This window comes from Pimephales promelas, chromosome 13, assembly GCF_988280905.1.
Source record: "Pimephales promelas chromosome 13, fPimPro1.hap1.1, whole genome shotgun sequence".
Classification (NCBI taxonomy): Eukaryota; Metazoa; Chordata; class Actinopteri; order Cypriniformes; family Leuciscidae; genus Pimephales; species Pimephales promelas.
In genome coordinates, this window is record NC_142781.1 from 12,645,310 (window position 1) to 12,717,398 (window position 72,089).

Here is a 72,089-nt window from a genome sequence, read left to right on the forward strand (position 1 = left end):
TGTGTGTCTTGCATGGGCATGAATCATGATGGTATGAGTGAGCAAAACGTGACTATAGAGAGGTCAGTAAACTAATGAACTGTTACATGGTTTTAACAAACAAATTCATGAAATTGGAAAGAGGATGTGAAACATTAGCACATCTTTAAAGTAAGCTTTACAAGTTGAGGAAATATTCCCTGGTTCATGAAAGCCGAGAAATGGATTCTGCCTGATCATGTCAGCCCAGGACTTGTCTCAACACATGTTTTGTATACATTTTTTTTTTTTGGCCCACACAGAATCACCCACATGTAGAGAACACAGAATTTAAACCTGCATGCCACTTACAAAACTAATGTGTTAGTTTGTTTGTTCGTTCGTTTGTTTGTTCAATGGTTCATTCATACTCAAAATGTTTGTACTACTCTCATCTCTGTTTAAAACACAACACAAATGATATATAAATAATAATATAAATACTTAATCCCTTTGTGCTGGGAATACATTAATCATTTTTGTTGCATTAATATAAACTGGGCAGTGCATGAGCTGATATCGATCATGAGTGTAAATGTTGAAATTGTGGCTGTGTCCGAAATTGCATCTTTTTACTAGCTAGGTACTTTTTTGGAATAAGTATACTTTGTGACCACTAAAAAGTATGTTCTATATATTGTATGAATGTTGTGTGAATGTAATCTGGATGTACTCCATTCGCCATTTTGCCATTATCATGTTGCATCGCTTTCACTTCCGTTTCACAAATCTTCTCCCGTAGATCATGTGCACATGCACACTTCAGAATCTCTCCAGAAGTCGTAGGTAACCTTTTTATAGGTACTTTTTGCCTACCCTTAAGTACTGTGAATTCAAACATAGTAATCTTTGGTTGCACCATTTCTTCTTATGGAAGAATGTAGCTAGTAAGTCTAAGTCATAAGCTCTCCGTAATGCATGGTCTCATAATGTTATTTACTCTCAATGATATAACAGAAGCCTTCAAATGTGTAAGCAGAAGTTCTGTTGAAATGCCATGAATTAGTCTTGATTCTAACTTCTTTTGCCTGTGTAACTAATGGTAAAATATGTTTCCATTGAACTAATTCATCATAGATATGTTAATATGCAAAAAAATATTCTGTATTTGAAATGTAGAAGGATCAGCAAACAAATACTGATACAGAAAAAAAACCCATAAGAAATTACATTTATTTGTTGTGATTGATTTTATTTGGCATGCTGTTAAGGTCGAGTTAGTGTTGAAGTGCCTGTAACAAAGTCATTTATTCACATAATGTTCGCTCTCTAAAAGTGTGAATGTCCATGTCTTATGAAAATGACTGAAGTCTGTCAGGTAAACATTCAGGTAAACACGAGTTTATTGATGCAGGTCAGTTTAATCTGCATTCTGCTGGTTTATTCCAATGGTCACTCCTTGTCTGAGACTTACGTAAATATTTAATTGAGTTTTGTTTTAATGTGCAACCCAAAAATATGCTGTGTGTAAGTTGTAACTTAGTGCACCTTTACCTCATAAAATTTGTTGTAATTTATACAAAGCTGATGCACCTGCTCCCAAATTCCCCTAAGACCAGTGCAATAAAATCCCTCTAATTTTGCTAATGTTGTAGACAAGTTCTTAGTTGTTATATACTTCATTATGAAATCCCCCATCAGCCAATAGAAGGCCAAACAGAAATGTCTGCAGTTCCCACAGAGACCAAGGGTTTGGCATGTACAAGTGAAGCAGCTGTGTTTACTTACAAAAGTTTACTCTGGATTCATGCTCTCTTTTTAACAGCCTTGAGCATCAACAGTTTTTACTTTCTCTGCAGTGGCTGTCTGGACGTCCTTTAAGAGGAACTCACAAATGCTTAATGTAAAGTTGGCATCACATCATCTTGGCAACCATACATAGGAATGTTTAGAAAATGAACATGAACAATCTGCATGAAGATGTAAATTAAGCAATATGATATAGTTTATAACTTTAGTTTGTTTTAAAATGTTCATTATGAACAATGGCACTTTTTGTCAGAGGGTAATATGAAAGTCACATTAAAACGGACCTGAAGACTAAGTTAGCTAGATGCATTGGGGAAAACAAAATTGTCTCTGATTACTGAAGCCTTATAGAATCACACGGTGAAACTACACGAGCCAGTGGTCGTGCGGGGAGCTGCACAAACCTTTGGGGCTATAGGCCGCCAAAATGGACTGGACTACCAATCTATATAGGCTAAGGGGGCATTTCACAGTAGGTTCTCTGATTAATTCTCCTTCAACAATGAAGATCTTCTCTTCGTTTGGACTGCGATACAGAAGAAAGCCTTCTCACCGTCAAAGAGCCTTGTAAGCGATCAATCTGACTAACACACCCTGTAAGCAAGCTGACAACCTGCCAGCAAGCTGATTCACAGCACTGTGCAAACACAACGCATTCTCATCCCAAGGCGTCACCTTTGACCATGCTTCAATATTTGACGTTTTAGGCAAGCGGAAAGCGTCAGTTAGAGGACGCGGTTAGGTTTAGGTGTGGGGTGGGGGTAGAGTACATGCGATCCTAGGGCGTCATCTAACTGACGCTAAAGGGCGCCTAAAGCGTCAGATATTGAAGCATGTCCAAATGCTTCCCAAGGCGTCAGTTAAGTGACGCCTTGGGGGTGAGAATGGGCTGGCAAACAAGCTGATTCTGCCATCTCCCCTGCGGATATCCGGCGATAGAAAAGAGCACATATCAAACGTCGAGCACAAACGTCGTGGCATGAATGTGGCTTTTCATGAGCACAGTGAGTAAGTTGCTTGCCAGGGGAAATCCCATGCAGAAGCGACGCTCACCGAGACGAGGTGTTCTTATAAGCAGGAGTCTCTCCTCTCTGCACTCATGGGTCGCTTACTTTTCAGTGAGTGGCTCCACCCCTAACACTCTCCCGTACTCTTCCTCAGACGAGCGAAGCCAGAGGAGTGAGCTCACACCAGATCCCGCGTGCCTCACTCTCCCCACAAAGAGAGGATTCTCCCATGCTATATTCCCCACACAGACCAGTGCCCTTCTTCTGGAACGAGCAGCCTGGTCTCATTCAGGGGATCCGAAGAGGATCTCTCTGATGACAACATGGAGGATTGGTTTGGCTCACTGGATTACCCTGTCCCCAGTTGTCTAGAGATCTAAGGCCCTCTTGAGCTTGGATGGATAGCGAGTTAACCCGCATCCTCTCAAAGGCAGTTGAGGAGCTTGGATTGGAGTATTCTACTCCTGAGGAGCCTTTCCTCAAGGTCCATGATGAGCTCACCAAGACGTGGTGCGCCTCCGTACTTCAACTTCCACAGCCCTTACAACTATTGATACGATGATGAGACTTGGCCCAGGCTATCGGCAGACACCTGACTTGGCCCACGCTATCGGCAGAGTCATTGCCCGTTTAGTGGTGTTGGAACGCCACTTATGGCTAAACTTGATGGAGATTTAGGACGCAGACAACGCTGCCTTCCTCGACACCCGAGTCTCCCCCCACCGGCCTGTTTGGCCCCACGGTGGATTGTTTCCATCGTGCACACTGCACAGAAGTCGTTGAAGGCAATGAGCCACTTCCTGCTGTTGTGAACTTTTTCTTCTAAAGAGTAGGAAACTCAGAAGAGAAGACTAGGAGACTTGGTTGTATCTTCAGCAAGATTCTTTATTGAGAACACAAGCTGTTGGTAGCTGCAGTCCTCATCAAGTCAAGTCTGCTTTGTCCAAAAATCTTAGCCATAACTAAGTGAACTTTACATTGCAGGTGATATACCTTTGAGGGAGGGCTTACATTGAGGTGGAGACACTCTGAAACAGAATATGTTGATTCAGCTGGTTGGACACTCTGAAACAAAGCATGTTGATTCAGCTGTTTACCTGATTCCATCAGCATAACATTGTAACTCAGATCCTGATTAAATAAACAAAAGCCCAGCTGACCTTTGAGATTTGACTAGAGGTTAAGGTCCGACACATTGATTACCTCAAAATGGAAAACAGTATGCAGAATTTTCTCAGTTACAATACTTATGTATTGGAAATTAAAGATTAAATAAATGTGTAATCCTACACTGACCAAGTGCTCCAGTTCTGCAGCTGCTTCAAGTAGCCAGAAAAGCATGGCAACTCAGCAGCCCGCAAAGCCTGTGCCTTTGACTGCTCAGCCTAAGCTAGAACCTGAGCCTTGACAGCATTCCCTCCAAGCACTCCCCCTTCCCTAAGTGCCACAGTCCCTGGCCTAAGATAACAGTGGATCCTGCGACACAGAAGCAGTCCAGATTGTTCATGAAGGAAGAGGAGGGGGCTCTCGCTGCGGCCAGACCACAACCCAAAAACAGCCGTGAGTTTGTCTTCCTACCCCCTGTTCAGTACTGGGTTTTGGAAGCGATGTGTTTGTTGCAAGCTTTTATGCACATTTATGTTCATGCACCCACACATCTGACTGCTATAGCTAAAAAGATAAAAAAAAAAAACATAATCAAGAGCATCCCCAATGTCAAGTTGAGTTTTGAACAAAAGCATATGAGGTTACACACTGGGGTTCGCTCAGCAATTCACTCGCAGGCCCCCTTGCCTTAGTAGTGTGGTCTGCATGTCGGTAAGGAGCATTGTGGCTCACGTCCGCCACACCGAAGCAATGAATTTCCTGGAGAAAGGGACTGTAAAAGTAGTTCCACCAGCCCACAGCGGGGCTTTTACAGCAGCTACTTCCTCATTCCCAAGAAAGATGGCTGCCTCAGGTCCGTCCTCGATCTCAGGCATCTGAACTGTGCCCTTATGAAACGGCTGTTCAAGATGTTAACATTTAAACAAATCATCTCGCAAGTGTGCCCGGAGGGTTGTTTTTTTTCATTTGATCATAAACATTCCTACTTTTATATCCAGATAACCCTGTTCGCGTTCAAGGTGTTGCTTACCACTCTACGGTACTTCCATTCGAAGTGTCTCTGGCTCCACGCACTTTCAAGAAGATTTTACTCTATTATTACTCTCTCTGCTCTTCTCCCCTCCAACCCGTTCTCATCCTTTAGCGTCATATGTGACACTATATGACAAAACAGCGCTATACTACGCACATGGCACCCTAATTATCATTAATATAACACACAAACACAAGGCGTCATAAATCCTTTAGCGTATTATGAGACTACCCTACCCTTTCCCACACCTAAACCTACCCATCACAGCGCGTGTTATATTAACGATAACGGGTGTCATGTGCGTAGTATAGCGCCGTTTTGTCATATAGCGTTCTATATGACGCTAAAGGATGAGAATTCATTACTTCCCTCAGAGGACGAGTAGGAGTTGCATCTACTCTGCCCGGTTTGGGCAGTTCTAAAACGAATAATGCAGCAGTGTAAACAGGGTCTAAATGTCCATGAAAATGACACAACAACTGAACATGACACATTCTTGCACTGCAGCAACACACAGTCCATGTAGTCACAAAAATTCCCTCGAGGACCATACCCAGATAACTTAACCTTAGTCCATGTGGTAAGTCTCATGTAGTAGAAAGTGCAGCGGCAGTTATCCGAAAATTCCTTTGAATTGTTCTCCCTTTGTTATAAGAAGAAGTCTGATGGTTGGTAGATCCGTTTTATTTCTAGGTCTGGTGTTCTGTGAAGTCTATCAATCAGGAAGACAGTGAGGCAAAGCAGATCTAATAGCAGGAATTACTTTATTTTACAAAACTAAAGAAATACTCTTAGGGTCAAAGTTACTAGAAAAAAACTCAAACAAAAAGAATGGCAGACCATATCAGATTCATGCCATTTTATTGAGCTTTTGTGACTTTGGCTCCCTGACTAAGTTAACCGACACATAACCAGTGTTTTCATTTCACCGTCATGCGCATGCATTTTACGTGTTCAGTCTATAGGCACGTAGTGTTTCTTTACAAAGTGACATCGCCAACTACTGGCCTGGCATGAGAATACAGCATTTTTTATCGTATTTGTGGATCCGTATGAGTGGGAATCATTTTGACAATGTTTTCATCTGTACGTTAATAACACAAAGGAAAAATATTTCAGTCTTTAGTACATTGTTGTCATTTAAACGTACTATGTAAATAAGACCAACCAGTTAGAGAACTCTGACAGTTACTACTGGGAAACAATAAAACCCATGACACATTTTGCTCCTCCGTCATGGCATATTCAATCATTTTGATGACTCTTTTGCTGTCATGACAGAAAACAATCACACATTTAGCCACAAGATTTCTCAGAGCTCGAACCTTTGATCTTTAACACAACCTCAGCATTACTGGATGCACATTGTGGTCATAAATTTAATTTAAAACATCAGTTCTTTGTTTGAAACAAATGTGTTCATTTTAGGAAAGTGAGTTTGAAGAAACAGATGTTGTAATTTATTTGAGAAGGAGATAAACTTTGTTTAGTGAAAAGTGAGAAATAAAAAATATCTCTCAAGGAGGATACAAATTATCCTTTGTGTTTGCTGCATAGCTCACCACTGTAAACATGTTCTTTAACTCTCATTGAAACTTATATAAACAGTACACAACATCCGTAGAAAAGCTTGCCAGCGAACAATCCACTCTCTCATTTTAAATAGATAAATAAAACACAAGTAAACCAATTATTTAGCATTTAATCATACTCATGAGATAAGATGACCCAAATAATAAATAGAGCAAATGCATGCTTCACATGGTTGATTGGAAAGGAAGTGTGAAATCTGGAATATGTCAATGGACTCCAGGCCAGTTCCTGCTCATGCTGCCTAAGGCACATTCCTTTAAATGGTTGCAATTAGCTCAGGCATTGCAGATTGCCAGACTGTCTAAACAAAACAAAGTCACATGTTCTTTGAGCCTTAAATCACTGGCACTGCAGGCTACAATATAAGGCCTGTTCACACCAATGACGATAACTATAAAGATAATGACAAAGATATAGTTCTAAAAATCGTTCTCAATATTAAAAAATAGCAGAGTCCACACCACAGCTATAACGAAAATGGCATAAAGAAACAATGTTGTTGGAATCACTTTCAAGTGTGAGTTTCCTGAAAGCATCGTTAGTCAACTATGGTCGCAGGTTCCGTCTTGCGACCAACTTGCGACCATTTGGCTAACGATGCTTTCGGGAAACGCACCCCAGAACGATTTTATCCAGCTGATGAACCATAAAAACCTGGACAGCCAATCAGAATCCATCCTGCTGTAAAGAACTGGAACATTTAAGGTGGCGGATCAACAAGCACACAATTAGAGTAAACAGAACAATATCTGCTGGTGTAGATGCTAGTTATGTTTAGTTATCTTCAGAGTTTGTTCTTGGTGTGAATAGACCTTTACACTGACAACATCACAATCATTTAAAACTGTTCAGGTTATGTACTAAAAATTTAACATTAGGGACATTTTTTTAACAAATTAGGTTATTGCACTAAGCTGAGCCATTTACTTCCAACTAAGTGTTCATCAAATGTACTTTTATTAAAGCACATTCTTTGTCTTATTGTGTGACATACTACAGAGTTGCTGAATGCTTGATTCTGATTGGTTGACGAACGTTAAGGTGTGCAATTATTTTCAGGGAAACGCACGGCTAAAGTAGTTCCCGACTTTAAAGCCTACAACAACAAAAGAACCAAATCTCACAATGACTCTGACCAAGCAAATAAATATATTAAACAATAGGATAGTTGTTTGCTACAAAATTACGTATTTTTTTATGTATTATGCATTTGTTGGTTATTTTGGAAAAGCAGCTCTATTTCACACAAGTCGCGCTCTCTTTCCCACTCACACAAAGTATGAACACACACTTGTGTTGTCAACACTGCTCTGACGATTTTATCAGTAACTTAAAAGCTACATGACGTAGCGAGGTGCAGTGGAGATAAAAGTAGTTTCGCTATTAGTAGACGCACAGACTTAGGTAATTCACAAACTTTAATCTCTCTCTCTCTCTCTCTCTCTCTCTCTTCCAGTGTGTGTGAGAGAGAGCTGAGCACGTTGAGAGTGAGTGCGAAAAAGTGGTTTCTCATAATACATATGGTATCTTATTTTTTCTTTCCCCTTCATAGTTTAAAAAAAGTTGTTTGTTCATGGTTTAAAGGCTTTAAGACATCGTTTTAAGGCGTTTGTCACTTCGGAAGGGGTGCAGGTGTGTACCAGAACTCGGGGTGAAAGTGGAGGAACTGCTCGTAGTCGTTGGAGGGTTTGTAGGGTTTGATAATATCATCTCGGTTTAAAGTATGAACAAAGCTGTGGTTAATTTTGAGGAAGTTACCACCGCTATCATGGGACTCTCCTCAGACCATGAGCTGCTGATTTCCTGCTGATTTTTATAAAAAACATTTGGAACATTATTGGGAAATAATTTTTTTAGAAGTACTTCATAATTGTCTAAGTAAAGGAATCCTTCCTACAAGTTGTCAGCGAGCAGTTTTAATGCTGCTCCCCCAAAAGGGAGATTTGACCCTATTGAAGAACTGGAGTCAGCTGGAGACTGGTGGCATTTGTGCTCGGACTATAACATTTTCTCTAAAGTTCTAGCAAATAGATTAAATTGTGTACTACTGCATGGAATTGTCCACAAGGTTCAGTATTATTAGATGTGTTTCTGATAATCTACATTTAATGCGTGACATTATGTAGATTTTGCTGTTATAAATGGCACCAATGTCGTTTTTTTTTTTGTCCTTAGATCAGGAAAAGGCCTTGGATAGGGTTGATCACATTTTTATTTTTAAGATGTTAAAAGGTCAATTTTAACATCTTGCACAGTTTGCAGAGTATCTCGAGAACAAAAGGGTGTGCAGAGAATGTGGCTGGAAGAAGAACCGATTCTTTTCAATCCTGCGTTGGACTTGGATATTTTAAAGTCAATATCTCTAAGAAATATACAATCTATACAAAGTTATTAAAAGTTGGACATTTTTTATCTGAGGAAGGATGGACATCTGCTGACGTTTTGGCCGAAAAACTGGGTTTGGCTCACTCAGAATATACTGACTCAGTTAAGTAAAGCCCTACCTTTGGATTACAGATTGCCAGAAACGAATGGTGATGAAGAAGTTTTTTTTTTTTTACTTCACAGAGTTGTCTATTTCTGCTGCGACTGGATTATGGAGTGAATAGGAGGGTGGGCTGCTGTCTTTTGAGACACACCAACTTGTTTTTTTTTTTTTCAGTAATGTTGGAAAAAAAAAAGCTCTTTATGTACTGTGTGTAAAAATGTTATACCTTTAAATGATGGACAGTGTAGTCTAAATGGCAGGAAGTGTTTGGAGCAGACGCTTCTCCTAAAGGTGGAGGTCCCTGTACAAGCCTTCTATTGAGAAAAGGTAACGCATTCTCATCCTAGGACGTCATATAGTGACGCTTTTGAAATTTCGTCTAAATCCAACGCACATGGCACCCTTTAGCATCAATATAACATGCACAGAGCTTTGTTCGGTTATGGGTAGGTTTAGGTCAGGGGTAGGTTTAGGCTAAGACCACTAGGAGGCGCCTTCTGGCCCATATCTGCGTTTCATATTGACGCTAAAGGGTGCCATGTGCGTCAGATGTATACGCAATATCAAAAGCGTCAGTATATGACACCTTGGGATGAGAATGGGCTGGAAAAGGACCGATCTTCAGTGGAGGATTGTACATGGTATGATAGCTACAAACAGACACAGAGCACACCTTGATCCAAAGGTAGGGGAGGGTTACCCTTTTTGTGGGGTACAGCAAACAATTTTCCATTTGTTTCTTAATTGTGGGAGATTGCAGATATTATTTTCTCAATTAGAGAAGTGGTGCCAAATGTTGGACATCGTGTTTACCCCATTGGTTTTTTTAATATATTAGAAGTAAAAAGGATGTACTTGTTTTACTAAATTTCTTATTTGGACATGCAAAAATGGTTGTCAAGTAAAGGAAAATTGAATGACACGGGATCAACCGATGTTTTTTGTCACAGATTGGAGATTGGATTACCCGCTAATAAACTACTGCTCATGGATTCTCTGCTTCCCATGTGGTTTACGTGACAGTTGTAGCAATTTTGAAAGGCTCGCTAAAAACATGTGTTAAAATAGAATAACTAATTGATAATCTTGAGAATTTTAAATGTAAATGGACAATTTCTGATACACAATGACGTTCCACTCATAGTTACTGCAGGCGGAAAACAAAAAAGTATCATCACCAAAACTTAAAATGGCTAATTGGCTATTTGTTTAATAATATTGAAATATTATTGTCACTGTCACTTGATGGTGGATCTGGTGAAGAAGGTGATAGCGAAAACAAATATTGATTTAGAAGATGTTTGAAATGATAGTTTTGAGAATATGTTTGAGATGGCGAATATGAGCCAGATGCTGAATGTTCTGGGAAATGAGCTCTGATGAGGACAGTGATGATGATATTAAACATCTGCTCAAACTGAGCACTTACAAGCTCCGAAAGATAACAAATGCTTTATTGTATTCTTCTGTAATTGTTACTCTAATATCAGGAGAGTTTTATATTATTGCGAAAGGTAGAGATCCATAGATCCAGGTCGCTATAAGACCTGAATATGTAATAATAATTGGTGAAACATTCATGCATTTAAGGGTTATGCCGGGAAGAACAGGCCATGTGATTAATCGCCCTTTTATCATCATCATCTCTGATGCCAGCTTTTCAGCTTCATGTACAGTGTGTGTGCGTCATTTTAATGGCTTGCCATGACAAACATAACACAGCACCTTACTCTCTCAGTAGGTTGTAACTCACAGATAGACTAATGTTGTCTGGCTCATCAATATTGAGACAACATGTAATGTTTCATTCACCAACTTCGCTACCCTTGATTGACTCTAACAACAACAACCAAAAATCTACCCATTCCCTCTAAGGAGACTCTTATCTATAAGAAGGCCAGATGTCTTGTCTCTGTGTCCGTTGTATAAAGTTCCCAGGCTCCTTTGCATGAGCAAGATAATTAATGAGAATTAGGTCAGTCATCTCTTAGCTTTTAGATCTTATAAACCAACTAAACAATCCACCAGGAAGAGTAATTCATGCACTTAAAATGATTACAAAATAAAAGTGGAGAGGAAGTGAAGCTGAGTCAGGATTTGCTGTTGTGACATTCGTGGTGAAGTGAATTCAAGTGTTTTCCACTGTATTTATTTCCTGGATCTGACGAGGATGTAGACATGGCGTCAGACTTCACATTAAAAGAATGGCTAATGCTGCTGTCTGTGCAATATTCACTGATGTCAAATAAAATTACTGCAGTAAGTCAAGCTGCTGAGAAACCAAAGGTTTGAGGCATGGAGATTTGCTGATATTGTCTGTTCAAACAGATCGAGGATTAAATTATAGATTGTAAATCCCCCCCTTTTGACTGTGGTTTTATTATTATAAATAAAGTAATGCCCCTTTAATTGTCTTTTTCATTTGTTTTAGTACACTGAATTTACAGTAAATCCATTATTCACCACAGAATGTGCTCAACCTCAAACCTCTCTGGAAACGCAGAGCTCTGTCGGACAGAATCACAGATGGAGCCGTGATGCAAATAATCTACTATCTGGTGCTTATTAAAGGAAAAGTTGCCCAACATTGAAAATTCTGTCTTCTTACTCATGCTTAAAAAACAAAACACAAAAACAGTCATGTTGTTTTGCCACACAATTAAAATGAAATTTTATAGTGACCACAATCTGTCCATCTTAAAAAAATAAATAAATAAATAAATAAATAAATAAAAGAGGCTGTCGTTTCAGTCATTATTCAACTATAATATTCATGTGTGCTGCATGATGTTCTTGAAGGTTTCCTAACCATTAGTGATGATTGCTTTGTGGAAAAGACAATAACAGAAAATAAAACCAAAAGTTTGCATGGTTGAGTTATTAAGACATAACTGACTTTTTTGACAAAGTCCTGCTGTTACCATGTTTGTCCTCTTGGGGAAAAGGTCAAACGTTCACTAAGAAGAAGTAATAAAATGCAGAATCATGGTTTTAAGCCCAAATATTTGTCTTTTTAGTAACACTGTTTACCAAATAATTTCTTTCATTTACTATTTCAGCAATTCTTTTCACATGACCTGCATCCACAAATCTTCATGTTTTCTTGTGAAGGGAGCAGTTAAAAAAAAATTATTGTGTTTCTATGCAAAGTATTAAAAGCTCAATATATCTAGATTGTGGGTTCTTTCAAAGTATTTTCTACTTTTACACACAGTTTTTTTTTTCTCTTTCATGTATTTTGAAATAAATTGCTGTACTGCCACTGTGTGGAAAAGCTGCCTCGTTGCACATGTTTTACAGGGTGGAGAGAGTCATGGTCCATTAGAGTTGTTAAGAGAAGTACAAATATGCATATCCCGGTGCCTCTGAGCAAATATGGGACCAGCTTGACACATCATCAGAAAACACCAGCAATCCTGAAAGTTATTAGGTCAATGACAAAGAATGAACAAAATGATGAGAAGGAAATCTTGTTCTAAATTTTATTTTTGAAGGGAGAAAAAACATTTAGACATTTTCAAAAATGTCATGTAGTGGTCTGAATTATTGGCACTATTGGCACCCTTGGTAAATATGAACATTGAAAATAAATATGTGTTGTTTATCCTTTGATTTTTTTTATTTTAAAAAAAGAAAGAAAAAATCACAAAAATCAATTATTGCTTCACAAGCTATTTAATCAGTTCATTGAATCAGTTGGAGCTTGTTTCGCATTGCTGGCAGTCAGCGGCTGAATCAACTCATCCAAGGCCATGGTTCTCAGTCGAAAAAGGGTGGCTTGTAGCTGAAATTATGCATGAGGTCCACTAGTAGATAGATGCTTAATCAGAAGATTTTCTCCCAATCCAAAATCAATACTTGGAAAATTGAACTTTGATATGACTACATAGATATTGCTTGATGTTACAACATTTTTTTGTGTGTGTGTGTGTATGTACAGAAGGAATGGGTGGATATTCTGGAGCAACTTGGCATTTATGATTAGCCATTGGCCATCTTTGGTTTGAAGGGGAACAATTTACAAACAACGGCTTCATGCAATTTAGGATGATGCGCACTATAGGTTCACTGAGTGTAGATGTTGGTGTGCAACTATGCCATCAAAACCCATGTAATTGCAAGAAAATACTTTCTGAATAGCTGTCCACTGTAGTGACTTTTATGGATGAAAGGGTTAAAGGCCAATTACCGCACAGTCAAACGCCGACAAACAAGTTGGCTGTTGGATTTAGAATTTTAGGAAAAATAATTATTCACACTGGCCCCAACATACCCTGACAAACGCGAACATGGTCAGTTGGGTGAAAACAAACCCCAACCAGCACCAACAGACTCCGATAATAGACGCCACTGATCTGACTAAAAACAACAACAAACGTGTTTGTTGGCGTTGCCGTCACACCGTACGTCCAGTAGGGGCGGTAATGCGCGTTACTTGCTTTTGCCAACCGCTGATATTAAACAGCACGAAGAAGAAGCGACAGAGCGTAGCGGCAGTGAAACATGGCGGATACCAGGGAGAAAGGTTTACAAGACTACAGAAAAAAATTATTGGAGCACAAAGAGATTGACGGACGCCTGAAAGAGTGTGAGTAAGATGTCTTTCCGTCCACGTCAGACTGTTATTTACCAGTTTGACACCGTCTCCGGCTGTTGTTTGTTTTATTTCGACAGTCTGTGCTGTAAGTCGCTTTGTCATGCAGTGCTGAAATGAATTAGCGGCTAATGGTAACAGCTAAGATGACCGACAGATATCATTCACAATATTAAATTAATATACACAGCATATTTTGAAGCGCTCTTTCTGTATTTAATAACATGTACAATGAAAAATAGTAATTTCTCGGTCAGTTATTCTCCTTGAGGAAACACTCACCAATGGTCGTTTAGCATCTCAGTCTGATACATGAAGCAGATGCAACTTTGATCTCATGTTTGAATGTTTCTATCGCTTCATTGGCCCGTTTCAGTGAGAGAACAGCTGAAGGAACTCACTAAACAGTATGAGAAGTCTGAGAATGATCTGAAGGCTTTACAGAGTGTGGGACAGGTAAGGTCGAAGCTAAATCTGCTGCAGTGTTTTATTAAACCAACATGAACTGCTTTTCTGATGGTCTGATGTATTCATTGTCTTTGTAGATTGTTGGTGAGGTTCTGAAACAACTGACCGAGGAGAAATGTAAGTCCAGAACACTTTTATTCTGGTGTAACAGTTAGTTGATACTCAGTCTAATGTGGTTATGTTCCTCAATTTCTTCTTCTTTTACAGTTATTGTCAAAGCAACCAATGGCCCACGCTACGTTGTTGGATGTCGCAGACAGGTGAATGTATTGATTGTACTTTATAATTAATCCTGACATGAATGAAAACTTTATTTTTATTTCTAAATGGAACAGTATTGAACCATGGTGTGTGAAATTATAAAGCCAATGAACTACTATTCTATGGGAGTTCATAAGACAGCAAGTTTTCACCATTATAATGTTTTAACTGTATAGTATACATTTTAACATCTACCTTCACTATGCCTTATGTCTCTTCTTATCTGTGTCTTAAAGTCCCAGACTTCATTGCATTCCCATTTTCTATATGAAGTTTACACTCGAGGAGGAAAAACTCCTCAGTCCCAAAAATATGCAATTTGCTGCAGTTAATATAGACCATTTCACAAGATGTAAACAACACTGGTCCAGAAGCACTTCCTGTTTCAGTTTTTTAACACTACATAAAAGCTGGGACAAAATACAACCAACAGAACATTTAAAACTGAGTCAAAAAGTTAAACCAACATCTTTAAGATGTTTTCTTTACATGTGAAATAAAGAAAACCGTTACAAACTGAAACAGGAAGTGTTTCTGGACCAGTGTTGTTTACATCTTGTGAAATGGTCTATAGCCAAAAAGAAAGTTGAAATTCTGATAACTTGTAAATCAATGAGTTCTTGCTATAACAGTATAGCAGACTAACATAGTCATCAAACTATATCTCCCAATAAAATGATATTTAAATGCTTATTTTAATGGTCAAAGCTCATGTCGTTTATCTTATCTGGTCATATGTTGTTTTAGCTGGATAAAAGCAAGCTTAAACCAGGCACTAGAGTGGCTCTGGACATGACAACTCTCACTATCATGAGGTAAGAGGTTGTGCTCTTAGCTACCAGTCTGAGTTTATTTGTGTATAGAAAATATTATATTTAATATTCAGCCAGTACATTTGACCAGAACCCTGTTTTTAAATACTTTTTTTTGTTTGTTTAAGGTATTTGCCTCGGGAGGTGGATCCTCTTGTGTATAACATGTCCCATGAAGATCCTGGCAGCGTTTCTTACTCCGAGATCGGTGGATTGTCCGAGCAGATCCGTGAGCTGAGAGAGGTCAGCAAGACGCTCATATATCATTGTCATCTAATGAAATGTTCACCATTATTTGATCAACAATACAGTAAAAACAGTGATATTGTGAAATATTAGTACATTTTAAAATAACTGTTTCTATTTGAATATTTTTTTTTTATTTAATTTCTTCCTGTGATGGCAAAGTTGAATTTTCAACATCATTATTCTAGTCTTCAGTGTCACTTTCTCCTTCAGTAATCATTCAAATAATAATATTATATGCCGATTTGCTGCTCGAGAAACTTTATTGTAACGGTTGTGATGTTTCAATGGACATCACAAAAAAAAAAGATATTTTTATATCAAACTATGTTATACATATTCTTTGAATAGAGTTCAAAAGAACTAATGTTTCTTTTTCCTAAAATTTTCACTCACTTTTGATCGTTGATGAACAAAGATATTAATTTCTTTAAAAACAAAACCAAACATTTTAACTAAGCATTTATATTCTTTAAATATTCTTATAATCGTTTTGCTGATATCAAGTGCAAATCGGCTCATTAGGTGTTTAAATAGGAAGGACATCAAATAATTTTGTTAGACCATTTTCATATGCATCTGAACACTCGTATGTCTGAATGTATAAATGCAGCTTTTAATTATACTGAACTTGTTGAACGGTTTTAATAATGGATTCTCTGTTGTAGGTAATTGAGCTTCCTCTGACCAACCCTGAGCTGTTCCAGAGGGTGGGCATCATCCCTCCCAAGGGCTGCCTCCTGTACGGACCCCCAGGTCAGTCACTCTGCTGTGGTTTGGTGGACACTTACTTGTTATGGAGATGTGCAAATATGAAACAAGTGTGGTTTTTTTTTTTTTTTTTTTTTTTTACAAATATTTTATTTATTTTTTGAAAGGCACTGGAAAGACCCTTCTTGCCAGAGCTGTGGCCAGTCAGCTGGACTGCAACTTCCTGAAGGTATGTTGGTTTAGATGCAGTAAAGCTGGAGTTTAACTGTTATGGTTAAGGTCATAGTGTTGAATAAAATGTGTTGTTTATCAGGTCGTGTCCAGCTCCATTGTTGACAAGTACATTGGTGAGAGCGCCAGACTCATCAGAGAGATGTTCAACTATGCCAGAGACCATCAGCCCTGCATTATCTTCATGGATGAGATCGACGCTATTGGTAATGCTCTTCTCCATGTCGTATTCAAGCCATGGCAATTGTGCAGTTGTTCTGAATTTATAATAACACACGCTTTGTTTTTGAAGGTGGACGTCGGTTTTCTGAAGGAACGTCTGCAGATAGAGAGATCCAAAGGACACTTATGGAGGTTTCAAAATTTGTCAATTGGAATTTTTTTCTTTATTTAAAAATGTTTATTTTGTCTATTAATGCCTAATTTAATTGTAGACCTTCCTGCATATCAAAATGTACACGATGAAAACCACGCTGATCGCATGATTAAATATTTTCATCTCTATCAGCTGTTGAATCAGATGGATGGATTTGATACTCTGCATAGAGTTAAGATGATCATGGCCACTAACCGGCCGGACACTTTAGACCCTGCGCTACTGCGTCCTGGCCGACTGGACAGAAAGATTCGTACGTTTGTGTTTCAGTATCCCTCTTTATAGATTCAGTGACTGTACTTGGAAATGTAAACTTTTCTTTCCTCACCATACAGACATTGAGTTGCCTAATGAACAGGCTCGCCTGGACATCCTGAAGATCCACTCTGGGCCCATCACCAAGCATGGAGAAATAGGTGCACCTTCATGACTTTCCGGTCTTTTATTTTTGGAGTATTTCCTTTTTTTTAATATTTCCTTTTCCGCTCATCACATTTCCCTTTTGTCTCCAGATTATGAAGCCATCGTGAAGCTTTCAGACGGTTTCAATGGAGCAGATCTGAGGAATGTGTGCACTGAAGCTGGTAGGAAATGTCACATTGAAAAGTGCCAATCAAGGAGTTTGTTTTAAAGAAACATTAAACTATATTTGCCATGACCTATCATGTATGTACAAACCAAGACAAAATCCAGTCATATTAGGGAACAGGAACGTGTTGCCCTCCAAACAATAGGTCTTTTTACTGTGTTTAACCCAGGATTATCATCATTCTAAACCCCACTTTTAACAGTTATGAAACCCTGCTCTGAAAAATGCCAAATAGTGACCAAAAATGTGACGACTTGAGTGAAGAGGAGACCGTTTCATTATTTCATTATATATACATTTAGGATAAACTCAACAGGACCGTCTGCAATATATAATTCAGGGATGCCAAATGCTAGGGCCTATCTGAAAACAATTTGCGTGTGGCGTTTGTCCAATCAGTGACACCACACATTTAACGCATGGTTTAGGAATGTACAGTGTGAAACGACATCTTGTGAAAGCCCAGAATTAATTAACCTGGGTAAATTGAGCAATGTGAAGCAAGATAACCCAGGATTTTGTTTGCCTGGGTATAGAATGACCCAGGGTTAACTATTTCAAGTGTGAAAATCCCTAATGTGTAAATCGAAGGCTATTAAAAAGGGTTGTGAATCATCTAGACTGTAATTTGTGTGAAATGAGTTAAAATATAAACATTACATTCTAGAACTTGCCTCGCTTTAAATGGTACCACCTCTGTTGAGGTTCCAAGCGTCAGAATCGTCACTATCAGCGTCATTGTATTTGTGGAAAAGCGAAGCGATCACGAACCGAGCCGTGCCGTACCAGCAGTAAAAAAGCGAAAAAGAAAGAAACGTTTAACATTTGCTTTCTTGACTTTCTAACATTTACAGAGAAACTGTCAAATGTAAGTTATGCACTGGGGAAAATGCCTCAAACGTTAGAGCACCTGTTAAGGCGAGCTGTGTTAAATGCTTATGAGTTAGTTTGAAGCGCTTCAGAAGCATTCTTATGTTTAAGACAACTTGGATCATGCACTTCTGCAGCAGTCCTCCAATATTTTTCAGATGCTTTTATCCATAGAAATGTGGACAAAAAAAACCCAATGAAACCATTTTAAATTTATGTTGGATGTCAGCTGTTAATGGAGAGGTGTTTTTTGGGTCTAATGGTGTGATGCTAACCTTGAACTTTTGATTGAGTCCTTCTCCTCCTTGTCCCACAGGTATGTTTGCCATTCGTGCCGACCATGATTATGTGACTCAGGAGGATTTCATGAAAGCTGTGAGGAAGGTGGCAGACTCCAAGAAGCTGGAGTCCAAACTGGACTACAAACCTGTATAAAACCACAGTTTTTGTGCAAAGTATAAACGTGAGGGGTTAGTCAGATATCAACACTGTCCATGGACACAACACTTTTTTTGTTAAAGTTACTGCAATCGATTTTTTTTGTCAACATTTGAAAACATTTCCATTGCTACCATCAAGTGACTTCAGTTGTTCAGTTAATGCATTGTTTAGCCCCAATTTAATACAAATCTTTACCTGTTGGCCGAGGATGTAGACCTGAAAAATGATACGGCTCTTTATAATTCTGTGTGACCAGTTATATAAAATGCGTGCCTGGCCTGCTTCCTTCCACATTATTAAAGTCAATGATAAAAGAAAGAAGTAATAAAATATACTCCCATGGTTTTTCCACAGTATTGCTGTTCTTCAATCTCCACAAGAAAAAACTCCACAACGAGTCATTCTGAATCATGTATTTGTTAGTTCAAACAATATATTGAAAAAATAAATAAATATCCTATTCAACTTAAAATCTCTATTTTAAACACATTTTACAAGCACAAACTTCAAAAGCCTAAAATTGAAATAATTCTAGAAGTGTCCATATGTGGGGTTAAAGGTCAGCTGCCTGCATCTATTAACCTTGAAGATGCTACAATGGTTCCTTTTCGGGTTTAGCCTTTCCAACAAAGGCTGGCCTTTTAATACTGAATTTGAATAGGTTTAGTCGTCCTCTTCAATATCATGAGTCGGTCGGTTCGACAGCGCAAAGGATTCAAGGACGAAAGCTCTGCAGATCGGACAATGCTGGAAGCGGCACACGCAGCCGTCGCATACGCATGCATGTCGGCACGGCAGAAGCACTCTGTTCGTCTGTGCATTTTGACACACCACACAGTCCTTGCCTTGAGTATCAGGCCACTCCCCCTCTGAATCAGACTCCTCCCCCTTTTCACATGGCGGCTCAGCGTCTTGAGTGCTAGTCGAAGGCTCTGTGGATCCAGGCAAGTTGCTGTTGTCTGCAGACATGAAGAGAGGCTGTGAAAAAGGAACAAGTTAAGCACACGAGACAAAATTAACGACAACTTAATTAATTTTGCTTCAGGGATGCTGGGTGATGATGAAGGTTAAATGTGATCAAAATGAGCACACAAAATAGGACTATGGCAAGAACAAATGCAGCTTGGTGAGCAGAAGAGACTTTTAAAAACATTACAAATCTTAGCGATGTGTACATTTTCACACCTTCAGATCGTAAAAGTTCCCATGCGCCGTGAGAAGATACTGGAACAAGATTCTGGCAGAGAGTCTGTATTTGCCATCAGGAACATGGAGGACTGTCACACTGGCCACCTAGAAAACAACAGGCTATTGACGGACTGCACCTGTTCCCATCAAACAAATCTGATAATGAGAGACTCTCGGCTGCTCACGATATTGTAGTCGTCCCTGGTTTCCATATTGGCCAGTGTCAGCACAGCTACCAAAGGGTATCGGTCCCGGGGGAGCAACCCAAAATCAGTTACTCCGAGATCTGGTGGCATCTGGGTGAGGTATTCGACTTTTTCTTCTTTCTCTATCCTTGTATTATGTTAAGGACAAAACTATGCATTTATAAAGTGGGAGTGGTGTAAGATCTGTTTGTCACGTCACTCTTCTTCAGGAAGGCACACTATATAGCTGCATTATTAGGCCCTGTCCCAAATGGCACCCTAAACACTAGTGGTCTTGACTGTGGAAGTGTGCCTTGCTACAAATTTGAAAACACTTCATTCACATTTCAAATCATACTGATGCTCCACAAATAATAATTATCTGTGAGTTTGACTCAATTAGCTGTAAATTTCCTTCATTTTCTATTTCCAGACGTCAGGAAAATCTCGGTGTTTTAATGTAAAATCGTGTATGTACTAATTTATATATTTGCAGTTATGTGCATTGATCATGATGACATAAGTCTACCCTTAATGTGAGGCAAGTTCTGTATCTAAAAGTCATTTTTTTATCCATTTGATGCAATTTGTTAATTTTTAGTTGATGGCTTACACATCCTGAAATATAGATTCTGATATTTTCTGTATAGCTTAGAGGAGTAGTTCACTTTAGTAGTAGTTCAAACTTTTGCTGATAATTTACTCACTCCCATGTCATCCAAGATATCCATGTCATTCTTTTTTCAGCCGAAAAGAGCGTTCGTGACTCTCCTGTTCGAACTCGTTTATCAAAATGAACGAATCTTTTTTTCAAGTCATTTGGTTCATTCAACAAACAAAATGAACAAGTTGAAAAGTTGACTCAGGAAAAGATTCGTTCTTATTGATGAATGAGTTTAAATAGGAGAGTCACGATTCACGAACGCACATCACAGAACAGAGACAAGTTGAGCTTATTAAACTTTGTTATTTTTTTTAAATGAACCATCGTTTCACTTGATAAGACCCTTATTCATCGTCTGGAATCGTTTAAAACCCTTTGAACAGTTTGCACTGAAACTGTCTTTTGGACCTTGAACCGTTTGGTTCCTAGTGAAGTGCATTATATGGAGAAAAATCCTGGAATGTTTTCATCAAAAACCTTAATTTCTTTTCGACTCAATAAAGAATGCCATGGACATCTTGGATGACTTGGATTTTTTTTAAAGTGAACTACTCCTTTAAGTAATAAGTGGCACAGCATACCTCAATTTTCACATATGGATCTAGTAGAAGGACGATGTGGGATGTTATTACAGAGCCACTACTACTATAAGAGTTAAATTAAAAGGATACTTGAAGCTTTGGTGGTGAAGATAGCTTAACTGCAGAGCCTCTTGAAACCGCTCTGGTGTGTCGAGTTGGAGCCCACGCTGGTGACTCTGAAGGGCCGCCTGGAGCGCTGGGACCCCACAGCCCCAGAAACAACTGAGGACACAGTCTTCAAGACAATACGGCCGCAAGCTCACACCCTCTGACACAACCACACACACACACTTATGGACTACCTTTGACTCATTTTAAATGGACTGAACATTGTTGAGTTGATTCTCACCAGTTACTGTCCCAGCTGGAGAGACCATCTCCAAAGCAAAGGGATTGGTCACCTGCACCATCTTCCTCTCAGGCACAGGAATTAAAGATTCAGTCTCATCTGAACTGCGCAAAATGACGGGAACATCAAATCCAAACCTTGACAGGAGATACTAAAGTTAGTGAGACAAAGATTAAGAGAGCAACTTCTGCTTTGAAAAGGGAACTAACGTTAACTCACTGGAGATGGACAATTCAGACTCAGATGGGAAATAAACACATAGTTCACAACACTGGCCTCAAATGCTCATTTATTCTGATCAACTTCCACTTACCAGCCCAACACAGCAGCTACTGTGATGATGAAACATACTGATATGACAGCAATGTAAAAGAGAGGAGAATACTCATACAACATCACTAAAAACTCCGCGGCCATTCTTAAAGTGTTACATTAATACAATGCGATTAAATGCCTGCACGTATGATAAAATAATTAAAATAGTATTAATAATGCGGTTGTCCTGTTCAGTGTTGCGTCTGGCTGTCACCCTGCAACACTCATCAACGTAAACTTCCGGTTGTGACAGCTTAGCTACTACGGTGGCCCAGAGGACCAAATGCGCACATGACACCAATACCGTCACGCATAGGGAGGAGCGTTACAGCAAGATAGTGAAGAGAAGTCAGAGTCATTCTGCGAATCGGCTCTTTCAAACAAATCGTAGCTGGAACCGGTTCAAAACAAATTCCGTCTTTACGTCATCGAGTAATTGCGGAGTCATCTGGACATTTTTTTTTAAACAATAAAGATTTACATTACATTAACTTTATATGTGCACCTTCTATTGAACATCATACAATATACAAAAATAAATATACAACAGTGATTTAAAAAAACAGAATAAAAATGTCAAATACATACTTAGTGAAGTTCACAAACTCACTTAAAGCTTCACAAAGCTTTCCTATTCAACATGCTCTCTGTGACCATGTACAGCCATTCAACAACCAATAAAGTTGTGCTTTATATTAGTGAACACACGAATGTTAAGATTATTTCGAAATAATTTAGTAAAACACTCGCCTTTAAAATTTTCGGTGAAGCCAACAAATGTTTTTTTTTTTCGTTTTTCCATAAAGAAGAGGTCTTGAAATTAAACCTGATTGATTATATCTGTGAACTAAAAATAACTACACTTTTGATTAAAAATAAGGTTGTAATTTGTATCATACTCAGTTCAGAACACAAAATACAGTCTGTGTTAAATAGCATCCTAAAACTACTTCTATTTTATCAGCCATATAAATAACAAGGCAGATTCCAGTCAGCTGTGATAAAAAATGATATTATGTTTCGAAAACAGTCACGAACCGTTTGGACAGATGAATCGTTTGACGACTCGTTTAGACTGATGCGTGAATAGCAAGATCCGACTCAACAGAAAGATCCGTTCACTCATCATCGGACGTCGCTACAGAGCAGAGGGGCTCCACGGGGAGAAATACAGTCGGCATATTAATGAAACAGGTTGGCGTGTCCGCCCAATAAGTTGAGGACTGTAAAAGTGAATTGGTAATCAATGGCGCTTCAGGTTCGGCGTCTGTGATTGACGCATCTGTACAGATGCTGACCGCTTTGGTCGCGCCGGAGGAAGGAGAGGTTTTGACATCGTTAGATTTGTTGTTATTATAATCAGCTGACCGGTGCTGAAATCGCTCTGTTTGCTGTTTTCCAGAAAGCGTTGACAGCGATGAGCGCTTGTCAGGACAAAACGTCTTTGAGTTGTTCGGAAAGCAGGGAAAATGTCAGCGGGAATGAATGGGGAAGGATGGATGATTCGTATACGTCTTGCTTTGACGAGCCCATGGGCGACGCGATTCACGGCGGGATGAATGCGGTGCAGTCGGGCATAGACATGCATCTGCCACTTCCCCTAGGCCAACGCGAACTGATGCTAGGCCTGGTGGATGAGGGTTTCCCCGTCTATCATGGCCGTCTCGGTTCTGATCCGGACTCGGATTATCTCGACATCCCCAGCGACCCGAACTACAGCGAGAGCGACGGGAACGTCACCACGAAAAAGCGCAACCGCTCCAACAGCTCGCGCCATCGTGGGGAAGTTGTAACGGAACTCGGACCCGAAGAGGTGCGCTGGTTCTACAAAGAGGACAAGAGGACATGGAAACCGTTTGTTGGACACGATTCTCTGAAAATTGAGTTGGCTTATCGCAAATTCTGCGAGCTTAACCCGAACAAGGTCAGACGGAGGGATACCAGTGAGGAAGCAGAGGATTTATTCGAGTCTCCGTCAGAATGTGGAGAACCGGCGGTCCGGAGACAGTCCGCGGCGGCTGCGGCAGCGTCGGCACCGGGACCCGAGAACTCGGATGCGGGATGCTGCTCAACAGACGAGACGGAGCTGGAGTCGGAAAGCATAAATGTGGAGGCAGTGTGTGTCCGTGGAGGACTCTACGAGGTGGACATTAAAGGGAAAGACTGTTATCCTGTATACTGGAACCGTGAGTGTTTTTATAAGATTATTACTCTGAACAAAACAAACAAGAATGCCTAATTTTTCAAACATAGTTGTTATGTGGAGTTTGGAAAACAAGAGAGGTTTTGCCGAATGTTAACCTATAGACGTACAACGATATTACATGTAGCTGCTCAAAAGCGCCATAAAAGTATCTTAAAAGTAAAAAATACTGTATTCCAAATCTTCTCTGATGCCATACCATAGTTTAAGTGTTGGGCAAGTTACTCTTAAAAAGTAATTGATACCACTCTACTATAATTACTTGAAGTTTAGATGTGATTCGATTACTGTAACTACTCTCTATAAAAAGTCTTCTTTCTACTTTAGTTAAACAATACAATTATAGACATGAAACTGCACTTTTGATTCTTAACTACATTATTCTTAAACTGACGAAGGTGTGTAAAGGCAGAAGGTTACATTAAAACACATTTAGCCAAACATTAAATGTTGACGTTAAAACCACTTTTGTTGTATTTAGACTAGTTTAATTCAGGTGCATCAGAAGTAAGCTAACTGTCATTAAATTATGAATAATTCCTTCATTTACTTTTTTTTTTCACGGGAAAATCAATTTACAGTGATTAGATTACTTAATAATTTGTTTCACCCAACACTATTTTGTTGTTATTACCAAAAATCCCTGCATGTAGGCTAGCTCTCAAATCTTAAAGCATCCATATCCAAACTTGACCCTGGAACATGAACTGTGCCAGATTTTACGTCAATGTTTGAATATGACTGTAACAGAGACAGGGTGTGCAGCACCACTGCTCTGAATGTAACGTATCGAATGTACCGAACGTACCGTCCGTTTAAAAAATAAAATAAGCTGTTCAAAGTTATTAATTAACAGACTTTCGGATATGTCAATAAATTGACCCAAAGTCCAGTAAGAAACACCAACCAACTCACTCTACGAGCCTCTTTACAACACTGAGAGGCCCTCTTAAAAATGATAAGCCCCTCCCACTTAGACTAAAGATAAACTGTTAGAATACAAAAACATTGGAAACAAAACAAACTCAATTAATTATTACGGGTTAACAATGACATGAGAACTATTAACTCTGCCTTCTATTGGCGGGAAATAGATATTTAAAATGGTGGCAGATACTGTGACCGGGTTTCGTCTGTTTGGTATTTTAAAAATGTTCCGGTACCTACCCAGACAGGAAACTGACATTGAATCAACGTGGAAACGACGTCTCTCATGACATTGAAACAACGTTGATTTTGCTCATCGAATTAACGTTGAACCAACGTCAGACGCGGCATTCTTCAAAGCTAAATGAAAATCGAAAATTGGTTTGCTTTCATAACGTTGAAACAACACGTTGATTTCAAGTTGATTTTCCGTTAGTTTTGAAAGAATGACACGTCTGACGTTGGTTCAACGTTATTCGATGAGCAAAACAATGTCAGATCAACGTTGTTTCGATGTCATATTTCCACGTTGATTCAATGTCAGTTTGCTATCTGGGTAAGTATGACTATTTATTTTCTTCAAGAGGTCTATTGAAAACAAGAAACATTTAACATGGTGACCAGTCTTGTTTGTGTTCTTAGTACAATACATAAATCAATATAGTGAAATTAATGACCAAATACATGTTAACTAAAGAAAAAGGACATGGTGAGGACAGGAACAACAAACAATACACAATCATTGACACCCACATATCAGTGCTAAGTGCTAACTGGTGTTAAATCACGCAAAACAAATAATGTGTTATGTTTGTATGAAAATGTATGTATGCATAGTGTGTTCTCAGTCCAGTGTCAAAATAAAAGTAGCTTCACAAAACAAGAGTCTCTAGTGGCTTTCAGCAAATAACACAGTACGGCGTCGGGTAATACCGGGTATATTATCTGTTACATTCCACTGCGTTACTCTTCCATTGTTTTTCAATATAAATCCTCGACGGACATCTTTATCCGATGCGCTCGCTCTTGCGTCTTTTGCAGCGTCTAGCGCAGGACATGGCATTCTAAAAACACAAACAGGTGAAACGCAAAAATGAGTTCTGTGTCCTAAAATTCAAAAAACAAGGGTAAATGTGACCGCACCGTCAAGTCAAGTCAAGTCATTTATTATTGACATTACAAGTTACCAAGTAAAATGATAAACTTACTTGAATGCTACTCCACAGACACAATAAACCTCATAAAACAAAACAATAGGAATTGGCTTTATGCCCAGCTGCACTACTTCCTGAACTTCAGCCAGCTCCTTGTTTCCTGTCTGCCATTATTGGCCAAATTGATTAATTCAGGTGTGTCTGATTATTGTTGCCATGACTACTGAGGTCAGGTACACCTGAATTAATCAATTTGACCAATAATGGCAAACAGGAAACAAGGAGCTGGCTGAAGTTCAGGAAGTAGTGCAGCTGGGCATAAAGCCCATTACCAAATGATTGCTAAACATGACGCTTAGGTGAGCAAAGACTCGTGATTTTACCCCACGACAACAGAAACACAACTGTAAACCAAAAAATGTACAGTGTGCTTAAGTCAGATGAATTGTTGCTTTAGGACAACAATTCGGACTGCTTGTCTTTACAGAACAGGACCACATCCCGGTCATGAGAGGCCAATGGTTCACGGACGGTACCTGGTTGCCTCTGGAGGAAGTGGACAGTGACCTCATTGAACTGGAGCACCTGGCCTGTTTCCGAGGCCAGCAGATGAAAGACACATTCGACACGGAAGCGGTGGCCATCACGGTGGACAGCAAAGATGGTAACTGACAATGGAACCAATAGGACTCAGGGTTAGGGAGGCTTTGTACTAGGGGTCAAGCACACAAAAAAGATCGACTTAACATTGAAGCTTTCAGCTGACCCAGAGGACCAGTCATGAATAGGCTACATCCTAACCCAGACATCCTGTTTGTGTCATCATAACACATTTGAACTAAGTTAAACAGACTTGTGTACTGGAATCGAATCGAGTTTCAGTTATGTTTGCGAATACTTAAAACGACCCTTAATTAAAACAAACTGATCTAGTTAGACCACTTAAGATTACTTAACAATCAGGTAATTTGAAACAGACCTGTTTGACTTCTGCCCTTAATTCACTCAGCCATTCACAGTTTGAAACTGAGCCGGAGCCATGTGGACTGGCACAGCGTGGATGAAGTGTACCTTTACAGCGACGCCACCACCTCTAAGATTGCACGAACCGTCACTCAGAAACTGGGGTTCTCAAAAGGTTTGTAACAGCCTTGATTAGTAAGTACTTTCTCTGTGGTGTTGTTTACTTGTAGACCACATGAAATGGATTGATGAGTTCAATGTTCTATGTTATGTTTTGTATTTTCTTGAGCAGAAAAACTGAAGGCCCAATTTACTAAATAGGCTAAATGGCTCGAAAATAACATACTGGCATACTATTTACTCGTACTATTTGTGCCATATAAAAGTGTAGATTCAGCACATGATTCACCACTTGCTAGACGATTACTGTGGGGCGAATGTGCATTTGTTTGGACAAAAATCCGTGAGTCATCAATATTTTGAGTCTTTTTTTCTCAAATGAAATGAAGATCTGCATTATTGGAGTACACTAGCATACACATGATTTCAAAACAAATAGACATGAACTAAAAGCCAAAATAAAAACATTTAACATTTTATGTGATCTTTAAAGATTGGGTTTACCCAAAAATTAAAATTATGTCATTGATTACTTACCCTTATGTACCTCCAAACCTGTAAGACTTTAGTTCTCCTTCGAAAAACAAATGAAGTTGTTTTCATGAAATATGAGAGCTTTCTGTCCCTCCATTGACAGCTACGCAACTAGCAGTTTGACCCTTCAAAAAGTTCATATAGAGATTATAAAAATAATCCACATGAATTGAGAGGTTTAGTCCAAATTTTCTTAGGAGACACAATTGGTTTATATGATGAACAGATTCATTCTTGTCACGCAGTACATTTGAGCTTCAGCAAGAACCAATGAGGTTCATTCTCGTGTTACGCAGCACGTTTGAGCTTCAGAAAGAACCAATGAGGTTCATTCTCGTGTTAAGCAGCACGTTTGAGCTTCAGAAAGAACCAATGAGTTTCATTCTCGTGTTACGCAGCACGTTTGAGCTTCAGAAAGAACCAATGAGGTTCATTCTCGTGTTAAGCAGCACGTTTGAGCTTCAGAAAGAACCAATGAGTTTCATTCTTGTGTTAAGCAGCACATTTGAGCTTCAGAAAGAACCAATGAGGTTCATTCTCGTGTTACGCAGCACGTTTGAGCTTCAACAAGAACCAATGAGGTTCATTCTCGTGTTACGCAGCACGTTTGAGCTTCAGCAAGAACCAATGAGGTTCATTCTCGTGTTACGCAGCACGTTTGAGCTTCAGCAAGAACCAATGAGGTTCATTCTCTTGTTACGCAGCATGTTTGAGCTTCAGAAAGAACCAATGAGGTTCATTCTCGTGTTACGCAGCACGTTTGAGCTTCAGAAAGAACCAATGAGGTTCATTCTCGTGTTACGCAGCACGTTTGAGCTTCAGAAAGAACCAATGAGGTTAATTCTCTTGTTACGCAGCACTTTTGAGCTTCAGAAAGAACCAATGAGGTTCATTCTCGTGTTACGCAGCACGTTTGAGCTTCAGAAAGAACCAATGAGGTTCATTCTCGTGTTAAGCAGCACGTTTGAGCTTCAGAAAGAACCAATGAGTTTCATTCTCGTGTTAGGCAGCACTTTTGAGTTTCAGAAAGAACCAATGAGGTTCATTCTCGTGTTACGCAGCACGTTTGAGCTTCAGAAAGAACCAATGAGGTTCATTCTCGTGTTACGCAGCACGTTTGAGCTTCAGAAAGAACCAATGAGTTTCATTCTCATGTTACGCAGCACGTTTGAGCTTCAGAAAGAACCAATGAGGTTCATTCTCATGTTACGCAGCACGTTTGAGCTTCAACAAGAACCAATGAGGTTCATTATCGTGTTACGCAGCACGTTTGAGCTCCTGATAGAGGTTGGTTCTTGCTAATCAAGCAGGTTTGGTTAAGCCTCTCTTTATGTTCACTGATCAATGTTTATATGTGAATAAAATCCTTAAATAAAATCTGTTCATCATATAAAGCGATCTTGTCTTTTCAGAAAATCTGGACTAAACCTCTCGATTCATATGGATTAGTTAGATTTGATTAAAAATATCCTTATTTGTATTCTGAACATGAACGAAAGTCTAATGGTTTTGGAGCGACATGAGGTAAATGATGACAGCATTTTCAATTTCGGGTGAACTAACCTTTGTGAAAAAGAAGTACACTTCAAAACTTTTTAATTCAGTATTATTACTAAGTGCATATTTTAAAATCTCTTTCAAGTACACTTAAGTGGCCTTTTATTTGAATTAATTAATATTATATTATCTGCAACAAGTATTTAAAAATGGTTTTAGATTGTACATTCAATACAGTTAAGTGCACTTCTTTTCACAAGGGAAGTCACTGTTAGAATTAAAGATAAAACGAAGTGCATGGTTATCAATTTAGTATGTCTGGTTAGCCTCCAGTAGTGGGACGCGTCTCCACCGAGGTTACGTGGAGGAGGCGGCTCTAGAGGACACGCCCCCTGAAACGACGCACATAGTCTTTGTGGTACATGGGATTGGCCAAAAGATGGATCAGGGGCGGATCATTAGAAATACAAGCATGTAAGTCCACAAATCACACAGCTGAGTCTGCAAACAACATCTAGCCCTGAAACTGATGCATTTCATTGACGGTTTAGGATGCGTGATGCTGCCCGCAAGATGGAGGAGAAGCACTTTTCTGACCGAACAAATGAACACGTTGAGTTCCTTCCTGTTGAATGGCGATCTAAACTCTCCCTTGATGGAGGTATTGCCTATGGACAATGATAAAATTATATAAAGTCCATACTATTATCAGTGATAGACATGATTATGGTTTATTTATGATAAAATCTACTTTTTCAGACACCGTGGACTCTATTACTCCAGACAAAGTGCGAGGTCTGAGAGACATGCTGAACAGCAGTGCAATGGACATTATGTACTACACAAGCCCTTTGTACAGGGATGAGGTGATTTACATCTATAGTTATCTACTCTTTCATTCATTTTGCTCTTTTTTTCAGCTCTCCATATACAATATTTTTATAGCATCATATTTGTGCTTTAAAGCTATTAAAAAGAATGGGACGTTATTAAAATGTCCCACTCACACACTCTGTCCCACTCTTTTCTATTGCACGAATAAAGTGTCACACTTGTTCGTTTCACGCTCTCTGCACTTGCATCCTCAGATCACCCGGGGTCTAACCAAAGAGCTGAACCGACTCTACATGCTCTTCTGCGAGCGCAACCCAGAATTCGCAGAGAAAGGAAAGGTGTCCATCGTCTCCCACTCACTCGGCTGTGTCATCACCTTTGACATCATGACAGGGTGGGACCCTGTGCGCTTTGTTCACAAAGACGTGGCAGATGCCGTGGAGGCTGATGTAAGCAGACAAGAGCGTCAGCTACTGGAGGATCTTCGTATGACATGCTTAAGGTTTACATGCTAATTATAGTTACACTCTACACTCCCATGAAATTAAGTAAAAGATGTAAGCAATCATGCAGAACACTCTGGCATAGTGGTGCCTTTTGGATTTCTACATGGAAAAACAACACTAAAAATTTCAGAAATTCAATATATGCTCATTAAATATGCAACTCTGCTAATGTCTAGTATTTATGTAACTTGTGCACTTTTATAAGACACAGTATCAACATGCAAACATCTACCCAGAACACACTAGCAAGTAACCCAACAACCACTCAAAACACAGTATCAACATGCTAACATCCACCCAGAACACACTAGCAAGTAACCCAACAACCACTAGCAAGTAACCCAACACACTAGAACACACTAGCAAGTAACCCAAGAACCATTTAGAACACAGTATCAACATGCTAACATCTACCCATAGACATATACACTAGACTTCACCTTGGCTACGGCAGTTCATTGGAACGAATGCGTCAATAGAGCCGCCATCTTGAAACAGGGGAGCCCCTCCACTTTAATGCATCAGCGTCAATGTAGTAGACACAGGTCTAACGGAAATAAAATCACCATAACTCATCATGAATGCGATTTTTCTTGTTTTTTTGGTTTGTTCCAACGGTCAGACATGCATTTATCATTGATTCCAAAAAGAAATTTTTTTTTTTTTTTAAACATTCTTCCTAGTTCAGATTTCATCCGTGAACATCATAAGCTGCACAAAAGTCCGCCACCATCAATGAATTCGACGTAAAGGCAGAGATAGCAGCCTTACCTAGCTACTTCCTATGACAAGACCCCTGTTCCAAGATGGCGGCGGTTTTGACGCATGCTTAGAGCCCCAAGGTGAGGTCTAGTGTATATGTCTATGACATCTACCTAGAACACACTAGCAAGTAACCCAAGAACCATTAGAACACAGTATCAACATGCTAACATCCACCCAGAACACACTAGCAAGTAACCCAAGAACCATTTAGAACACAGTATCAACATGCTAACATCTACCTAGAACACACTAGCAAGTAACCCAAAAACCATTAGAACACAGTATCAACATGCTAACATCCATCCCAGAACACACTAGCAAGTAAACCAATAACCATTTAGAACACAGTATCAACATGCTAACATCTACCTAGAACACACTAGCAAGTAACCCAAGAACCATTAAGAACACAGTATCAACATGCTAACATCCACCCAGAAAACACTAGCAAGTAACCCAAGAAGAACACAGTATCAACATGCTAACATCCACCCAGAACACACTGGCAAGTAACCCAAGAACCATTTAGAACACAGTCATGCTAACATCCACCCAGAACACACTAGCAAGTAACCCAAGAAGAACACAGTATCAACATGCTAACATCCACCCAGGACACACTAGCAAGTAACCCAACAACCACTAGCAAGTAACCCAACACACTAGAACACACTAGCAAGTAACCCAAGAACCATTAAAACACAGTATCAACATGCTAACATCCACCCAGAACATACTAGCAAATAACCCAAGAACCATTTAAAACACAGTATCAACATGCTAACATCTACCTAGAACACACTAGCAAGTAACCCAAGAACCATTAGAACACAGTATCAACATGCTAACATCCACCCAGAACACACTAGCAAGTAACCCAAGAACCATTTAGAACACAGTATCAACATGCTAACATCTACCTAGAACACACTAGCAAGTAACCCAAGAAGAACACAGTATCAACATGCTAAGATCTACTCAGAACACACTAGCAAGTAACCCAACATCCACTCAGAACACACTATCAACATGCTACCATCCACCCAGAACATACTAGCAAGTTACCCAAGAACCATTTAGAACACAGACTCAACATGCTAACATCTACCTAGAACACACTAGCAAGTAACCCAACATCCACTCAGAACACACTATCAACATGCTAACATCCATCTAGAACACACTAGCAATGCCCACTCAGAACACTGTATCAACATGCTAACATCCATTGCAAGTAACCCAACATCCACTCACTTTATGAACATGCTATCATTGGATTCAGATGTGCCTTGATGCCTTCCTACCTTAGAATGCATCCTCCAAAGGCAGCATTTTTAAGCTTTGGGACGCAGCCCTTGATTATCGTGTTCGGGTGTGTTTGTTGGTTAGGACTCTGCAGGAAAGTTTTTTTTAGGCCAGTTTCCTAGCCCTGCCTTTGTATCCGTTTAACAATGTATAATAACCATTCACTCTTGCATTGTGGCCACCAGTTTTGCACAGGCTAACACCACTCTTGTTTTCTTCAGAAAAAGTAAAAGTCTAGTTGTTATTGTTATTTTAACTTTAATTTCAGCTGTACAATACACTAACATTTCGAAAGATCAATCATTTTCTGTTAGTTCTTAATGTATTATCCATTTGTTCAGTTGCATTGATTTTACTGCTCTCATGTTGTTTCCGATGCTTTCAAAGGGTTATGTATTATTTAAAGGTTTTTAATTTTGTGTACACTCTACTCCATAATGATAATCCCTCTCTTAATCTGGTGTGTGTACTGTTCCTCTCCAAAAAATCTAATTTAATATTCATCTGCAGAATGAGGGATTTGGAAGATAAGCTTCAGCATGTCCAAACGTCAACCTCAAGACCCTCTCCAGCCCTGAAATTCAAGGTATGTTAGAATAAATGAACCTTCTCTTCTCATTCCCACCATCTGTTTGTGTAAGTTTCGTGTAATAAACCATGTGATTTGGGGTTGTAGGTGGAGAACTTCTTCTGCATGGGATCTCCTCTGGCTGTTTTCTTGGCTTTGCGAGGTGTCCGTCCTGGATCCGACGGAACGCAGGACAACATCCTACCTAAACATATCTGTCAGCGGCTTTTCAACATCTTCCATCCCACTGATCCTGTAGTGAGTGATGCTTTTTTGGAGTATAAGATAGCCTAGGATCAGATTTCTCAGTACAGGTCCATATACAGTATATTAAAATGTCTTATTCTAAAGTGTTACCAAACATTTTACTTCTAAGGTTTCATTTCTTGACATTAGTTAATATGGACTAACAATGAACAATACTTCTACTGCATTTATTAATCTTGGTTAATATTAAAGGGTTAGTTCACCCAAAAAGAGATTAAGTCAAGAAGTGATTTAGTCAAAATTTCCTGAAGAGACTCAATCGCTTTATAAGATGAGCAGATTTCATTTAGGCTTTTATTCATATAAACATTGATCAGCAAACATAAACACGAGAATTAACCTCATTGGTCATTGCGCGTCATGCGAACATTCTTGAGCTTCCATTTATCATAACTTACCGCATGTCCGCGAGTCGAGGAATGTTTATATGTGAATAAAAGCCTAAATCTGTTCAACATATAAAGCTATTGTGTAATGTTCAGAATTAAAAGTTCAAATTTAAAAAAAAAACATGTCTCAAGATTCAAGACTTTGTGCAGCTCTTTGTATTAAACTATTCTGTACATACATAATGCTGTTTTATTTATAATTATTTATGCAATGTATGAAATGATAGTGTTAGTGTATTTTACAAAAACTCACATTATAAAATGTTAGTGTTTTATAAACAAGACATAGGAGCTTATACAAAGTAAGAGACCAATGAACTTCACACACACACACACAAGTACAAATAAAGGAGAGAAAAAAAAGACGGGGGAAAAAACGGCAAAATATATAGATGTTAGTTTAAACGTTATGCATTTCTTGTTTCATTGCTTTGAATAAACAGTTTAGTGCGTTGCATTAATATCCAAATATCAGTCAGAGAATATGAATAGCTTCTAAATATGAAAATATGAATAACATCTAAATAAAGAAAAATGGTTTCCTGCAGGCATACAGGTTGGAGCCTCTCATCCTGAAGCATTACAGCAATATATCACCTGTCCAGATTCACTGGTGGGTAAAATGATGCTTTACCTCAATTTCAATTTTAGAAAATATTTTAATCAGAAGAATTTTTTTTTTCGTTTTTATTTTTTTACTAATAATCATTAAGGATTAAGTAATCAATAAGATTTTTTTTATCAATAAAATATAGATTTTTGGACATACTTAAGTGTAAACAGATTAAAAAAAAAAAAAAAAATGTTTTTAGGTATAACACCACCAGCCCCACACCATATGACCAGATCCGTCCCAATCTACTGAATCCGTCAAAGGAAAGTGCCTATGTGTCCGATACGGAGAGCCTCCCGAGCCCATGCACCTCCCCTCCACAGCCCCGCAGACACTACGGCGAGTCTATTACCAACCTGGGCAAGGCCAGCATCATGGGTGAGATGGAGAGGAAGATCGTTAAAGATGACTTGAAGTGTAAAACAGTTGCAGGGAGTGCAGGATGTATGTGTGATGTATGAGTAGAATTACGGTTCCCAAATATTGAGATAATGGCGGTCTGCCTTCAATTACTGAGCATCTGCAGTTTAAAGCTTTTGATTTGAATGTGGAAAGCGATAAACAGAAACAACTCAGCAAAGCATCAGATCAATAGAAAGCAATTAGCAAGTGTCACACAACTGAAGATTTAGAAACACCCTTACCAATAATACATCTTCAAGGTGTGTGTATATATATGTATGTTTGTATGTGTGTGTGTATGTATTTGTATGTGTGGAGATGTGTGTGTATATATATATATATATATATGTGTGTGTGTGTGTGTGTGTGTGTGTGTGTGTGTGTGTGTGTGTGTGTATCTAAATGATTATTAGGAACACCATACTAATACTGTGTTTGACCCCCTTTCGTCTTCAGTACTGCCTTAATTCTACGTGGAATTGATTCAACAAGGTGCTGAAAGCATTCTTTAGAAATGTTGGCCCATATTGATAGAATAGCATCTTGCAGCCGATGGATGGGAGATTTGTGGGATGCACATCCAGGGCACAAAGCTCCCGTTCCACCACATCCCAAAGATGCTCTATTGGGTTGAGATCTGGTGACTGTGGGGGCCATTTTAGTACAGTGAACTCATTGTCATGTTCAAGAAACCAATTTGAAATGATTCAAGCTTTGTGACATGGTGCATTATCCTGCTGGAAGTAGCCATCAGAGGATGGGTACATGGTAGGCATAAAGGGATGGACATGGTCAGAAACAATTCTCAGGTAGGCAGTGGCATTTAAACGATGCCCAATTGGCAATAAGGGGCCTAAAGTGTGTCAAGAAAACATCCCCCACACCATTACACCACCACCACCAGCCTGCACAGTGGTAACAAGGCATGATGGATCCATGTTCTCATTCTGTCAAATTCTGACTCTACCATCTGAACGTCTCAACAGAAATCGAGACTCATCAGATCAGGCAACAGTTTTCCAGTCTTCAACTGTCCAATTTTGGTGAGCTCTTGCAAATTGGAGCCTCTTTTTCCTATTTGTAGTGGAGATAATGGGTACCCGGTGGGGTCTTCTGCTGTTGTAGCCCATCCACCTCAAGGTTGTGCGTGTTGTGGCTTCAAAAATGTTTTGCTGCATACCTCGGTTGTAACGAGTGGTTATTTCAGTCAAAGTTGCTCTTCTATCAGCTTGAATCAGTCGGCCCATTCTCCTCTGACCTCTAGCATCAACAAGGCATTTTCACCCACAGGACTGCCGCATACTGGACGTTTTTCCCTTTTCACACCATTCTTTGTAAACCCTAGAAATGGTATTGCGTGAAAATACCACTAACTGAGCAGATTGTGACATATTAAACATTTTGAATTAATTGCACAAGTTAACGCATTGACGTTGACCACAGATCCAGCAACCTCTCAGCTGCTCACAGTGATGCATCAATGGCGGAGGAGTTGAACTATTTCTTTGCCTGTTTTGAGCTGGAGTCTACCAAGGCAGCCACATTACATCTACCATCTTAGGATGCTTAGGATCAATCTATAGCATGAGAGCGCAATTCTAAAACAGCGCCAATGAGAGTGGAAAGTTCTGCACGTGATCTACAGACGACGTGCAAATGAAAGAACACCGACACCCGGATAATTTCCAATAATGACCAACGCAATCTACCAGGTAGCGTCTGGTTTAAGACGTGTAGCTGCAAAAATAACCCTCTCTGTGCCTTTTCAGCACCAATTTTTCAGTGCATGTCTTTAGTAAATCCTGACAGTTTTTTAACGCCAACGAGGGTTTGCGTTGGCACAAGCTTTTAGTAAATCTGTCCCTTTATGATTACCTCCCAGTGGCATTGACACCTATTATTGCATATCATTACCGGGCTTACACCTATATTCAACACATCAGTTTGCATACAGAGCTACAAAATCAATCTGCAGAGGATGCCATAGCCACAGCTCTTCACACTGCTCTGCAGGGGAGCTAATTTAGGCTTCTCTTTCTGGACTTTATCTCCACATTTAATAACATCCTCCCCCAGACTGGTAACAAAGTTGGCAGACTTAGGCTGAATCCCAATTTTCTGTCTTACCCCTTCCCCTTCGTCTTACCCCTAGCCCTTGTCCCTCGAAACCGAGTGGTAAGCGCTAGTGCAAACATACCCCTATGAAATGAGACGCCACTCGGTTACGTCATCTTACATCGTCCTTAACTTGCGTCTTTGTCACCCGGGGCAACAAGTGTTGATCACAAACTTCTCGAAACTTTCAAGATGCCGTCAAAATGTCCGGGATTGGGCTTTTGCTTTCCGTCTTCACTATTCATTATGTTTACATGCACAAGGTGTTGTTTCAGTCGGACTGAATTCATTCATTTAAATCGGTGAATCTGAATGTTGATCTAATATTCCTGTGTTTTCATCTCAGTCGGGATCCGTTTAAAGCTGAATGCATCATCTGAGAAGCTCATCACGTATGTGTCTGTGTCAAATAATGTACACATAATGAATGGCGACTGTAGAAAGCAAAAGCTGAATCCCGGACATTTTGGGCGATCTTGAAATGTGGGACTGATTGTGCAAATCAGCAATGTAACGTTAGCATAGCCTAGCGTAGCAAAGTAGCGATTTTTAAAAAACTTTAAAAACGTTTCAATAAACAACATAGTTGCAAATAATTGTGTAGAGCACAAAACGAGACGGTCGTTTTTTTTTATCAATCATTAAAAAAAACTTGTGCATTTCTTACCCCTTGGTTTCAAGTAAGCTCGCGAAAATTCTTGGTTTTAAGGGGTATATACCCCTTCACCTTACCCCTACCCCTAGATCAAAATGAGAATTGGGATAGCCCTTCCTCTCACATGAACGCGCAAAACTAAGGGGAAGGGGTGAGGGGAAGGGGTAAGACAGAGAATTGGAATTCAGCCTTAGGACTACCTCATCCCATCTGCTTCTGGATAAAGGACTAAAGGATCGGATTGCTCCCAGAGGGTCAGGATATAGACCCTTAGATCTCCTCAGTCTTAACCCTGGCTCCCATCAGGGATGTGTGCTGAGCCCCCAACTCTACTCCCTCTACACTCCAGACTGCATCCCTGCACACTCCAGCAATGCCATCATAAAGTTGGCTGAGGATATCACTGTTGTAGGATGCATCTTAAAGGAGAATGAGTCTGAATATCGGGAGACGAGGTGGAGCGGCTGTCTGTGTGGTGTATAGAAAATAACTTGGTCCTTAACACCACCAAGACCAAAGAGCTGATCATAGACTACAGGATCTGGGCGTCCACATTGAGTGGAGTGCCAATACCACAGCACTAATAAAGAAAGCACAGCAGAGATTTTGCCTCCTGGGGATACTCTGGAAGAACCATCTGACTGAAAATCTGCTTGTGTCTTTTTACCGATGCTCCATAGAGAGCATACTAAAATACTGTATTTGTGTGGGGTTTAGTGGCTGCACTGTAGCAGAGAGGAAAGCGATTCAGAGGGTCGATTATCATGGGCTGCCTTCTCCCCTCCTTGGAACAGATCTCTACAGTTCCCGCTGCCTCAGGAAAGCCTCCAACCCTGGTGGTGGAAAAAAACAGACTTAAAAGTCTTGAAAAGTCTTGAGCCGAAAAGACGGCTAAGTCTTAAATTTACATATGGGAAATATCCATTATATGCAATTAGGGCTATCATGTTCAGATTTTTCACACCATGGTTATCGAGGCCAAAAGAATTCACTGTAACAATATCTATAGAAACCTTAGGGGAAAAAACAGCAATGTTATTAGTCAAATTCATCCTTAATTAGTTTATTTTATGTTTTGCTTTCTTTTTTTAGTCAATGAATACAACACTCTACTGTTGCATTGCTCATTGCATACAACAATGGAGACACTGGCTTTCTATGGCTTCTTTGAAACTGCCTAAGAAATAACCAGGGGAGAGTCAAGTTCTTGAAGTCAGGGCTTTAAAATGTAACAGTAACTACATGCATGTGTATTTTTCCACAGGAGCGGCAAGTATAGGTAAAGGCATTGGAGGGATCCTGTTCTCCAGGTTTTCCCGCTCGAGTGGACAGGTGGGGGGTGTGGAGGAGGAGCCATTAGACTCAGAAGGTGGGACATGTGAGAAAGGGGAAGAGGGCAGATCTGTGGAGTTAGATGATAAACCGGAGGAGAAGATTGAGGAGAAAATCGAGGAGAAGGCAGGAGACACCAGCATGTCGCAGTCGGCCTCTGTCATTATGGATAACTCCTCCTGTAAGTGGCTCAGATATTGTGCACTGCTGGTTTAAAGTCTAAATTGAGATATAAGGTTAACTTAAAGAGATTAGAGCCCTGCACGGGCCTTAAATCTAGGCCCTAGCCCGGCCCTGGCCCGAGACGTCCAGGCCTTAGCCCGGCCCGTGTCCGACAGCTCATCAGAATGATCAGCCCGAGTCCGACCCGAGCCCGTTATTTAAAAAAAAAAAAAAAAACCTTACACAGCCTGCCCTGTTGCAGCAGTCATTTAAACAGATATGTTTGGTCCTCAATGGCAAAGTAGTTACCGTTTAGATTATTTTCATTTCTTTATAAAGTTAATTAAGGCAAATGTTTCTTTTTATTTATTTTTTTATGACGACCAAGCACCCAACAGCGAGTTAAACATGTTTGATCCATTTATAGCCTCTCAAATCAACACTTTACTTGGCTACAATAAAATCCATATATATAAAACAACTTAAACATATTCACACAGACAGTTAACGTTAGTTTAAACGTTTGTTAAACGTTTATTGTCATTTTTGAAAAGCTGAGGCAAACTGCTCCGCTGCTCGCAACAGCGCTCGTACAATACAAATTACAATACAATACAATACAGAGAATGCAATCTAAACAAATCAAATAAATTGCATTAAAAACAAACATGCAGGTTATCTTACCTCAAAAATCAAGTCTTCACTACAGAACATGGCCATTCGTATTTCCAAAAGTTTCCAACAGACTCATGAAACTAAAGTCCAATCAAACAAAAAACAACAAGACAACCTCCTAAACAGTCTCTTACAGAGCATCGTGCAGAAAAAGCACCATCCACCGTGGAAAGTTTTAATCCAGTCGTACTTTTTCCAGCTGCGCTAAAGTCGCGCTCACTACTTCTGCTGCTGGCGGGACAGAGAACGAGCCGGTCGCGCGGATCGCGTTGCCGGGAAACCTGTGTGCGCGTGTGCGTGCCGTGAGCAGACTGTCAGTCATATATGTCAGTATGATAGGTTATAAAACGTCTTTCTATGTTTGCTTTTCAATAGTCATCTTCTCATATTTTATTTTAAGTAATATCTAAAATAGACTATAAAAAAGATAAGCCTAAAACAGGCCCGAGGCCCGGCCCGCGTGTGAACTATGACGTTAAAATTGGCCCGAAGCCCGGCCCGAGGAGTGTAAATAAGTCGGGGCCCGTCGGGCTCGGGCTGAAATGCAGGCCTCTAAAAGAGATAGCCCTGTTTTATAAAATAAACTCACAATTTCAAGAAATAAAGTTGCAATTGTAAGACACAAAATATGAAATATAGTCACATTGCCAGATATATAGACACAGTGGGAGATATAAAGTCGCAATTATGAAAAACGTATAGCGAGATGTGAAATTATTTTGCAGATATAAAGTCACAGTTGCCAGAAACAAAATCACAAGTGCGAGATATAAAATCATGTTCACAAAGTTACAATATGAAATCACATTTTAATATATAAATTCACAAATTGAAGATATAAAGTCTCAATTCTAAGAATTAGGTATATTACCATCCACTTAAATGGTGGATGGAAACACACAAAAAAAAAAAAAAAAAAAAAAAAAAAAAACCTGTGCACTCAATTGACAGATATTGGCAGATATTTTTTTTTTTATCTGATAAGAAGATATGTGCATTAACCATGACGGAAGCACATTAAAGCAACACTAAGTTAGATTTTTTTTTTTTTTTACCTTAAAATAATGTTTCCAAAATCGTTTCAGTGGTTCATTAAGTCGTAACAGGGTGAAAGGCACTTCTGGATTCGCTTTGCGGTCCTATATCTGCTATACGCTATGTAAGATTGCCAGATCGGGTTGCGTTTTTGTAGTTCTAATGAGAAATAATAAAACTACAAATTTAACTTGCTTTACGTCAAATGTCGCGATAGTCTTTATTTAATTTTTCTTCGTTTCTGATGTCGCAATACATCATACTTTCATGAAATAATGCAACATACTCTACCTTGTCTGTGAACATCATTCATTCCAAAGCTGGCGCTGAATAAACTGCGAGCATGTGTGCGACAGTCGGCTGCGGTAGGCTAAATTACTATTTAAACGATGTTTTACTATAGCGGTAATGGACAATTCTGCTTCCAACCTGTAGGGCGACTGCAGAGGAAAAGTTACTTGGTGTTGCTTTAACTATGATGGAAGCGCATTAACAATGATGGAAACAATCATTAAAAAAAATACATTTCTTGATGCGCAACAAAAAACTGCCTTGACTTTGCCTCAGCATTGGATGTAATTGGATAACTGGACTAACCAGTGGACCAATTTCATCGCACAGCATCTCAAATGTTGGTTTGGTCATTCTGAAATGCCTGAGCCAAAGTCTGTCATCAAAATATTTCCATAGTTCCATCACCTTCCAGAATTGTCTCACACGATTGCGTTCCTAAACATCAGGCAACCGAACGCAAGATAACGCAAAGCTCTGAGATGGAAGTCATAGTCATTTATTTTTTGCGCCAATTTCCCAGGAAGTGATCGTTTTGTTCTCTTTAACACATGGGATGGAAATGGCGCTTTATTTGCACGTTTTTTATTACAATTTTGTTAAATTTGAATCTTTGGATGGAATATAGATATAGGGCCCTATTATAATGATCTAAGCGCATTGTCTAATGCGTATGGCGCAAGTGCATTTAGGTCGTTTCCGAATCTTTTGCTAGTTCAACGACGGGAAAAATGCCCCTGAACGCACCTCGTTTTCAAACCAGCGCACACAAATGGGCGCAAATGCATTTGCTATTTAAACAAGAACACACTACGTGGCGTGACGTGACTTGGCGAAGGACGTAATGATTTATAATTATTAAAAAAATAATAGCGACGTCAGGCTGAAACTAGCAAAAAACACTTGATTCACGCCTAGCGCCGCATTGCGCTGTGTGAATGATAGGGCCCATAGTCCCAATTTGGAGAGATAAGTTATAATTTGCTAACTTTAAAGTTATAAAGTAAAATTGTTTGATATAAAGTTACGACAGTCGCAGTTGCACTAAATAGTTTTTTACTCTGAGGCGGAAACGACTTCCATGGAGATCTTTGATTTTTTGTAAATTTGCTTGTGCAGAGAAATTCGTCAGACCTCTAACACCTGTCCTTCTATTTACTGTTTTGCAGTGGAGCTTGAGAAACGCATCGACTTTGAGCTGAGGGAGGGCCTGGTGGAAAGCCGCTATTGGTCAGCGGTGACATCACACACGGCTTATTGGTGCTCACACGATGTGGCTCTGTTTCTGCTAACGTTCATGTACAGGCCAAATGAAGTGAATGACATGACAGAGGACAACCCTGACTCATAACACACACACACACATATGAACTCTAGCACCCTTGATCACTCTCTTAATTTAGTTTAGCAGACCTTGTTCACTGTGCGTCAGGGATCCTTGCCTTGTTTCCTTAATTTTAGAAGCACACCTTAGGAAGAGACTTACTCTCTCCCCTACATCCGCAAACTAGGATTGTTCTTAACCTCGATCGATGAAATGATGACAATGATCCTACTTGTTTCAGGTTGGACAATTCACACCTTGAATCTTCGCAAAGTTGCAAACTCTTCATATTGACTGATGTGTATGAACTTGTGGTTGGATAGCATGACTGACAAGAATCTGCTGAATTGGAGGTTCACAATCAGAAGGGTTTGAGAAATGCGTCCGATGTGATTATTTATTGGCTAAACAATTATACGTTCTAAAGATTTTTTTTTTTTTTTTTTACAAATTAAGAATTACTCCTATGTTTACTTTATTTAGATGCTAAAAGAATAATCTAATCTAAAAGTGGCCAAATATTGAGTTGATAGTCGATGGAAGCAGTGCACATAACCACATCATTATATACAGTATTCTCCCTCATGTTCCAAATCCATGTGACTACAAAAGGATATATTTTGAAGAATTTTACTAGTCGCTTTTGTTATTACAATCAATGGAGACCAGTTTTATATGGTATAATTGATAAACTTTTGTCATATTTTCATTTACATTTTAGTTAAACTTTTAGTAATTTTGTTTTTTGTTTTTGTCATTTTTATTAGTTTATTTTTTTATGTCTATACAGGTTTTGTAAATTTTGGTTTAAAATTTACTAAAACTAAAACTTAAATGCTTTGTTAAAGGGAAATATTGACTTTAATTTATTTCAGTTGTCTCTTATTTTATTAAGTGACAAAACCATTTTTTAATGGTTTAATTTTAGATAGCGATAATAACTTTGAAGACTGAAGCTTTTATGTTTCAAAAAGCACCATAAAATTTCATAAAAGGGAAAATATTGCCATTCGTTTGAATTTTATGTGAACAGATCTAAATTTAATTTGGTATTCCCCAAACATGTTGTATATTCTTAATCCAGTGCATTCTTAAAGGGATAGTTCACCCACACAGCAAAAACTCCTGTGTTAAATGAAATGAAGTTTATTTGGCTCCAGACTGAAGAGTGGTAAAGTGTTAAAATATGAGTGTGAAATTAACACTCAAGAGTAATGAGATAATTAAGTGATTCATTGAGTGATGATTGGCCATTATTGAAGACACCTGATATTAACAAGCAGAATCATCAAAGGAGAAAATCTATCCATTATGGAGATCAGTGTTTGCTTTAGTTGGGCTCTTGGCAAAGAGAACAAATAGAAAATTTGATCAGGGGGTGTTGGTTATGTTAAAAAACTTAAAACACTTAAATGTATATTGTTGATTACAGCATACAATATATATATATATATATATTAGGCACACAGACATCTAATCTAGAATTCGTGTATGAATCTCAACAATGGTGATAAACAGAATATTCAATTAGGGAAAGGAAATTACTAAAACAATTCCGATCATAATTTATTCATATTGCAATACATGATGGGACCCATGAATGAGTTTTGATTGGTGGCACCCAGAATGCACTGCAACATGCTTAATTATTGTCGCTATTGTTGAGTATCAGTGGCTGATTATTGATGTCAGCAGTGCCTAAATAAAGTAAATTTTAAAGTCTTTTGATCAAAAACAAATTTTAAGACAATTTTAGAATTTTATCGAAAATGCTGAAAATCATTTGCTGTATAATCACAAGGCTGCTGTCATCAACAAGGTAAACATAACTCTCTAAATGAGTTTTATGATTCAGGTCAGGTGTTGAAACATAACATAAGATCACCTGATCAACTTTTCTCTTTGTTCATCTAACAGTTAAAACTTGGTAACAACAGCCAAACAAAATCTAAAATTAATGATTTACGAGTCAAGAGCCCAACTAAAGTAACTACTGATCACCATAATGGTGACAAAAAACTAGATTTTCTCCATTGGGGATTCTGCTTGTTAACGTCAGGTGTCTTCAATGATGGCCAATAATCACTCAATGAATCTCTTAATTAGCTCATTAACTTCAACAGTCTTGAGTGTTAATTTAACACTCATATTTTAGTTTGGAGCCATACAAACTCCCCGGAGAGTTCATTTAACACTGGAGTTTTTGCTGTGAAATGAAAATTGTGTCATCATTTACTCACCCTAATGTTGTTACAAACCTGTCCAAGTTTCTTTCTTCTGTTGAACCCAAAATAATATATTAATATAATAATATATTTATATTTCAACAGAAGAAAGAAACTTGCACAGGTTTGTAATAAAGGGTGAGTTAATGATGACAGAATTTAATTTTGGGTTTTTTTTGGGGGGGGGGGGGGGGTGTGGGGGTGTGGCTGAACAATCCTTTTAAGAAATGATCCACTTGTCTCGCATTGAAGAAAGGAAGTCATATGGGTTTGGAATCTCATAGGGGAGAATGATGACAGAATTGGTATTTTTAGGTGAACTATTCCTTTAAAGACATTTCCGGTCATGTTCCCTCTACTTTTTTTCCTGATACACAGAGATATTAGGATATCTCTTCTACAATCGCATGATAGACACTGAAATCTACTGCATATTTGAAATGCACCCTTTGCTATGATTATCTCCACTGAATTAGAATTTATGCTTTGACATGCATGAAAGTCCACAGAGGCTTAACTGAAAAAAAAAAATCCTTAAAACTGGATGCCCTGTTAGTTCTTTCAGGTTGAAACACACTTAACATTTTTCATATATGGCACTCTTTTATGCCAACAATGTGCAATCGGCATATCAAACTGTTTTCTAATGTATTGCTGCACTAAGAACCACACCGTCACAAAGACTTTGCCATTTTGAAATGATTATCTTTTTTTTTTTGTGTGTGTGTGTGTGTTAAGTTCATGTTTTATGTATTCATTTTGTATGATTTGTTTACAGTAGTCCTGGAAATCGACACCCCCATGCCTTTACGATGACAAGAGAAAAGCACTTAACATGGCTCCTTACCTCACCCTTGAATGTGCCAATAAACTGAACAGTGAGATCTTCATTAGGTCTGTGGTCAGAGGGTACGGTCTGCATTATGTGCATATATACTAGAACTGGACTCCAGTGTGTCTCTTCATGTTTAGCTTCAGTGAACACCGAGCTGTTCCTCTTTTACGAACCTCGTGATTTTCATTAAAGTTGATATTGACTGCCTGTTATGTCTCATTCTGTGAATTACTTTTATATCCTGACTCTAGTCTGACATCAACTAGTGTTGTTGCTGTGGACCTTGAGGTAAATGGAAAGCAATATAACTTAATTAATCTCTGAGGGGTCATTTAGTTTTAGCAATACACAATAGACAGCTGGTGTGTTGTGTCACAGGTCACCAATAGCCTATACTGTGCACTTTTAAAATGGAAGGTTAAATGCTTGACATATATTTGTTGTTATAATGTCAAATGCTGTGCATAATATAAAACTCAACTGTATTTTGATGTAAATCCTTTTTTTTTTTTTTTTTTTGTATTTGCTAATACTAATACCAAATTTTTTCGGCCGGTGTTTGTTATGTGTTAAGATGGTAAATTGCACTTGTGCGCTTGCTTATACATTTTAAATTTCTATTTTCTATTCCACCAATGGCATGCAAATAATTTGAGATGTTGTTATGCCTTTACAGTCTGGCTTTGATAATGATGGAAATTATAAAATTGCAGGATAAAATCAAACCCCTTATGATCATGGATGTGAAAATACATTGTCCTAACTGAAATGTTTTTAATTCATGAATGCTTTGGGATAATAGACCTAAGGTTGGTCTCTTTTTAAAGAAACAAGACACTCAGCAGATTATTGCTACATTTTACTTTTTTATTATATTTTTATTATATATATATATATATATATATATATATATATATATAGTATATGGTTTACACAATATTTTACAAAATCATTTTTAATTTTTCATTCTTCAATTGCTAAAAAAAACAAAGGCATATGTCTAACCAAGTTGCGTTCCAAATTTGAAGTTGATATCACAAAAATTAAAGTACCCATGAGATTTTGTTTAAGTGTTTGTTAAGTGGCCAAAAAATAGCCACAGGTGACAGCAACATTCCATGATTTTTATTTTTTTTATTTTTTATTATTATTTTTTGACGCATTCTTCAGTCACAAATTAATACAATTCTGTCACAAAACAATCACCAAACATGGAACCTAGAGTCTCAGACCTTTCCAACGATATGTGTTTTGTCAAGATTAGAAAAGGTTTTGATTATAAAATAGTGTTGCGGTATTTTGTCATATGAAACTTGAAATCTCCACTAATGGGGGGAGGAGCCGCTAAAAAGACTTTTAGTGCTAAAAGTACTGTTTCCATGGCAATGCAATGTTTGATTTCAAAATGGTATTGAAAGGATGAATAAACTTTCACATGATACCAAATTTGTGATGATTAATAAAATATGTGGAGGGGGAACAGTGCCGAGGAGGCCCTCTAGCTGGACAGTGAAAGTTAAGATGACATAAATTATGAACTTTCAATTGAAAAAGTGACAAATATGACAAAGTAAATTTCACATGAATATTGACCAGCACAGCTGTTTTCAAATGGCCAAATGTTAATTTTTAAACCGCTAAATGGTAATACTAAGAAATGTTTCCAGTAAATCATCATATTAAAATGATTTCTAAATGATGTGACACTCAAGACTGGAGTAATGATGTTGAAAATTCACAGGAATAAATTCCATTTGATAATATATAATATATAGCCTATATATATATATATATATATATATATATATATATATATATATATATATATATATATATATATATTAAAAATAGGAAAACTGGCTATTTTAAATTGTAATATTTAGCAATACTAATTTTTTAATCGAGTATGTTTTAGTCTGTATTTTTAATCGAGCAAATAGCGAGCATTATGACTTTCAAAAACATGCAAAATAGTGTTGAGGCGAGACTTTTGAACTGTAATATTTTATTAGGCTATATGCTTTATTAGGAACCAATCCTATTGCGATTAAACACGAATACAACATCAATTCAAATTTAACAATTTATTCAAGTGCATATTAATGTGTTTTGTTTGAACTTATGAATGTTCAGTCAACTTTAAAAAAAAAAAAAAAAACTATTTACACTTGTTTATAAAGTCTATATAGACCTGTATATTGACTTCATAAACAGACAACTATAATTAAGTTTTTCCATTAAAAATACTTTCTATTAAAAAGATAGGCTATCTGTCCAATCAACCGGGCTGCACGTGATCCTCAGCGAGTGAGTGTGTTTGAGAGACTGGCTCTGTCTCAAATCCAAGCCGTTACTCAAGTCTGCATGTTTGAGCTCAGTGACTCGGACTCTTCTGATCCCCTGAAGCGCTCTCTCAGTAGGCAGCTCACTGGGATATAGTCCACAGCCTGTGGGTTTTCTCCGGGACTCTCCACACGCCCCGCAGTCTCTCAGTAGAACACATGCGGGATGAAGATGGCTTGAGAAACAGCAGAAACAGATTGGACTTCTGGAAACTTCTCACTGCTCTTTAAGGCTCGAGGGAGGAAGAAATTGCCTCAGGAAGATCAAGCAGAAGGTCTAGGTGAGCTAAGATGTCTGTAATTTATTCACTTTTTAACAAAAACATTTACCAATGTAAAATAAGATGACTTAGGCTATTTAGTGAATATGTGGTGAATATTTTAAAATATTTCTTAATTTAATAAATTACCGATTTTTTTATGTTAGATTACGTTTAAATTTAGTAGATTATGCTACTAATTTTAGGTAGGCCTAAATTATTCTGATTACTTTGAACATAACTCATTACAACGTTAATGTGAAGGATATCATTCTATGTACCATATTGATACGAAGAAAAAAGAAATATATTATTAATTATAATAATATAATAATATAAATATATATTCTTTGTCAACAACATGAAGTGCATTAACTAAGCTATTACATTACAGGGATTCGTGAGTTTAATAGAAAGCTATAAAGTAACAAAATACATTAGTTAAAGTTAAAGTAAATATTACTTTAAGTAAATATTAGGGCAAAGAGGATCATTTTTTAATTATTTATTTTTTTTAAGTTGATACAAAAAATTCCTGCATTGCATATACAGTATAAAATGAAGTGAAATACATTAGTTTTTACTGCCATTGTGCCAATAACATGTAATCAATAGAAAAGTAAAGTAGTAATGTAGTCTGATTACAAGTATTTTAAGATGTAATATAATCTAATTACAGTACACATATTTGATTACGTAATCCAGATTACATGAAACCAATAACTACCCAGCACCGTATATATATGTATGGATGTCAATTGGCTTAAATTCTATATTCCAAACTTTCTTGTTGGGTGCAAAAAAATGCATTTATTGTTCATACATTGTGGACATATTTTCCAGGCATTTTGAAGATGAACATTCAGTCAGCAATCAGCCGTGAGATCTTCGTACCGAATGATGAAAAGTTACTGGTAGCCATTGAGGTGAGGAGAAGGATGAAGAGGAAAGGACTGTCCTTCCTCAATGCAAATCGCAAGAGGGACTACTCAACGTTTCTCTGCTTGTCAGGTAATGTGTCTTTACTAGTGAGCTTGAGAAATACTGTAAGTTTATTGAGTTATCAGAAATCTTCATGGACTCTTGTTTCCATGTAGTTGCCAACAGTCGACCAGCTCAAGTCCTCATCACTAAAGTCAAGAGGTATCCGGGCACGCGTCAGTTTGCTAAAAGATCTCAGTGGTCTGTGGAGCAGCTTCGCCAGGTTGATGGCATCAACTCTGATAAGGTGACCATTCTTCTAAATGCAGCTTTTTATTCCCAGTACAGTCCATCATTCTGACTCCTCTGACTATTTGTTAGGACACCCCTGAGTTCGACCTAGTGTTCGATCGCACCTCTGATCAATGGGTGGCCGGCTCAGATGCAGAGAAATGCATGTTCGTGCAAGTTCTTTATCATGCTTGTCGGAAGTACTGGGAGGCCAAGCTTGGAAAACCATCAACCCCTGGAGAACAGAAGACACCGGGAGCTCCAGAGAACAAGAAGAGCCCTGGTGCTCCAAGCCAAACTAACTTTGTCAACTGTCAGCAAAAGCTAATGGGAGGTGAGTGCGCTCCGAAAGCCGGATTGCTGGATTGACCTCTTGGCAGAATTCATTTCTGTGACAAAACAAAATGTATTTTTCCATATTTTAGATGCTTGTTCTGTTAATATGGTCATCTACCGCTGCAAGATTTTTTTGAAGAGAATGAAGAGCAGTATGACTGCAAACCAGGGTCGACTTCAGCGTGAAGGTTAGTAGGAGTCTTATTGTTGTGAAAATGTATACATTTAAAAAAAAAAAAATGGAATAATTTTGGACCTTGGTGCAGCCATCAAGTAAAAAGATTACCTTTAAAGTCATGGACAATATGGGGACACATTGATAAATATTTACTTTTATAATAATAAGAATTGTTATTATTCTGATTGTAAATATTGATTTACATTTTTTCAAGTGTTTATTATTGTTTTATTTATTTTTATTATTTATATTATTGCTAATATAATAATAAGTATTATTATTAAAATGTTTATTTTCAATAACCCTTTTTAATAATAATAATAAATAATTTTCAAAAAATGTTTTCAAAAAATTCTTGAACATTTTTTGAAAACTATTTATTATTATTATTATTAAAAAGGGTTATTGAAAATAAATATTTAAATAATATTAATAATAATAATTATTATTATAATAAAAATAAGCATTCTTGAACATTTTTGAAAATTATTTATCTTTATTATTTATATTATTGCTAATATAATAATAATAATAATAATTATTATTATTATTTAAATATTTATTTTCAATAACCCTTTTTAATAATAATAATAAAATAATTTTCAAAAAATGTTCAAGAATGCTTATTCTTCTTATAATAATAATAATTATTATTATTATTATTATTTGAAGATTTTTTCTAGAATTTTTATTTTGCATTAAAATAATAATTTATTTTCAATAATGTTTATTTTTAATAATTTATTTTTTTTCAAATATGTTCAAGAATGCTTCTTTTTAACTATTATTATTTTAAATAGTTAAAAAGAAGTACTAATAGTTAAATAGTTAAATATTAAAATAATAATACTTAAAAAGAAGCATTCTTGAACATATTTGAAAAATATTTATTTTGCATTCAAATAATAATTTCTTGTCAAGAATGCTTATTTTTAATAATTATAATAATATTTTTCAAATATGTTTAAGAATACTTCTTAACATTTTTTTTTAATTTTTTTGTAGAATAAATAATAAAAATAATAATTTCTTGTCAAGAATGCTTATTTTTAATAATAATAATACAATTTTTTCAAATATGTTCAAGAATACTTCTTAACTATTATTATTATCATTTTAAGTTTTTTTTGTAGAATAAATAATAAAAATAATGATTTCTTTCCAAGAATGCTTATTTTTTATTATAAATACAAGAATTCTAATTATTATTGCTGTCATTAAATGGCTTATTTTCAGTCTTTGTCACCTTGACATTTTTGGCTTTATTAAAATGTCAAATGAAAACCAACACGCTCGTCATTGAAGAGGTCTATTCATGACATTGTGAATATATTGTGTCATATGAATAGCATTTTCATTTACTATAACAAATATCATTGACCCCTAGACAATGTATTACAAATGCATCTTTTAGGCAGTTGCATTGGTTTCCATCCGTTCCTGTCTGTGGACTTGTGTGGGTCAGATCAGGCAGGAAGAGAGGGCGCTTTGTCGGCTGGTTGTTTGTAGTGTTGTGATAGATCTCTCCGTGGCGGTGGCAGAGAATGGCCCCATTGCAAAGAGGGCCCGATTAGTTCAGAGGCCACTTTGTTCAGATGAAGGCATGCGCGGGGACACAAAGACAGGCGTTGAGGAGGGGGAGAGGAGCGGAGATGAGTATAGTGGCACCAGCCTTCACAGCGGATCATGGATGAATGGTGTGTAATGAATGGGAGAGGTGCCAAGCTGCCCTGGAGGCGCAAAATGCAACGTCCCAGTCCACACACACCTCAGCTCTAATCATATACCGCCATGTCTGTTTCTTTTGGCAGTTAATACGATCAGTTAATGGCATTGCAGAATTACATTACGAGTGTAGATGATTCCAGTCACCAAGACTGCAATTATTTGACACAAAATACAGTAAAATATTATTACTATTTAAAAAAAAAAAAAAACACTTTTCTATTTAAATATATTTTAAAATGTCATTCCTGAGATGCAAAGCTGAATGTTCAGCAGGTTCATTTCTCCAGTCTTCAGAGTCACATGTTCCTTCAATAATCATTCTAATATGATCATTTGCTGCTCAAGAAACATTCATTATTATTATTATTATCATTATTATTATTATTATTATCAATGTTGAAAACTGTTGTGGTAATTAAAGGAGTAGTTCACTGTTTGCTGATAATTTACTCACCCCCATGTCATCCAAGATGTCCATGTCTTTCTTTCTTCAGTCGAAAAGAAATTAAGGTTTTTCCAGGATTTTATCCATATAATGGACTTGAATGGGAACCAAACGGTTCAAGGTCCAAATGAGAGTTTCAGTGCAGCTTCAAAGGGCTTTAAACGACACCAGACGATGAATCAAGGACCCTTCGAGTCATGACTCGAAAAAGATTTGTCGAAAAATTTTGATAAGTTCAAACAGGAGAGTCACGAACGTTCATCACAGAACAGAGCGAGGCGAGCATTTGTGCTTATAAAACGTTTTTATTTATTTTTTAAAATGAGCGATCGTTTCGCTAGATAAGAATCTTATTCATCGTCTGGTGTCGTTTAAAGCCCTTTGAAGCTGCACTGAAACTCTCATTTGGACCTTGAACCATTTGGTTCCCACTGAAGTCCATTATATGGAGAAAATCCTGGAATGTTTTCGTCAAAAACCTTCATTTCTTTTCGACTGAAGAAAGAAAGACATGGACATCTTGGATGTCAAATCATCAAATCCTTGCAGAATAAAAGTATTCATTTATTTTTAAAAATAATAATCAGCAGCTTTATGCCAGAGAAGCATTCCCTAATACAGCAAAGGTGTAAAATAATACTTGTATGTGTTTGTGCTTATATCCTCACAGCAACAACAGCCGTTAAAGCATCCAGGAGCAGGAGTAGGAGTAGCCCGTCCCCTCCGGCCGGGAAGAAGATGGGGAACGTAATGCGGAGGGCCAGTCAGGTTCTGAGTGAGCGCGGGGAGCGTCTGAGGGCGGATGAGAAGACCGGACACTTCTTCCACGGAGCCAAGCAGTTTGCAGAAGCAGCTCAGAAGGTGAACTGATCACAAGACCCATTCACTCCAAACCAACAGCTTAAAGGGTTAGTTCACCCAAAAATGAAAATTAAGTCAGTAATTACTCACCCCCATGCTGTACCAACATCGTAAGACCTTCGTTCATCTTCAGAACACAAATGAAGATATTTTTTTTATTAAATTTGAGAGGTGGATCACTGCTACATAGGCTGCCTAAGGGATTGAATCTTGTTGGCCCAGAAAGTCAATGTAGAAAATGTTTAAAAGTTCCATGTGACTACAGCGGCTCAACTATAAGTTTATCAAGCGACGAGAATACTTTTTGTGCGAAAAAACTCAATGCACACGGGAACTGCAATCTTTTTCTACTCCTTCTTGTTCAGTTCTCGCGCATGCGTCGTGGAAATCTCTTGAACTCTCGTCTCAGGCCTACAAGGAAGAAAAGGAATCGTCGAATAAAGTCGTTATTTTTGTTTGTTTGTTTTTTGCACAAAAAGTATTCTCGTCGCTTGATAAACTTATAGTTGAGCCACTGTAGTCACATGGGATATTTAAACATTTTCTTCATTGACTTTCTGGGCCGTCAAGTTTCAATCCCTAAGGGTGCCTATGTGGTAGTGATCCAGCTCTCAAATATAATCAAAAATATCTTCATTTATGTTCCAAAGATGAACAAAGGTCTTATGGGGTTGGTACAGCATGGGGGTGAGTGATTAATGACTTCATTTTCATTTTTGGATGAACTAACCCTTTAAGTTCATGACACTGCATCATATGAACAAACAGTCAGTGATACACATATTTTAGTGTGTGTGTGTGTGTGTGTGTATATATATATATATATATTAAAAACTAAAACTAAGTAATTTAAATTAAAATATTAAATGTTAAAAAGTGCAATTTTTTCAATTTTAAAAGTTACTTTTTTATCAATTGAATGTGTCCTTGCTGAATTATTCTCTTCCTTCCTTCAAAAAAATAAATAAAATAAAATAAATAAATAAATAAATATATATCTTACTGACCCTAAATGTTTGAATGGTTGTGTAAAGAACCAGTCAGAACTGCAGATGGAACTATACTATCCTGTTGTATTTTGTATAGATATATTTTCTGTGAAGCTTGTCTGTACTCTTTATATTTCTCCAATAATAATAAAAAAGAACCAGTCAGGACCAGTTATGAGTGTGTTGAACAATTTGAAGACAAAAAAAAAATGGCATTCTGTATAACTTGTAGTCATTTTAGTGAATTATATTTAATATGAATAATATTAAGCATCCCATTTTCCTTTATTCCCTCAGATGGCTCTGAAGCAGATTTAGACGTGTTCTGGATGACACGCAAATAAACTTTTTTAAAACATAGCTTTTAATCCTCTGGTCGCTGGATAAATGCAGCTTTGTCATCTAACTCCGATTTTGATTTTGACTGTTTTTATTATTTTTTTTGCAATCCACTGACCTCACCTGCAGATCTGCTCATTTTTGACCAGTTCTAGAGTAGCAGGTGGCTGATCCTCCTTTGCTGAGATGCGTTATTCAGTTTTTTTCTGTCATTATTTGCTCACCATGAAGTCCCATCTTCTGTTGAACAGAAGATGAATGTTGGTCACCCAACAGTTGCTAGTCTCCATTGACTTCCATAGTTTCGAACAAAAATACTATGGTGGTGACCAGAAACTGTTTGGTGACCAGCATTCTTCAAAATATCTTCTTGTTTGTTCAGCAGAATAAAGAAACTCGTTCATGAACCTAAAGGAGAAATGCTGCTCTTGTGCTGACTAATGATTTCAAACCTCTTTATAGTTTCATCTAAGTGGATTAATTTTTATTCTGCCAGCTGTACCCTAATATTACTCACAGATTGCCATTTATGAGGTTTACTGTTGGTAATGTGTACTAATTTAATGTACGTTTTGCATTTTATTTTCTGAAGCTTTAACGACTTTGTCGTTTTTTTATTGTATTATTCTTTTTCAGCGCTGAAACTATACCGCTATTATTTAATATTTGACATTTAAGGAGGTTTCAGACAGATTCCTACAGATGATACTGGTTGCCTTAACAGAGGTATGTTTCTGCAACATTAGTTATGCGTATAACAGATGATATCCTCATGAATGACGGTACCGTCCCTCTGATGTTCAGTTCTGTTCTGATCACATGAGGAGGCTGCTTTTATCTGTTTTTTAGATTTAAGTTCATTAGAGATGCTGCAAGTTGTTTTATAATTCCAGCTATTCACTATGAACTCAATGTTCATCTATTTGAATGTGAATGTGTGTGGATAACACTTTTTTGTTCGTCTGTCTCTTGTCTCCTAATTCTGTGTAATGTTATAACAGTCAGTCTGCTTTGTTTGTGATTGTGAACATCAGTAGCAGGAGCAACATGTCATGAGAAGCCAGAGGGTGTTTTCCGCACAGAGTCGGACACCCTTCATGTAGGCTATGTGTGATGCATCCTGCTTTCTGCTGTCTCCTTATGTCTTCGGTTTTATATTCAATGATATGTGTGTAATTCTATCTGTCCTTGTCTTTGACTGCTCTTAAGAACATGTTAAATATGTAAACGCCCATCATTTGCACAATAAATGAAATGGGACCAACTTCGGAAATGCCTATTATTACACAAAATATGTGTAGTGCGCCTTCACACCACTAGAGCGCGCTGCAGGCAAGCATCCTCCAGTGGACTTGGATGTGTGTGTTAATATGTATTGACAGTGTGGTCCTAATGTCTGAGCCCACACTGAGAATCTGTCGTTCGGTCTTAAACCTGGAATTAATTTTAGTAAAATGCTAAGTTTTACCCCTCTAAAACTTTCTAACTAAAGCATATATAACAGGGGGAAAATATATAAGAAAAAATCTAAGATACTTCAATATTTCTATGGCAGTAATCGAATAAGCAATTTTGTGAATGTTTTGATGGACAGATGTGCTCGATTACATTCCAGCTTGTGCCGTTTTCAGCAAAAGAGGGACATATCAAATGTCATAAAATGCCATTCTGAATTTTTTTTTTTTTTTTTACAAAACATTTAACTATAATATATTTATATGTATAATTATATCATGTATGTTACACACACAAGATCTTGACCAAAAATTGATGCACCTCTTGATGGAAATAAATGTTGTGATGTTATTTCCATCAAGAAGTGAATACATTTTTGGTCAGTCTATCTTGTAAGGCAATGCAAGAGTCCAGTACATCCGAAAGACTTTTAACCCCTTAGCTGTATATACATACCCAAGAATATATTGTGTATATATTCCAAAAATAAGAATATTTGGAATATACCCAAGTTTGGTCTTGTTTTAAAGAAAACACTCAGCAGATTATTGCTGAAGTGAAAACGCTTCAAAAAAAATAAAGTATGAAAAAGTTATGTAAGTTTAAATTCACCGTAAATCAAATATACTGTACTATATATATATTTTATAAAATATTTTTACTATAAAATCAAAGCCATAAATCTAACCAAGTTATGTTCCAAATTTGAAGTTGATATCACAAAAATTAAAGTCATGAGATTTTGTTTAGGCTTAGTACCAAAAATAGCCACCGGTTGCCATTGAATCCCATTAAATTCAGTTGTTGTATACATTCTGCCTTAACAAATTAATACATTTCTGTCCAAATATCAATTTTGTCACAAAATTTGGAACCTTGAGACTCAGACCCTTCTGACAATATGTGTTTTGTCAAGATTAAAAAAGGTTTTGATAATAAATTATGAAATATAACGATGCCCAAAAGGGGAGGAGTCTGATAAAATAAGTACCGTTTCTATGGTAACGCAATGTTCAATTATAAAACGTTTTCACAGATTGAATTCTGAGTTTATAAGCTTTCAAATTATACCTAATTTATGATAACTACTAAAATAATAAGTGGTAATAAAAAGGCGATAAAAAATAAAATATTTTAGAGGATAATATTATACTATATTTTTTTATTATTGAAAAATACAAGATTATATGTTTTATTTTGAACTTTTAGCATAAAAACAGAAGTTTCAATGATTAAAAGTGGGTGCATCGACTTTTTGTGATAAAGGTCAGACTTTTTGAGATTTTTTTGAGGTGCACTCTTGTCATAAATTCGTCAGTTACTCTTCCTACATAATTTGCAACACAAAACATGAGTAGAATATCTATTTAGAAGTCTTAGACCTTTCCTACAATATATAATTTGTCATAATTAGAATAGGATTTAATAGAAATATAGTGAAGTAAATTTAGGCGTCCCGGTACTGGAAAGTGACAGTTAATGTGTTCATGAATTTAATGAAAGGTAGTGCCAATTTATGTGTGAAAAGGATTATTCATGCTCCCTCCCTACCCAACCATTCTTTCACAATTTGAGCCTGATGAATCTTGACATTATTATTCTCCTGGAATTTGGCCATGCTATGTCTTTCTACATGGTTGTTGAGAAATGAATAGCTATACTCTCCATTAATTAGGATGAGATGAACTGTTGCCAAATTTATAACATGTTAGAAATGAAATAATCACTGCATTCAATCATAGACTCTTAAGCATTTGCCTATTAAAATCCAAATTCTAAAATCCAAATATTCACCTGTGGTCTTTTGGACTTTTTCATATTTCTATTTAATACCAGATGTACACATACACATATTGATGTTTACTGAAGCATTTGTGTTGCCATTTACATTTTGGCAAAGTGTCGGCGCGTGAAGCGCCCAGCTGGTGACCTGCACGGTTGTTGCGCTGCATTGCTGGATCAGCATCTACTGCATGCAGCATCCTGCAGGATAATGTGCTTATGCTGTGACCAAATGAAGGTCAAGACTCACCGTTTGACTCCAGGATTGATGACTTGTAGGACTGTGCATGACACTGTACGATTTAATTCTCTCTTATTTCATAATCTGATGTGCTATAGATTATAACATAATCTACCCCTCTAAAAAGCATTATGGTAACCAATCGATTTGATTTAGCATTCTCGATGTGCATTGGGGGTGTGATATTGACCCGGAAGATATATTTCCAGAACCACGAAGCCTGAGCTGCAGGTCGTGACTTTCTGACGGTGATACGGGAATTGAACATCAATCATGTATCGACTGGCACAGGATCGTCCCTCTTGAGTTTTAATGTTGGACCAGATATTCAAATTACAACCAAATGGCCTTTAATGAATTTTGAATGGTAATTGACCTTAGAACTACCTTGGAAAGGTGCATTCTGTTTTGTAATTGGGTACTTCAGAGAGCATGCCACATAACAATGGACTTGATTTTTCGTGAACAGAGTTCACCAAAAGAGCATAAATTTGGACATCACTTCCTCAACGTCATGCTCCAAAGTTTTGTTCCAAACTTGATTGACCTTTGTTAATGTTGAAAATGTTCATGTTAGTTTACAGTGCATTAATTAACGTTAGCATGTACAATTTGCGAACTTTAAATTATATTAGGCCTAGTAAATGTTGAACTGAACAAATAAGAATAATAAACAGTGTTGGGGAAAGTAACTTTTAAAAGTTATGAATTGCAAAATTACAATAGGCTTACTCCCTGAAAAAAGAACAAATTGCATTAGCCTACTTAGGGTCGATATTGTCCCGATCACTTTTTGCCAGGGTCGATATTATCCCAAGCACTTTTTTTAAACATTTCGTAAGGTAGGAAACCGAAAAAAATATCTTCATTTGCAGTGTTGTGCCTGAACGCGTTCATTGAACGATGAACTCGTTAATGTTTTGGGCGAATGCGAACTGAACGTACTGTGAACATGTTCATTCTGGAACGCATGCTCTCTCAGTTTAACTTTGTTCAATAGGGTGCTAGATTTCTATAGAGCATTCCAGACGAAAACGCGGCTAATGGTAATCCATCATCCGGAAACTGAAGCCTCGCGGGAGACGCCATTATAGCAGAACTTCACCTGCTGTTTGCTTTCCATTGACTCCCATTCATTTTGGCTTCACTTTGATAGCGAGTAACTTTACATCTCAGGCGTCCAAAGACTTAATTTGTACATTATATATTTCTAAAGAATTATGACAATGTAAAAAAGGCTCCATACTTGGTATCTTACAATATGGCCCCGTAGAAGCCGAAAAAACCCACCCAATCTGGCAACACCAGCCACCAGTGTCACACGGCGGCCTCTGCATGCGTCTTTAACACAAGAAGCAGCATGAACTCGAGGAAGTATCGTATGATCATTTAAACGAGTTTAAGACAAGGTCGGTGAGGATGGGGAAAAAAAAACCGTATGTTTCTGTGCAAACTTTACCCACTGATAAAATAATTGCTGTAGTGGTTTTATATGGGTTGTGGCAATAATAAAAAAAAAAAAAAAATAGCTCGTAGCAACATGAACTAGTTCATTTTTTTTTGGAACCGTGAACTAAGTTCAAAACTGTGAGGTATGAACTATGAACTAGTTCAATTAAAAATTTGTAAACTTACCTTTGAACTAGTTCATGTAGAAAGTGAACTTTCCCAACACTGTCCATTTGATTAGCAATTGATTTGTTTGGGTAAATAAGCACCGATTTATTGTTTGAATGGAAATGGAAAGTTTTTAAAATCATGGCGAGTGCTCGTTGTCGCTGTTCCTTTTCGATACTGTTCACTCGCATAATTGCATTCATTCATTAACTCTTATGGGGAAAACACCCTCTTTTTTTCGAATCCTAAAGCCTGATTGGTTCATGCACAGACAAATGGCATTTCAGCCTGCCGAAAGTGCCAGGGTTGGCTGCCTTAATAAGCCATGCAGAAATGCCAAATCTTCCGAATCTTCAGATCATCTCACTGCAGAAGAAGACTGAAACCTCTTTTCTTGCCATCGAACGAGCCTCACAGAGTAGAATCTCTACAAGCAAGCTGACTCAACGACACTCTGGAAGCAAGCTGATTGAAAAAGCATTCTGCAAGCAAAGCAATTTAGAGTCTCCCCTACGACCATCTGGCGACTAAATTAAAGAACAAATTTTAGAGCTAATTTTCAGCAACATTGTTGTAAATGTCGCACTGTGAATGCTGCTCATGCAGGGCTCATTTGCCTGCTCTAGATGTGCATTCCGAGTGCGCCTCTTGCCTAGGCTGCCCCCATGCCGAGGCGACGCTTCCAGCTGCCCACACTGCGAGAAGCTAAACGCTGCGTCACCCCTGCTGTGCGGAACCTGCCGCTCCATCTCCTTAAGCCGAGATGAAAGAAGAAACGGGGCCACCAGATTCCTGGAGGAAAGTGGTCATGACAGATGCCTCCAAGACGGGCTGAAGTGTCCTGTGCGACGGCAGAATAGCCTTCGGCTCCCATTTATCAAGTTGGCACATCAACCGCCTGGAGATGATGGTGATTCTGGCCTTCAATGAGTTCCAGCCGGAACTCAGGTGTCATCATGTCCTGGTCTGCTTGGACATCAGGACGGCGGTTGCCTTTATAAACCACCAATGAGGTCTCAGGTCCCGCCCTATGCACACACTGGTGAACCATCTTCTCTTTCGTTTTAGGAGTCACCGTGAACCTATGCTGAGGTTCCTCTGTGCCCATAGGAGAAGACATGCTGTCACGCAGTAGACCTCCCCCAGGGGTATGGAGACTCCAGCCCCAGGTTGTGATATAGCATTCCTTCGGTCAGGCAGATGTTGATCTCTTCGTGATGGAAGAGAACTCCCACTGCCAAATGTACTTCTCAAAAGAAAATGGACATGCTGGCCCTGAATTTGCCTCATCTGCGCCTTTATGCCATCCTTCCTGCAACCCTGCTTTCGCAGGTCGTCAGTCGTATTCTGGAAGAAGCATGTGCAGTTTTTATGATGGCACCATACTGGCAAAAGCCCTGGTTCCCAGAATTAGTCCAGCTGGTGTCAGCAGCTCCCAGCCCATTCTCACCCCCAAGGCGTCACTTAACTGACGCCTTGGGAAGCATTTGGACATGCTTCAATATCTGACGCTTTAGGCGCCCTTTAGCGTCAGTTAGATGACGCCCTAGGATCGCGTGCACCCTACCCCCACCCCACACCTAAACCTAACCGCGTCCTCTAACTGACGCTTTCCTTTAGCATCAGTTAGATGACGCCGTAGGATCGCGTCATGTAAGTGACGCGTCATGTAAGTGACGCGTCATGTAAGTGACGCTAAAGGGCGCCTAAAACGTCAAATATTGAAGCATAGTCAAAGGTGACGCCTTGGGGTGAGAATGCGTTGCAGCTCCGTAGCCCATGCTGCTAAAGAGAGAGCATCTCTCCCAGGAAGGAGGTATGTTCTGACACCCTCAACCAGAGTTGTGGAACCTGCATGTTTGGCCTCTTGATGGGAACCCTCAGGCCTTCCACAAGAAGTCATGAGAATGATCTCAGAAGCAAGGGCTCCTTCCACAAGGCGCCTTTATGCCCAGAAATGTTCTATTTTCTCAAGCTGATGCTTCGCTTGGAAAATAGACCCTGCTAAATTTGACACTGTGTCAGTTCTCACATTTTTGCAGGAGATGCTGGACAGTGGGCGTGTCGCCTCCACGGTCAAAGTCTACGTGGCAGAAATCAAGCCCCGGTGGCCGACCAATCGATCGAGAAAACGCAACCTTGTCGTTTAAGTTCCTTGGGGGGGCTAGGAGGATGAACCCGTGCCACAGTCCTTGGGGCATTTCAGGGCCCTCCCTTTAAGCCGCTTGAGTCAACTGACCTTCGGCCCATGTTTCTTAAGACTGGTTTAGAGTTGGAGATTTGCTGGCTCTGTCTGTGGAACCTTCCTGTCTTGAGTTCAGTCCTAACCACTTTAAAGTGGTACTAGGTTACGTGCCGAAAGTGCTTTCAACCCTGCTCAGAATGCAGGTGGAAGCGTTATCAGCTCACTTCTTCCGAAGAACGAGCTGGCACATCAGGGCCATTAGAGTGTATTCTGAGCACTGTAGCCGGTTCCGGCAATCAGAACAGCTGTTTGTCAGCTTCGGAGGCCGCTCCAACGGGCTGCTAGTTTAGAAGCAAAGGTGTTCCAGATGGATTGTGGATGCAATTGGCTTCATGCACAGCTTCACCACCTCCTGAATTTCAGCCAGCTCCTTGTTTCCTGTCTGCCATTATTGGCCAAATTGATTAATTCAGGTGTGTCTGATTATTGTTGCCATGACAACTGAGGTCAGGCACACCTGGATTAATCAATTTGACCAATAATTGCAGACAGGAAACAAGAAGCTGGCTGAAGTTCAGGAAGTAGTGCAGCTGGGCATAAAGCCCATTGCGCTGGCTTACAAGTCAGTAGACTTGACCTGTCCCCTAGGGGTTAGGGCCTACTCCACTACAGGTATGGCCTCCTTATGAGCATGGTCCTCTTGAGCATGGGCCAGCTGGTCCTCGCAGAACCTCTCCGACAAGCTTGACAAAAGTTCTTTCACCAGACTATTGAGGAATTACTTTACTTGTTACTTTACTTGTGAATTTAGATGTAATGCGTTTCTTTACTCATTACTTGAAAAATGTAATCTGATTTCATACCTCAAGTCATTCATAAAGGCCTGTTCACACCAAGAACAATAACTACTGTATAAAATAACTATATTAGCGTCCACACCAGAGGAACGATATTGTTCATTTGCTTGTATGTCACGTTAAATGCTCAAGCTTACCCCAACACTGTTAATAAATGATGTACAGGTAGAAGTATTGTACATTGTTAGTTTGTTAAATGCATTTAACTAATGCATAATGAACCCTTATTGTAAAGTGTTGCCAAAAATAGCCCTGTCCATTGTCATATTAGCTTCAAAACAATCATTTAATTTTGTTTAAACATAAACTGCCCATAATGCCACCTCTTGATGAAAATTGTATTTGTCACTGGTGAAAATGAAGACCTAGAAAAAGCGATTAGTAGTTGAAGAGATCATACACCCAGCACACAAACAACATAATTCTTACCCAGAGGTTCTCGCTGTTCCAGACAAATGCTGTGTTAGGGATGGGGGAATATTAAAATTCAATTTGTTGCTCATAAGAAAACAGAGAGTATACGAGCAGGAGAGTAGAGAGAGAGAGAGATTTAGGCCAGATGTTAGTTAAGGGAAGAAGTGGGACAGGAGAGTGTTTGTTTTTCTCTCCCCCTCTCTCTCTCTCTACTCTACTCTCTCTATCTATCTGTGTCAGAAGCCCATCAGGTCCCACACCAACGGATTAGATGAATTCTCAACCTCTCTGAGGGGATGTCCGACCCATCAACAGTCTCATTCAGGACAGATGTGCAGAGAGAAGAGATGGTACTTTATCAGACTTTTTGCAGTAGTCAGGTCATGCTCATATTCTTATCTTCAGTTTGCACCTACACAAGTTTAGCCCTCATAGATCTAACAGGTTGGGATGGACAGCACACATAATCTAATGCATGTACTAGGCTTATTATATATAGAAATCTGATATTAGTGTTAAAATGCTAGCCTACTTATTCAATCTCCATATGATTTATTTACATTTCAAATTAATTAAAGTGGCTACATGGGCTGTTTTAGTGGGCAGTGCGCCAACATATAGCACCATTGCACTTCGGGCGACCGAGTCCTGGCTCAAGGACCTTTTCCTCTTTCCCACTTCGCCTCTTGTCTACATACTGTCCTATCAAAATATAAGGTAAAGATGTCAATACTAAATCTGTGCCAATTATATTGGTTTAGAGCCAATAGAATACAAAGAAAAGGAAAAAGCTCTCATGGGCCATGTTGGAAGTTCAAATTGGTTCATGTTGTTTTCATATAGTTTTGAAAAAACTTTATACCATTCTCAAAAAAAAGAAATTCAAATTGAAACTGTAATGTGGTGTTTCAAATAGCAAGTAACATATTTTCATTTCCACAAACATTGTTTTCAAAATAAAATGTATTCAAATATATCAATATCATGAATTATTCATTTATAAATATAATGGATTTATGTCCCCTTAAAACTTTTTGAAACACTTGACCGGCTAATTCCCATGTCCCCAGTCATGTTTTCTCTACCTCACTTTGAAGTAAAGGTTACACATACATTTATACAAAATGTGCAAATTCAAGTATTATTACTCTGACACAAACTGCAAGTTATTTTGATACTATTGTTGTTTTTTTTTGTTTGTTTTTTTTTTAAATGTGCACAACCATTAAATTAGTTTATGTCCCTCAAACTCCACCCTTTTTACATTGGTGCTACTTTCTCTTTAAAATCTTAAGCAAATGATCTAAATCACATGACTTGCTAGAAGTGACATCATTTTCTTGGAGGCGAACGAAACATAAAGACCAAAGTAAGTATCAGTCATAAACCTTTCTCTCTTTTCCTTATTCTTAGAAGACTTGTCCAATGGTGTAAAACATAACATGTCCACTCGGTTGTGTCAATTTATATTGGACATGAAAATGGATTTTATTTAGCTATTATAACTAGCTGTTATCCTTCTGCTTGCATGTTGTTCTTTCCTTAATAGTAATGGGCTTTATTAGTTTAAAATATCAACCCTGTTACACATTGTCTTGTAGCAATGACATTTAATAGGGTGGACAAAAGCCATAGAATGTGAATGTGAAATATTTGGTCAGGATTGTTAGGTTAGGTTATACTCGCCTGAGCTTGACCAATGTGTCTTGTTTCTTTTATTTTTTTAAATGATAGACAGACCAGATATTCTGCGGTGAAACGACAGACTTCTCTATTGAAGTACACCAGATTCTACAATTATTTCGTCCCACCTTTTTCTTACAATCAACTGCATGCTCGTAGTCAGATCTGCTTCCATATGATAGAAACAAGTCCTGTACATCTCAACTTTAATATATTTGTGGAGTGGCAATGACCCCAATGCCACTGATATAATTGTGAAGTGCTATTTAGGACAATTTTAGAGTCATGGAAAGAGTATGGAACAGCTGACAGAGCAGGTATGGTTTTGCACTGTCAGTTGATTTCTCACAGGCCTTTCGCCAGGGACTCTGCGATATCTCTCACAGTAGGGCCATATGGTTCTCTCCACCTTCCATCCCAGCCAAACCTCTGCAACCTTCAAAATTCAGGAGCTGCCAAGCCTCCAAGTCCGTCCTCTGAGAGATCACTGTCTGGGTCACTGTCTCTCTCTCTCTCTCTCTCTCTTTTTGGACTGAGGAATACCTTGGTGGAGTTGTGTACCTGTTCTGATGTTATCATTGGTGTATATATCATTAGTCTCTTTCTCTCCTGGCAGTCATATCAAAAACTTTTTATTTATCATTTGTGACAGCTTGGTCTGGTTTTGAAATCAGTTTCCTATGTGGGTTAAAACAATGAGTGCATTTATGGGACTAGAGCCAGGCAGAGGACAGTTTAGGTAAATAACAGGCAGTTCTAAGCTTCTTTGAAGATCACATCCATAATCCCTCGGCTGTTGATTTATGAAGGGAGAGGTAAGTGTGCACGCGCGCATTTGGGTTCATGGTCAGGACACTGCACGGATATTGAGAGGTAGACACTTCGCCACGAGGTCAGCAGTGTTGATTTCATCAAAAGCATGGCTGAACCTCAGAAATTATTTCAGTTGAATGTGACCGGTCATAAAGCCAAATTCATATCTGTATATCAAACCATTCACAAGAGCCATTTTTTGGGGGGATTTTATCTCTAATTTTCGAATAAATGTACTTAAATAGTAAATAGAAATGAATATAGCTAGTAAGTAGTTACAAACAGATCCACAGCAGAACCATTCGCTCGGTGGTATTTAGTTCATGAATGAATTCGGTTTTAGAGATTATTGGCTGAGTGAATGATTCAGTGAACCACTTGCTTCGTTACTGAATGCATCAGTATTATTGAATAAATAGGTCTCGCTCATTAAAGGGAAAGTCCACCCAATATAGGCTATTCAAGTCTCCACCAGTGGAATTACCCATTATTACTGTTAGTGTTAGTTTCAAGTGTAAAATTTAAATTCAACTTTTTCCATCATTTCATATTTGTATGTTCAAAATGCATATTTGTGGTGGAAATACAGTTATGTCACCTGAGTTATGTAGATGCATCTAAATGCCTCTTCAGATTTTGTTGATACTTCCTTTGACTTGTAGAAACACTAGTGTCTTATTATTCTAATGGAATTGGTTGAACAATGGAACCAATTTACTGGAAATGGAAAAGTTAATTTATGTCACAGCAACACACCAAATGGTATTTTACTCAGAAAGTTAGGTTGAGTGTTATCATTTGAAGGAGGTCTTGAGGGCGATGTCACCCCTAATCACTGATTGGAGTGTGTGCCAGTGGCTTTTCCTCTGTTGCCATAGACTTTGTGATTGATTGGTTAGGGTTTGTTTATATGTGATTATGAGGGCTACATCATATTCTCAATTATACTCTAGTGAAATTGTGTTAGTTTTCCTACAGTTATGAATAAAGTGACATTCTGCTCATGGCTGCATTTCCCAAAAGCATGGTAAACACATCTTCGTTGTAGAGACCATTTGGTCCATTTTTTAAACATAAACGGTGATTCGTTGATGCAAGGAAACAACGCAAGAGTTGCAACTATGGCAGCTGAGAAGGACATTCTTTGTGAAGAATTTTCGGAGTCTGATGAAGTCGGTATAAATGTTTAATACTACAAAATACCCCCGGTGTTACAGTTACTGCACTTACCACCCAGAACACAAGAGAACATCCCAATCGAGTGAAGGGATTGCTGAAACTGTAATGGAAGCACACATCTTACCTAATTCAGACTAAAACACCTCACACCTAAATAGCCTCACATACTGACGTTATTTGCAGTTCATAATGTTTTAATACCCAGTATTTTCTTTTTCATTTTTGGGAAAATAACTTAATTACCATTGTTTATTTCTAAACCAATTATGATACACTTGCAATGAAGCTAAAAATATAAACAACATTTTTATATCCTATAGTTTTACAATACAACTTATGACAAATATGTCTTCTGATATCCTCAGTTGTTGTGTATACCGAGTTGCATTGAACACATTTGTAAATTGCTTTGCCTGAACACATTGTGCGAGTTCACTTTAATAACGGTTTATTTTTGGTCCTGGTCAAGACAATCTCCTGAACTCCAAACTGAATGTCAGGATGGGAAAGAAAGGTGGTTTAAGCAATTTTGAGCGTTTTGGTTGTTGGTGCCAGACGGGCCGGTCTGAGTATTTCACAATCTGCTCAGTTACTGGGATTTTCACACACAACCATTTCTAGGGTTTACAAAGAATGGTGTGAAAAGGGAAAAACATCCAGTATGCGGCAGTCCTGTGAGCGAAAATGCCTTGTTGATGCTAGAGGTCAGAGGAGAATGGGCCGACTGATTCAAGCTGATAGAAGAGCAACTTTGGCTGAAATAACCACTCGTTACAACCGAGGTATGCAGCAAAGCATTTGTGAAAGGTGAACATCTGCAAAATGAAAGGTGACACCTGAAAAAGTGTAATAGGGGGACTTTAAACAGTTTTTGTAATCTATGTTTTGAGTTCATACCCAAGGCCGGTCTCTTTTTAAAGAAGAAAAAAAATTAAAAAAATAAAAACACTTCAAATTGAAAGATTACAAAAGATTATAAAAGTCGTAGATGCAAATGCACTGAACTAAAAAAAGATATATATAGAAAATAAATATTTTATATTTTACAAAATAATTTGGACCCCCCCCCCAAAAAAAAAATTCAAATATCAAATTAAAAAATAATTCAAATATCCCCTCAAAATATCAAAGATGCATTTAAACAAGTTTTAAAGTCTGATTATTTTTTTATATGGTAACACAATGTCCAATTTCAAAAGGGTTTTTACAGGATACATTTTGAGAGTTAATGCTTTTGGAACATTATTAAAATATTTAACAGGGGAAAAGGCAACACAAAAGCGTCAGAGATACTGACTATATAAAAATGTACTAAAGCTACAAACTATATAAAAGTGTTATAGCCTTCAGATAATGTTTATTGTAAAAATAACAATACGGCTAGAGTATGACATATGACAGGAATGTGTTGTTGAATTGAAGTTTTTACACAAGCTTTGCTTTTATTGCTATGAGCTATGGTTTGAAGCACTGCCATCACAAAAAAATTTACATTTACATTTAGCTGATGCTTTTATTCAAAGCGACTTACAATTGCTATATATGTCAGGGGTCGCACGCCTCTGGAGCAACTAGGGGTTAAGTGTCTTGCTCAGGGACACATTGGTGTCTCACAGTGGATTCGAACCCGGGGTCTCTCACACCAAAGGTATGTGCCATCACCAACCCACCACCAAAAAATAAATAAAAATACATACATTATTTAGCACACATACATATCTTGTGAATCTTTTTAAATGTGTAATTCACATAAAATCCAATAGTCTGTTTTGTGGCCTCAATATAAAGATATAGAAGTGCTGCTACTGTGTCAGCTAGGAATAGCCATCGTTCTGTCATTGCAAAAAGATTCTGACATTGGCAACTCTGTTCACAACAGACTGTTTGTCATTTATTAATCATGAAAGCCTAGTTGTGCCTACAGCCATCCACTGAGCTAAAACACCAAAATATGATCTGCAGTAAAATCAGTGCCGAGGGTTCCTGGTGTCCCGTGTTTGTCTGGGCATGAATCCATCGTTGGAGCGGCTGGAGCTCTGGGCAGACGGTTGGCATCAACAGCCACTGTTTCAGCATAACTTTCTCACATTGTGTCCTCATGTCATCAAATCAGGCTATGATGCTATCAGAGAGGACAGAAGAAGTATAAGAGAGAAGATTAAGGAATATAAAAATCAGAGAAGAGATGTCACTGCAGATAAAATTTGCTCAGTTAATAAAACTGGTTGACCAATAAGTTAAGAACGGACTCTCTTGTCTCTGAACTCTTTTTATAATCACAATAGCCAGCAAATACACAAATATGTCCCAAAGCATAGTGTGTTGAAATGAGTAAGGATTTTCCCATTGGCTTTTTGGAAATAAACTAGGAGACCAACAATGATTCCTACACAGAAAATCTTCACAATTTAAGACAACTTTAGTATTTTGAAGCCGAAATACAACTGGCTGAAGTAAAAAGCTAAACGTATGCGATAAAGTCTTGACTTTAATATCGTCATCACTAAGTTTTCGACAACTCTTTTAGTCATTATTGAAAAAAAAAAACGATTTACCCGAAAGTTTGCGTTTGAATAGTTTGCGAGAGCGCGATAAAAGCGGACTACCGAGTGGATGAATTTTACCTGTTCGGCTGATGCCGTTTATTGTCACAAGACATCCCTGAAATGGAGTTCAAGGACTTAAAAGAGGTTTCAGAGACTTCGCTGTCGCTGAAAACCATTTATTTAAAGCCTTCATTCGATATCTTTTAGATGATCAATATATGTTCCTCTTTATTATCTAAGTAATCTTCTGAAGGCTAACAGCTAGAGAAGAACGGTGGATAGTTTATGAAGACTGATGGCGTCCAACAAAAGCAATGGCGTATTGGATGACGAAGCTCAGCTGTATTAACGTCAGCGCCCATCCCCCACTGACCCCAGAACAGTGATGACATCTCATTGTGTGAGCGTCTACACAAGGTCGACATAAAGGGGCATTGACGTCAGATCAGTTACTCGCTGCTGCTCAACCATATCGTTGTGACTTCCAGAGGTGAAGGTGTACAGCGTTTGCTCGATTGGTCAGCAGAGGTTACCAGGTTCACTGTAGTTTGTCAAAGCGTACAGAAGATTACGGGTGAAATAATTCTTGTACAGTTCCTGCCTGCTTTTATCTTCCTCATCCTCTGCTGTATAAATCCCTGGTTTAACCATCATGGCAGCTATTGATTTTTGTTGTCAAATCTTATTTCATCTGTTTATAGTATTTGTGGCATGGTTGTCAAAGTTTCTTAGGTTTCAAATGATAAAACAAAAATACTTTGTGGACAAAAAATGATAACCCTTCAACATGACATCATGACTTTTACGTAAACATACACGCCACTTTGAAGTCAAGTGGCATGTTATCTATACGTATTTTGAGCTATCCGCGTCTATCCACGTGTATGCGTGTATGTCTACGCCGTTACACGTCCGAGTGATTCCGCGTGTATGTATACGCTGTTAAATGTCCGAGCGAAACGAAGCAAAATTTAGATCTACATTTGGGGTGCGATTAGGGTTGAGTATCGTTTGAATTTGAACGATTCTGATTCCGATTCCGATTCCTTGTTTCAATTCCGGTTCCTAACGATTCTCGATTCTGATTCTTTTAAGAGGCAGATTCAAAAAAGTTTAGCTAACCTTGCTAACCAACGGTCTTTCTGAAGGAAATACTCCTTTTGTCACAAATACTCCTTTTGTCACAAATTTTGCATTTTGCCGAGATTTCGTTATTTTTAGAAAAGTGAAGCCACACTTTGGACCGCCGACGTAAGCTAGTCATGTTCGACTCTTGCAAGTTATGCCAACACTTCCGGTAGACGCTTCTTCGTTGGTGTTGTTCAGCGGTTTCGTCTTCCACTCGGCAGACTGTGAATATCGAAACTAGGAATCGAAATTTTAACTTTTGAACGATTCCGGGAAAAACGAAAAGTTAGTCCCGGTTCCAATCGATACTCGATTCTCAATACTCAACCCTAGGTGCGATATATATATATTTTTTCCAACTATGTATCACACGAAATACGTTCTGAGGAAACTATTTTGCAAATCGCAGTTACGTTACATGCCAACATATAAGCAGTGCTATTACGTTTTTTCCTGAACATAATACATCCAAAGTAGGTTTCTTGCTATTTATGCATAATCGTGGCATTAAAGTTTTGACTCTATTGCATTCAACTGTCATATCAATTAAGTTTTCATTCGCATTTATTAATATAATAGGCCAACGTTACTCATAAATATATTTACACAAAAAGCATTTTCTCCAATAAAACACAACATACTGATACATTCACAAAAAACATACATTTTATTAGCTTGATGTAAATCCTTGAATCCATACGTTGTTTGCAAGAAACAGATCCAAATTCAGCCTTTTATCCAGTGATCTTCATCTTCATTTCTCAGCAGCGACCGCAAACGTCAAATCCTCGCTGGTGATGAATTCAAATTCAAAAAATGCGCCATGTTTTACGGCAGTGATATCAAACGCTCATTGGCTCTCGCCTGCTTCGTCACAGATTGCGACATGCCGTGTTTCAGTCGGTGTAGTACATTTGAAATGGAGAAGAGCGCGCGCCTTCAGACAGAGAGCGAAGCGAAATCAGATTAACATTTTCATGGATTAACGTTAATAACTTTAATTCTGATCTGTACCTCATACACAACTACTATAATACTGCCAGAGAACTGCGACTGCAACGCATCATCATGTGAACGACTTTTGGTAATGTTAATAATAAATAAATATTTATTGTGAAATGTATGCTTGTCTGTCTGTAATGGTTTTTTTTCTTCATAATTGTGTTAGCCTACGTAGTTTTAAGGAATGGTTATGGTTAGGTTTTGGGGTAGGAGTAGGATTAGTGGCTCAAAATATATTTTAATGCTAAGACTCATTTACCTACACATCTCTCTGTCCATTAGGCCTACGTTTTATCCTTTTTATATTCTGTATAAAATAAATATGTTTAGGTTTTTGGAGTAGGATTAAGGGGTCTTGTTACATTTATCTTTAAAAGTGAAAGTATACAGATCGTTATGATATGAAATATACGTAAATAGTTAGCATTTTGTAGCTGTAAAAACGTAATAAGGTTACGTTTAAATGTTGCAAATACGTCCATATTATACGTTTTAGCATCTATCCAAACGTACAAAAACGTACGTTTCATATCTTTGAAAATAACGTATTAAACCTACGTATTAACAATGAGACATATTAGGCTAAGGACCAACGTAAAAGCACTGCTTATATGTTGGCATGTAACGTAATTGCAATTTGCAAAATAGTTTCCTCAGAACGTATTTCGTGTGATACAGGGTTGTTTTTTTCCTAGGATGGTAGAGGAAGACTCATAAATGCTATTAACCCCAGTGACTGGTAGGTTTAGGGATGGGGTTGGGGTAGGTCCTATATTTATATATATACAGTAATGTAACGTTAAGTCAACGGCGTTCATAAACATGCTGAAAAGCGATTATGCGTGTTGATAGCACTCCAAAAATGGAAATACGAATTGGCGTTTCATATACGCCATTTCATTAAATGCTTGAATGTTTCGCCAGT

At 38.1% G+C, this 72,089-nt stretch overlaps 4 protein-coding genes across 5 annotated transcripts; 3 read left to right on the forward strand and 1 right to left on the reverse strand.

Annotated features, from left to right (window-relative positions):
- The first annotated feature begins 13,428 nt into the window (after positions 1-13,428).
- psmc6 (proteasome 26S subunit, ATPase 6) lies at positions 13,429-18,947 on the forward strand. Its single transcript, XM_039693022.2, has 14 exons — positions 13,429-13,583; positions 13,966-14,045; positions 14,135-14,174; positions 14,265-14,317; positions 15,066-15,133; positions 15,259-15,373; positions 16,045-16,132; positions 16,255-16,316; positions 16,401-16,524; positions 16,611-16,672; positions 16,827-16,947; positions 17,030-17,110; positions 17,207-17,278; positions 18,470-18,947. The coding sequence occupies exons 1-14, from the start codon at positions 13,499-13,501 to the stop codon at positions 18,586-18,588; spliced, it is 1,170 nt and encodes a 389-aa protein (XP_039548956.1). The 5' UTR covers positions 13,429-13,498; the 3' UTR covers positions 18,589-18,947.
- Positions 18,948-18,992: 45 nt separating this feature from the next.
- cgrrf1 (cell growth regulator with ring finger domain 1) lies at positions 18,993-23,295 on the reverse strand. 2 transcript variants are annotated; one of them, XM_089118493.1, is made up of 6 exons: positions 22,915-23,295; positions 21,562-21,698; positions 21,303-21,480; positions 19,968-20,115; positions 19,780-19,887; positions 18,993-19,572 (listed from the first exon to the last, which is right to left on the reverse strand). In XM_089118493.1, exons 2-6 carry the CDS (start codon positions 21,620-21,622, stop codon positions 19,258-19,260), a joined length of 810 nt encoding a protein of 269 aa, XP_088974619.1. In that variant the 5' UTR covers positions 21,623-21,698; positions 22,915-23,295; the 3' UTR covers positions 18,993-19,257. The 2 variants fall into 2 exon arrangements, with proteins under 2 accessions (XP_088974619.1, XP_039548958.2); XM_039693024.2 differs by lacking the exon at positions 22,915-23,295 and adding an exon at positions 21,875-22,139.
- On the forward strand, positions 22,999-45,779 carry ddhd1b (DDHD domain containing 1b). Its single transcript, XM_039692847.2, has 14 exons — positions 22,999-23,070; positions 23,279-24,062; positions 26,648-26,824; positions 27,170-27,298; positions 29,601-29,748; positions 29,826-29,935; positions 30,034-30,140; positions 30,363-30,610; positions 33,195-33,270; positions 33,361-33,510; positions 34,457-34,521; positions 34,721-34,899; positions 38,958-39,206; positions 42,358-45,779. Exons 1-14 carry the CDS (start codon positions 23,062-23,064, stop codon positions 42,537-42,539), a joined length of 2,613 nt encoding a protein of 870 aa, XP_039548781.2. The 5' UTR covers positions 22,999-23,061; the 3' UTR covers positions 42,540-45,779.
- Positions 45,780-47,920: 2,141 nt separating this feature from the next.
- On the forward strand, positions 47,921-54,715 carry stxbp6l (syntaxin binding protein 6 (amisyn), like). The gene is made up of 7 exons (XM_039692848.2): positions 47,921-48,195; positions 49,018-49,185; positions 49,272-49,402; positions 49,477-49,720; positions 49,812-49,910; positions 52,744-52,934; positions 54,221-54,715. The coding sequence occupies exons 2-7, from the start codon at positions 49,029-49,031 to the stop codon at positions 54,239-54,241; spliced, it is 843 nt and encodes a 280-aa protein (XP_039548782.1). The 5' UTR covers positions 47,921-48,195; positions 49,018-49,028; the 3' UTR covers positions 54,242-54,715.
- Positions 54,716-72,089: the final 17,374 nt, after the last annotated feature.

What these genes read in the sequence shown, in the direction of transcription:
- cgrrf1 (XM_039693024.2), bottom strand. Translation starts at nt 21,978, where the DNA reads ATGGCCGCGGAGTTTTTAGTGATGTTGTATGAGTATTCTCCTCTCTTT. An exon ending in TCCAGCTGGGACAGTAACTG is followed by an intron (nt 21,481 to 21,561) that starts GTGAGAATCAAC and finishes TGGTTGTGTCAG; the next exon opens with AGGGTGTGAGCTTGCGGCCG. An exon ending in CCAGGGACGACTACAATATC is followed by an intron (nt 19,888 to 19,967) that starts GTGAGCAGCCGA and finishes GTTGTTTTCTAG; the next exon opens with GTGGCCAGTGTGACAGTCCT.
- stxbp6l (XM_039692848.2), top strand. Translation starts at nt 49,029, where the DNA reads ATGAACATTCAGTCAGCAATCAGCCGTGAGATCTTCGTACCGAATGAT. An exon ending in AACGTTTCTCTGCTTGTCAG is followed by an intron (nt 49,186 to 49,271) that starts GTAATGTGTCTT and finishes GTTTCCATGTAG; the next exon opens with TTGCCAACAGTCGACCAGCT. An exon ending in ATGGCATCAACTCTGATAAG is followed by an intron (nt 49,403 to 49,476) that starts GTGACCATTCTT and finishes ACTATTTGTTAG; the next exon opens with GACACCCCTGAGTTCGACCT.
- psmc6 (XM_039693022.2), top strand. Translation starts at nt 13,499, where the DNA reads ATGGCGGATACCAGGGAGAAAGGTTTACAAGACTACAGAAAAAAATTA. An exon ending in CCTCCTGTACGGACCCCCAG is followed by an intron (nt 16,133 to 16,254) that starts GTCAGTCACTCT and finishes ATTTTTTGAAAG; the next exon opens with GCACTGGAAAGACCCTTCTT. An exon ending in GAATGTGTGCACTGAAGCTG is followed by an intron (nt 17,279 to 18,469) that starts GTAGGAAATGTC and finishes CTTGTCCCACAG; the next exon opens with GTATGTTTGCCATTCGTGCC.
- ddhd1b (XM_039692847.2), top strand. An exon ending in TCCATCCCACTGATCCTGTA is followed by an intron (nt 33,511 to 34,456) that starts GTGAGTGATGCT and finishes GGTTTCCTGCAG; the next exon opens with GCATACAGGTTGGAGCCTCT. An exon ending in TCACCTGTCCAGATTCACTG is followed by an intron (nt 34,522 to 34,720) that starts GTGGGTAAAATG and finishes AAATGTTTTTAG; the next exon opens with GTATAACACCACCAGCCCCA.